Source organism: Triturus cristatus, chromosome 10, assembly GCF_964204655.1.
Source record: "Triturus cristatus chromosome 10, aTriCri1.1, whole genome shotgun sequence".
In the NCBI taxonomy this organism is placed as follows: domain Eukaryota; kingdom Metazoa; phylum Chordata; class Amphibia; order Caudata; family Salamandridae; genus Triturus; species Triturus cristatus.
The window spans coordinates 795,220,202-795,292,290 of record NC_140593.1 but is presented as its reverse complement, the minus strand read 5'-3'; the positions used below and the strand labels follow the sequence as shown (position 1 = coordinate 795,292,290).

Here is a 72,089-nt window from a genome sequence, read left to right as displayed (position 1 = left end):
GCATCTTTAACTAATTTACTAAAAGTCACTGATTTACTTTGTGGTAATGGTAAAAATATGAACCTTTCGGAATCAACATTACTACTACATGTGTTCATACAGTTTTCACAGCAATGTTCCCACTTGTAAGAGACACCAAATAAGTTTTCTACTTCTACTCCTTCATCTTCTAGTACACTCAAAATAAATATTAAGAATTCCTGAGCATCTTGCTGGATATTTTCTTTAAACTGTGTAGAACCAGAACATACATCTAAAAGATTTCTAACACTAGTAGCACTTTCTATTTCAGTTTTATCAGTACTCAGCTTCTCATAAAGGAGACTCAGCAGTGAACACAATCTTTTTCCATGATTTACTTTTATCTGTTCTAGCAACTTTTCAAGATAAAATACAACATTCAGCACTACATTTGCATAGCAGTTGACACCAGAGCTATTTTCAAAATGGCAACCAACAACCTCTTCAACACTGTCCTTTTTCTTTTTCCTTGCTATCACATCACTGTCCTTTTTTTTTTTGTTCTGTTCATCCACATTACAGATATTTTCAAATCTCCTTTTCCGAGAAACAACATGTTTTTCAATCACAGGATACTGACCTAAATGAGGAGCATAGGTTCTTCTTAATCTATTGTACTCCTTTACACAGTTTGTATCAGCACTAACTTTTGAGTCATCAAAGTCTATCATAAATAAACCAGATAAGGTTTTCACTCGTGACAAAGCAACATATGCCATACCTTCTTTGAACACAGTAGAACCAATGTTTACAAAAGCACTATCTACAGTCAATCCTTGAGACTTGTGAATAGTTACAGCATATGCTAGAGAAAACGGAAACTGCTTCCTACGTACATATAAGTCTTTCACAAGCATGAAACGAACTGAACAACGACAAATGTCTTTAACTTCTTCTATCTGATCAAATTTTATTTTTAAACATTCAATTCCTTCTTTTTTCTGATAATTAATAAAACCCACAACTCTTCCCATAGCTCCATTCACTAAACCTTTTTCTACATCCAAATTTCTCCTTAAAATCACTCGACAATTCATGCAAACATATAGATTTTTTTCTAATCCAGCTGTTTTGGAAATATTCTTCTCTAGTGAATCCAATTTATTTTTCAGTTTGCCTGTTAATGTGATAGTAATTCTTCCATCCTCAATTTTGTCCACTGCTTCCATTTTCTTAATCTCTTCGTTTTCCAATTTCAAAAGTTCCTCATTGAATATCGAGCACTCATGTAGTGTTGGCATTAAGCAGATTACAGTATTTTTTTCTGCAATGTTCTGGTATATTTTCTCTGCAACTATTTCTTCATTTGGAAATAAGTTATGTAGCAACCGACTCTGTAATGCTTTTTTGCCAACTTCTGTGAGTAGTCCAATTCTGATATCTTTCAGAATATTTGCATAATCTTCGTCGTTTGCTTGTCTCATATTGGTAGTGAGTTCTTTGTACTCAAAGAATGACCAAATATTCGCGTTACCAATGCTTCCTAATGACTTCTTCGTGTCTTCATGTGTCACAGTATTAAACACTGGTTGTCCTTTAACTGGAGTGAGCTGCAGAAGATCCCCAAAAACTATGACATGTTTACCTCCAAATAACACATCATAGTCTCTCTTTAGAATTGGCTGCATTCTTAAATGCACAAAGTCAAGCATTAAATTTGAAACCATGCTCACCTCATCAATAATGAGAACTTGCATCTTCTTCAACACTCTTGAAACTTCGAGGCATGCTTCTCCAGTTAGTTTGTGGTATTCTATTTTGTTCTCATGCTCCACTGGTAACATTAGCAAACGATGTAAGGTAATTCCTTTTATGTTATAGGCTGCTAACCCAGTTGGAGCAGTTACCACACAAGACAAATTTGAAGCTGTTTTTTGCTGTAGATAGCTTCTGATGACTTTTATTAAGAAACTTTTTCCAGTTCCAGCTTGTCCACTCACATACATCCTGATTGGTTCAAATGATGTGCATGAGCACTCTTTCTTTTCATGTAGAAATCCATGATCAATTTTTTTGATGATTTCTTCATAAATATCTTTTTGTTCTTCATTCAGTTGTTTTTCCAGATTTAGTAAGTCAATTGAATCTTCCTGTGCTTGATTCATAGCCGTTTCTACTTCAGTCATGGCTACTGCAGCTTCATTTTCTATGATCGGTTGTCCGAGGGGATCTTGACTAAGTGTTCCTGAACTTTGGCTGTCTTGAGAACTGTCTCTAGCTACTTCAGCTGCAATTTTTGCTTCCTGTTCATTTTCTTCATTTAACATTTGGACATGAGTTGTGAAAGTACTGCATTCTATGCTGTCTTTGCTAGCATTAAAAGAATCTTCATAGCTTTGAAATTCTCCCAGTAGTTCGTCCTCTGAACGCCATGGTTTAAAGAGCTGTAAAAGAGCCAAGTAGTAAAATTCCTTTTTGTCAGTAGTGTCGCAACTGAGCTTCCTGTGATTTATCAAACTTCCTTTTGTTTGCTTCACCAAACATCCTTTCTCATCAATGACTTTATATTTTCCATGGTTGATGTCTTCTGTGGCTTTCCGTGAATAAATGTAGTTCTGCAGCACTTCATAGAGACACATGTTCTCAAGATGATGACTTCTCTTTGGGTAATATGTGTCCAACATGTTTGATTTCAAAATATCTGTACTTTCTGGGTCATTCTCGGCCAAATATTCAATTTCTCCAACAGATTTCAGTACCCGATTTCTCATTCCTGCAAGGCCTAAGCTTACCCAAATTATTCTTCTGGATTTCGAGTAAAGACTTGCAGATGATAACCTATCTGAACATTCGTAGGATCCAATTTCTCGATGCGATAACATCTTTAAACTGAAACTGTACAGCTTCTTACTGACAGTCTTCTCGTGAGAAATCTCTTCCCACATTTCCTTCAATTCTGTTTTCTCAGATTTAGTGATGTAAGATGTCACATACCGAGCAACAGCAATAGAATTGTCTGCCACATACTGAATATCCATGTTAGCATTCCACATTGTTAAAATCACTGGGTTGAAGTCATTTATACATTTTGACTCTTCATTTCTTTTTAGGTTATAGGTATTTTTTGGAGACTTTCTGGTTATAGTATGTCGCACAGCTGACATAAAACTGTTGACTCTTCCTTTTGAAAGAACAGGTCTAGGAAATCCAAATCGACACTTTGTGTAGAATTTATCTTTGGTCTTGTACTTCCGTCGACAGTATTTTCCACACCGATGACTTTGGAAACGTAAAACTTGTTCTTTTAACTTTTTCTCTTCTGTGCTTTTAGGTATAGCACATGTTGCATATTCTTCAATGAAAGATAACACTGCTTCATCAGTATCTGTTCCAAACTTTGGGGCATCCTTGATCCACAACAGCATATGAATATGAGGAGCACCTCTTGCCTGGTACTCTTTTCTCCAAAAGAAATCCACTACTTCTCCAAGAGGTGGATTTTTTTTATTGCAGATGAAGGACATCATAGCCTCAAATCTATGATTGAAATATCTGCAAACATTAACCGGATCCAAAGAGCACAGTTCACCAGCTGTCTTGTATTCAATGTTTTTAAATGTTTGAATTTGCCTCTCGTAGAAAATCCAATAAATCATCCCAAGCGTACTCGGCACAGCTTAGGGTTACAAACCATGTAGGAGTTCCTAAATTCCGTAACATGCATTTTAACTCACCATGGCGTCGGTACCAATATTAATTTGTCCCACGCTGACAAGCCATCAGATTGATCAGTTGTGTTTCCAAATTATCATCTCAGTACTGCACTTTCTCCATAAAATCCTTAGCAGACACATTATGTAGATGTACTCCACTTTTCAAAATGTGATTTACTGCATAAGATAATGCAGACAAGTCGCTTTCAAATAAAAGATGGAACAAATATGGAATACTTTGATGAAATCTAGGATCTTCTGCATATAGTCTTGTAGTCCGATACTCAGAAGCTGGAATCTGTTCTGGGCGTTCATCGTATCGACCACCTTTTCCTGTAGGAAACAGCTGAGGAAAACATCGAGCTTCCAAGCTCTCCTCCCATACACTCACGGGAGTTCCTTTTGCTTTCTTCATCTGAAACAGATCAATAGTGTCTCCCATAACTTCTTTCGAATGAAGAGGATGTATGCTAAAATGTTCATAAATTTCTTCTTCCTTTGACTTGTCCACTTTTTCAATTTGACCAGTTGGTGTTTCTGTGTCTTCTTGTAAATCTTCTTCTTCTTCTTCTATATAAATTGATTCATACCATTTATTATTTTTTTTCAAATACAAATTTGCTCTTTGTACTTTTCGCACATCCACCAGCTCTTGCCAAATCTTCTTATTCTTTGTAGGTACACCATTAACCAGAATTACTAATGGTTCAGTTTCCAAAATATCTGCATCAATAGTTTCCATATTTTTTTTCAAATCCAAGTGCAAATACACCACTCTTCCTTTTAAACCTCTCAGTAAATCAGAAGGAGGTAATTTTCCAGTTTTGGGCTCCATACGTACTATGGTCTGGAACGGATGAACACATTGAATAAGTATAGACTCATATGTATTTAATTCAGAAAGTTCGGCAGGAACAGCATCCAATTCTAAATTATTATGTACAGCTCTGGTCGGCATTCTATTTTGTTCTAATTTATTATAACAGTATTTACAAATACGCTGATCTTCACCCAATTCAAAACAATTTTCAAGAAATATATATGTTGCAAAATCCTTCCACTTATAATTATCTTCATTTTCACTTTTTTTATACAGATCAACATTCCTTGTTTGATTTTTATAATGACTTCTGCGGCAACAAATACAAGTAATATTTGGTGTTTCATTAGAGGTGATAGTAAATTTTGTCATTTCATCCTCAAAATTTTTAGTAATAATGAGTTCTACATTCTGTTCCTCATTTTCCTCATTTACTGTGTCATTTTCTGCACTTTCTTCTTCTGGACCAAAGTAACAAAACTGAATCTCATCAGTAACCTTCACTACATCTGATACAGATCCACGGAACAGAGCATTATTCAACTCATTCAACTTTACTGCTGGACTTTTAGCAAAATACAATGTTCTCACAAACTTTCTCATTTCAGTATGATGAACAGCCAGCATCCTAAAATGATGAAAAACACTTTTACACACTTTTCTAGATAGACAAGCCAGAGAATGTCCCTGCAAACCAGTATTTTCTCTCACTCTGCATGGATCTAGTGTTTGAAGCACCTTCATCTTCTGTTTTACACTCTTTTTACTATATTCTCTTAGAAAGTCACGTAATTTATCAATAGATTCCTGACGCACAGTACAAATACTACTACATTTCCAAGTATACACTGGGGCTTTTGGACGTCTCCCCATAGCCTCAGCAGCCATTACTTCTTCCTCATTTCTAGGGACCATTTTCTCTTTTTGCATCACACAACCATCCTTCACTTCATATGCTCTACCATTAGTGTCAACTGCATGCAACAAACTATTACTTTGAAGATAACTCTCTTCATTAAAAAATGGTTCAGTACTTGAACTGTGTTTCCATTCTCCCAAAAACACTTTACAAAAGTTACTTTTTTTCACTTCTCTTTTCCTTTTGCTTTGTGACTTCATTGCATTCACTATTTTTTCTAATCTACGCATCCTAATCAAAATTAGAATAAAAAGTTTTCTTTTTATTTCCAAAGCCTTACTTACAATATTTTCTATAAAAAAAATTTTCTTAATAAATTTTGTTTTTTTCTTATATTTTTTCACATCCTTTAACAAATTTAACATCACTCTTCTCTGAAACATTTTTCGACGAATGTTTTTAAAATCTAATTTTCGTGTTAAATCTGTTTGACATACTTCTGATTGTACATTAGCTTTTTTTTTCTGTTGTTGACTGTGTTGTGGCTTTGTACATAAAACTCTTTGTTTTGCAGTTATTTTTGCCATTTTTTTGTTTTTTGAAAATCTGTTTTATGAAATCTCTGCTCTGCTTACCAGTAGATTTTTTCTTTTTGCCATCACCAGCTTCTCCTGCTATTTTTTTTTTCCCAGTTTTGTCCAGATATACTTGTTGTTGCTTTTCTTTCCTTTTTCTTGTCCTTAAAGGCATTTTTTTTTTCACTGTTGCTCAGCAATACCTGCAAGGAACTAAAAAAAAATCCTTTTTGTAATTATAATTCATTTAAATATTTTTTTTTACTTTTCATTTTTTTCAAATGTTTTTCCATTTGTCTCTCATTTGTCATTTACTAATTTGTGCACAGTACTAACCACCACAGTTGAAAAAAAAACAAGCTGCCCCTTTCCCGCAAGTGCATTTTTTAACAGAACAACTGCAACACAAATTATATCTGTGGCCACAATTTCTGTGCACACACAGCCTCATGGTGTGCTTCTAAGCAGAAAACAGAATTTGATTTGCAAATTCAAACCACATTTACTACTCTGTTAGATCAAGTGATAATTGCTGTTACAGCCTTACACATTTTACCTGGAAAATCACAGAGGCAGAAAAGAGCACATTTCCTAACAGCTACTTCATACCATAAGTATCTGCAACCTGGCTGAGTGTTTAGAGTAGAGCAAAGAAAAAGAGGCCTTGATGACGTTGAATGTGTTTGCATTACACACAGACCTGAGTACTACACATGAGAGTGTTGGAGAAGCTGCTGCGTGTGTGCCAAGAGTGTGTTTCTGGAGACTGTGTATTCTCTGGTGCAAGAGAGATGAGCAAGGAGATTTCCAGAACTGCATGAAGACTACAGGGATGTACGTAACAATGCATGTGTGCTAAGGGATAATTTTTGTAAACACAACAGGCTGCCCCTTTCATGGGACTGCATTTCTTACTGAACAACATCTTCACAAATTAAATCTCTGCCCACAATTCCTGTGTGCACACAGAGTCATGCTATGTTTTTTGGAACAAAACAGTGTCCCTGAATAGTACCAAATTACTGTTACAGCCTGATACATTTCCCTTATTATTTACATAAGCAGAAAACAGCACATTTCCTAACAGCTCCTTAAGACCATGTCCATATGTTACAGAGTGAGTGATTACACTAGATCAATTTAAATGAGGCCTTGGTGACGTTGAATGTGTTTGCATTACACAGTGCTATCTGAAACAGCACACAGAGCTGAGTACTACACATGAGGGTGTTGGAGAAGCTGCTGCGTGTGTGCCAAGAGTGTGTTTCTGAACACTGTGGATTGTCTGTTGCTTGACAGATGAGCAAAGAGACTTCCAGAACTGCATGAAGACTGCAGGGATGTATGTAACAGTGCATGTGTGCTAAGGGATAATTTGTGTAAACACAACAGGCTGCCCCTTTCCAGGAACTGCATTTCTTACTGAACAACATCTTCACAAATTAAATCTCTGCCCACAATTCCTCTGTGCACACAGAGTCATGCCATCATTTTAGGCACATAACACAGGCTGCCCCTTTCATGGGACTGCATTTCTTACTGAACAACATCTTCACAAATTAAATCTCTGCCCACAATTCCTGTGCGCACACAGACTCATGCTATGTTTTTTGGAACAAAACAGTGTCCCTGAATAGTACCAAATTACTGTTACAGCCTGATACATTTCCCTTATTATTTACAGAAGCAGAAAACAGCACATTTCCTAACAGCTCCTTAAGACCATGTCCATATGTTACAGAGTGAGTGATTAAACAAGATCAATTTAAATGAGGCCTTGGTGACGTTGAATGTGTTTGCATTACACAGTGCTATCTGAAACAGCACACAGAGCTGTGTACTACACATGAGAGTGTTGGAGAAGCTGCTGCGTGTGTGCCAAGAGTGTGTTTCTGAACACTGTGGATTGTCTGGTGCTTGACAGATGAGCAAAGAGACTTCCAGAACTGCATGAAGACTGCAGGGATGTATGTAACAGTGCATGTGTGCTAAGGGATAATTTGTGTAAACACAACAGGCTGCCCCTTTCCAGGAACTGCATTTCTTACTGAACAACATCTTCACAAATTAAATCTCTGCCCACAATTCCTGTGTGCACACAGAGTCATGCCATCATTTTAAGCACATAACACAGGCTGCCCCTCTCATGGGACTGCATTTCTTTCAGAACAACAACTTCACAAATTAAATCTCTGCCCACAATTCCTGTGCGCACACAGACTCATGCTATGTTTTTTGGAACAAAACAGTGTCCCTGAATAGTACCAAATTACTGTTACAGCCTGATACATTTCCCTTATTATTTACAGAAGCAGAAAACAGCACATTTCCTAACAGCTCCTTAACACCATGTCCATATGTTACAGAGTGAGTGAATAAACAAGATCAATTTAAATGAGGCCATGGTGACGTTGAATGTGTTTGCATTACACAGTGCTATCTGAAACAGCACACAGAGCTGAGTACTACACATGAGAGTGTTGGAGAAGCTTCTGCGTGTGTGCCAAGAGTGTGTTTCTGAACACTGTGGATTGTCTGGTGCTTGACAGATGAGCAAAGAGACTTCCAGAACTGCATGAAGACTGCAGGGATGTATGTAACAGTGCATGTGTGCTAAGGGATAATTTGTGTAAACACAACAGGCTGCCCCTTTCATGGGACTGCATTTCTTACTGAACAACATCTTCACAAATTAAATCTCTGCCCACAATTCCTGTGTGCACACAGACTCATGTCATCATTTTAAGCACATAACACAGGCTGCCCCTTTCCTAGCACTACATTTCTTACTGAACAACAACTTCACAAATTAAATCTCAGACAACAATTCCTATATACACACAGACTCATGCTGTGTTGGTAGGCACAAAACACAGGCTGCCCCTTTCCTGGGTTATCAATTCTAACAGAACTAATGCTTTTTTCAAATGTGCTGCCATTTTCCTCTCTTTTTTTTCAAAGTGATTTCTGCTAAATGCTAACCATCACAATTAAAAAAAAAGCTGTCCTTTTCTTTCAACTGCAAGTCTTACTTTTCAACAGCAACACAAATTAAATCTCTGCCCACAATTCTTCTCTGCACACAGACTCATGGTTTGATGGTAGGCACAAAACAGTATTCCTCATTGTTACCAGTACACATTATCTTATGTTGAAAACATACTCCATAATATTTTACATATTCAAAACAGTTAAATATCTCGCAAAACAGAAAATGTAAATCACAACTTTAAACAAATAATCATAATTTTTTTTTATATATCAAAATTAACCACAAACACCCCCTCTCAAACTCATAACTCACCTTTAAAATTAGTTAGTTGTGAAAGAAATGTGGCAGTCACACAGCAGTTTATCAGACCAGAATCACTGAGCTCCACACCTCTCTCCTCTCAGCAGAACCAGTTAATGGCACAGTTTCCCTCTCTTATTTCACACATATACATGTTAATTTTCAATCTCAGTACTTCCCACATTTTTTCAAATGAAATCACACATTTCTATTGGTTGAAAACTTCAAGCCCTTTCCAAATGTACCCTTCCCCCAACTTAACTTCTGCCTGCTACCATAGCAACAGGTCATGGAACACAGGTGTGAGCAGAGAGGTCAGAAGTTCAACAGACAATGTTTCATTTCCAAAGAGCAAGAGTGCTTGACTTTTCAAACCTAACAGCAAATCCAAACTAATGTTCTTTTTTCACACTTTTTTCTGAACCAATGCAATACATGCTTTTTAAAATTTAAACATACAGCCTAGTTTTTAGTGTAGAATGCTTTGAAATAGCCAATGAGTTCTTTTTTTAAAAAAAGTATGTGTGCCCCCTTTTTTCAACTGTCTTTCCTTTCTTTTTGCCTTTCTACTGAAAGACACCTCCTGAGTGCATCCAGATCTCCTTTGAAGATGTTCACAGTGTGGATTGTAGGTCACAGCTATGTCTTCTGGAGTAAAAAATTTGTAGTAAAAAGAGGTATGGTGAGAGACCTTGCTTTGCCAAATGTAGACATCAAATGGATTGGTCAGAGAGGGTTAAAGTGGCACCAATTAATGCCTTTGGTGAAAACCTTTCTACATCTCCCACAGCCTAACCTTATTATTGTGCACTGTGGTGGAAATGACCTAGGCACTTTAACTGGGGTAGGTCTGGAAATGCTTATTAAGGACACCTTTGTGCAATTGATGTCGCTTTTTCCACAAACTGCCTTCGTATATTCTAACATATGCCAAAGGCAAAAGTGGAACTGGTCCAACCAATTTTGTCCGCAGATTGACAAAGCAAGGAAGCACGTCAACAAATCTATTTCTGCTTTCCTCAGAGACTATGGTATGGGTTCTATATACCACAACAACTTGCGTTACAACATGCAAGACATTTATAGAGGAGATGGTGTACACTTCACTGATGAAGGCAACAGAGTCTTCCTCTTGAACTTTAGACTCTGCATCGGTACTTACTTGTAGGTACCGAAAAACAAACAATAAACACAAGGGCTCTTTTTAGAGCCACCTTATATCTAAACACTTAAATGCGATTTTTTTTTGATTTTTTTAATAAAGTTTTTTTTCGGGTGCGCGCTGGGTGCGCGCACTCGGCGATATTTTTTAACAAAATATAAATCTTTTTTTTTGCCCTACAAGGTCCTACTGTGACCCCCTTACAATGCCTACTGGGTCAATTTCTCCCCACTCTGCCCCCTTTTCAAGTTCTCCCCCTTTGTTTATCACCCCCTCTTTATGCGATAGACAAAATGGCGGCCGCCGCTTCCTGATTTCCACCGATTCGAATGTTTACTAAGATCTAACAACCAATCAGAATTGCGCTCGCGCACGGCAAGGTGCGCGCACCCAGCGCGCACGCTGCGCGCTTACAGATATATATATTGATTTAAATACTATTTTCTCAGGAAATACTGAACAGATTTACACCAGACCTGCAAAAGGCACTTCATGGACCTTATGGCTACCTCTCTGCCAAATTTCACATAATTCTGTTCAGCCGTTCGGGCTGTAGCTGCGACTAAAGTCCCTATGGAAAAATGCATGGGGAAAACGCGTTTTGGGACCCCCCTTTTTTCTCGGCCCCCGCTTGCCGAATCACCCCGAGACTTTCAGGGTAGGAGCTGAGCGGAGCGCCCCATTAGTTTTGAAAATTTCGCGAGGATTCGTCAACCGACGCAAAAGTTATTCAAAATAGAATTTTTAGATTTCCTATGGAAACTCGGTCCTAACTATAACTACCTACTGGCGACCGCCAGTAGGTAATATATAAAATTCACTGAAAAAACCATAGGTTTCACACACGTTATAGTTAGGAATTAGCATTTAAAAAACCTTGCAAATTCACTGAAAAAACCATAGGTTTCACACATGTTACAGTTAGCTGGACATTTCACTCATACAGAACCATTGAAATTCCCCCGTTATAGTTAGTTCAGCTAACTATAACTCGCGTGCCCGCAATCCACTGCTGATGACGTCACATATTACATCACTCATGACATGGTCAGTGACATCACTCATGACATCACTGATGACATCTCAAATGACATCACTGATGACATCACTGATGACATCATCCTTGTGTAAGAGTGGCAGACCTCCTCTTATCGTAATATAAACTTTGATACTCACATTGAAAAATACAAACTAAAGTTTTGAAAACTATAGAGATACCAATACCAGTTAGAACAACCTATTCAGTAATTCCAAAATCTACATACGCATCCACTCATTTATCAACACTTCTATATAGTCACTCATGCATGTACTCAGTCATCATATGTACTCATACACCTATACATCCTGTTACACACCTACACTCATACATAGAGTTACTCACACACATACTCACACATGCAAATAAACATCCATTTACTTGCATGTACAGCTATACACACACCAGTACACTTACTTCTACAGAAACGTACACATACTTACTCTCTAAAACAATCACTTATAGAAACACATACTTATTTATACAGGAACTCTTCCAATCTCTCACTCTCATATATCCTCACTTATATACATCAATACTCACATATACTAGTTCAAAACATATGGACTTACTCATAAAGACACTATTGAGACAGTCATTCACTCTCTTACTCACCCATACACACACTCATCCACCCATACTGTCCTGCTCACATACTGTCTTCAAAATACATACAAACAGTGAGTCACTCATTCATGCGTCCATATGCTTAGTAACATCCCCCACTGAAACATACAGACACTCATACTGATACTCTAAAAACGAACTAATAACCCATATACACACTCATGTAGCTACTCACCAACCCATGCAGCCACTTATCCACAAAGTGAGACACTGATACAGATATTTAAATATTTAAACATTACTCACTAATACTTGTATTCACTAAGATACTGTTAATAAGTCCGTTATACAATTAATTTTACCAAAAAAAACCATCCATTTAGACACTTATTTACCCATTTTTTTTTCCATTAACCTTTAGATATACATATATAAAAAATATTTATTTTTCAGAAAGACACATATTCACTGGATGATCTCATCAGTGATGTCATCAGTGATGTCATTTGAGATGTCATCAGTGATGTCATGAGTGATGTCACTGACCATGTCATGAGTGATGTAATATGTGACGTCATCAGCAGTGGATTGTGGGCGCGCGAGTTATAGTTAGCTGAACTAACTATAATGGGGGAATTTCAATGGTTTTGTACGAGTGAAATGTCCAGCTAACTATAACATGTGTGAAACCTATGGTTTTTTCAGTGAATTTGCAAGGTTTTTTAAATGCTAATTCCTAACTATAACGTGTGTGAAACCTATGGTTTTTTCAGTGAATATATATATATATATATAGATATATATTCACAGAAAAAACCATAGGTTTCAGGGGTGTTATAGTTAGCTGGACATTTCACTCGTACAAAACCATAGAAATTCCTCTGTTATAGTTAGTTCTGCTAACTATAACTCGCGCGTCCGCAATGCACTGCTGATGATGTCACATATTACATCATTCATGACATGGTCAGTGACATCACTGATGACATCACTGATGACATCTCAAATGACATCACTGATGACATCATCCACGTGACAATCTGATACACCTCATCATACACTAGTATAACCTTTCATCACTCACTGTAAAATACAGAGTACCATATTTGAAACCATTGACACACCAATACCAGTTACTACGTACCCACTCACTGATTCCTAAGTCTATGTACAAGCATCTCCGGACCACACATCCTCTCAATCTTGCTCAGGAGGAAATGAGGCGAGCTGCTTTGAACCCCTAACCTGCTGTGGCATGTACATCTGGTTTCCTCGGGAACACCTGCAATGGACATTAGGCCAGAATACGCCTTCTCGAGCAACACTGCGTGAAGTGTAAGAAACTTATATGCTTCGGTGAGCAGTCGGTGGATGCAGTTTGTGCTGCGCAATGCAACCATCGTTGTTAATTTTTGGGGTTTTTTGTTTTTGGAATGATAAGTAATTCCAAATGTTTCCTGTTTTATTTGTTCTTTTTTTTGTTCATTTTTTAAAAAAAACAAAAAAAATACTAAATTGTTAAAAAAAATAATGTTATAATACAAAAGAAAAAGAAGAACAGAAAAAAAGTTCTTATCAGAACTACCTTATCTGATTAAAGAAAGAACTATAATTGCAAGGTAATGTGTGAAAGTTTGGTTGAATATATGTATACAGCATGATTGACTGAAAGAATGCATTAGTAGTGTATGGTGAATTTATAGGTGAAGATTTATGAGTAAGTACTGCAGCGTGACACTGCAAGCTCTTTAGCTGCACTGCACTGTGGCACTTCCAAAGCACAGGGATGTGACATATGTACATGACATATGTACATGAATATGTGTGCAACTCTGTGCTTCCCTCTGCACTGCTGCATAAACTGCAGCCATGCGGTGACACAGGCACCCTTGCACCCTGGTGCAAGGATGTCTGTGTCGTTTGGAGATTGTTTTTGTGCAGAAAGGGACACCTTCCTGCACAAAAACAATCAGTAAAGGCATTTTCCTCTTTCAATGTATGCTCTGGAATGCAGCATGCATTGAAAGAGGAAAAAATCAGGAGAAATTAAAACAATTCTCCTCGTTGCGCCTTGCTACACCAACTCTAGAATGGCGCAGCATTCACACACATCTCCAGATTTACGATTTCTCATAAATCTGGAGATGTGTCTTGTTCTATGGGTGTTGCGTGGCAACACCCACAGCAACACCTATGGGACGCCCCTTCAACGCAAAGTCTGTGTATGAAGGGGTTGTATTTACAAGGAGAGGAAAAACCACGCAGGTTGGCTTTTCCTCTCCCTGTAAATATGAAGGAGTGCCTAGCGCCATCACTACGTTACAAAATGTGACGTACTGGTGGCGCAGGGTGCTTGTAAATCTGCCCCATAAGTGCTTAGGTATTGGCAGACTGATACAATAAGAACATAGTGCTGGATGGGTGATTGAAGAATTGCATGAGACTGACAGGAGGTATCCTACGCTGCATGGGTACTACTTCAGTATTTAATGGAGTGGACCGATAGTATGTATCTGCTTAGAGATTTGTAGGGATTATGCACAGAATATTTTATGTGTACGTGTGTTGGTGCCTAGGTCATTTTATAAGAATACCACTAGTAACTGGAATGATGACAGTGCTGCAAACAGAGTGAACACTTAATTTATAAGTGCTTACGTATTGGTGGAGTGATAGGATAAGTAGATAGTGGTAGATAAGTGATTAAAGAAGTGCATGGGAAAGACTGGACGATTCCTATACTGCATGAGTACTAACTGGGTATTTAGAAGAGTGTATCAATAGTATGTAGCTAGTTAGAGGTCTGCTTGGATAGTGCACACAATATTATAGCTGTACTTGTGTTAGTAGCTAGGCCATTCCATAAGTTCATGACTAGTAACTAGAATAATTACAGTATTACAAACAGAGTGTATAGTGAATTTATAAGTGCTTAGGTATTGGTGGAGTAATAGGATAAGTAGTTAGTGCTGTATGGGTGATTGGAGAAATGCATGGGACAGACAGGAGGATTCATACACTGCATAGGTACTAACTGGGTATTTAGAAGAGCATATCAATAGTTTGTAGCTGGTTAGAGGTGTGCATGCATAGTGTACAAAATATTGTACCTGCATTTGTGTTTTTGACTACGCCATTCCTTAAGTATACGACTAATAACTGGAGTAATTTCAGTGTTGCAAAGAAAGTGCGTGCTGAATTTATAAGTGCTTAGGTATTGGTGGAGTGATAGGATACGTAGATACTGCTGGATGGGTGAATGGAGAAGTGCATGGGACAGACAATTGGATTCCTAGACTGCATAGATACTAACTAGGTATTTAGAAGAGCGTATCAATAGTATGTAGCTGGTTAGAGGTCTGCATGCATAGTGTACAAAATATTGTACCTGCACTTGTGTTAGTGGCTAGGCCATTCCTTAAGTATATGACTAATAACTGGAGTAATTTCAGTGCTGCAAAGAGAGTTCATGCTAAATTTATTAGTGCTTAGGTATTTGCAGAGTGATAGGATACGTAGATAGTGCTGGATGGTTGAATGGAGAAGTGCATGAGGCAGACAGAAGGATTCCTAAACTGCATAGGTACTAACTGAGTATTTAAAAGACTATATCAAAGCTATGTAGCTGATTAGAGGTCTGCATGCATAGTGCACAGAATATTGTAGCTGTACTAGTATTGGTGTGTCTATGGTTTCGAGAATGGTAGTCTGTATTTTAGGGTGTGAGGAGGTGCATCAGATGATCAGGTAGATGATGTCATCAGTGATATCATTTGAGATGTCATCAGTGATGTCACTGACCATGTCATGAGTAATGTAATATGTGACATCATCAGCAGTGCATTACTTTAATCCAAAAAGCTGGCAGCCATATTGGCCTGGTCACAATGTGAAAATTCAGGAATTGATACAATAAAGAAAAGAAAACAAGTGTTAATATGCACACAATGTCATTTCAGCATATCTTGCCCCGTGACCGCCATACCTGTATGTTCGTCAACGTGACTTATTTATAATAAACATACTTAGAATTGCAAACATCAACATAAATAATGGACTACACATTACTTTAAAGTGAAAGGCTATCAGCCATATTAATCTGGGCATGTTGCGTATTATAATGGTTCTTACACGAAAGAAAAGGAAACAAGCATTGGCATAGCCAATAGGTCTCGCCTTTGGGACCTTATAAGTATTTAGCCATGCAACAGTTGCATAACTTGGGGGCATATGCATCAACATTAGCATTTGCGATTCCTTATTAGCGAAAAATAAGGATTCGCTAATAAGGAATAGCAAAAGGCTATGCATGTAGGAATCGCTATTCAAATAGCGATTCCTTAACTTTCCTTAATTGCTACTAGCAAATAGCGAGTAGCAATTAAGGAATGCCGTCCCAATCATTCCTATGGGCCTCCAGGCCCATAGGAATGAATCGGAGATTGCATGAGCAAATAGCGAGTACCAGTAGGTTCTCGCAAATTGCTCATGCAATTTCAAGGGTGCAAGGGTGTCAAAATGACACCCTATAGCACCCCTGAAAATGATATGTGCACATATGTTGCACACACACATGCTCTAAGGGCATGTGTGTGCGCAACATGAAACTTTGAAAAATGCACAAAAGTGCATTTTTCAAAGTTTTTGCAAATTACCATGCAGTTCATCTTCATGGTAATTTGCTCCCCCTATTAGCGAAATCGCTAATTTTTTAACTTTGATGCATTGCATTTAAGGAATCTCACTTTGGGATTCCTTAAATGCAATCGCTATTTAAGGAATCGGTATTTAAGGAATCCCTATTTAAAGAATCGCTATTTAAGGATTCCTTAAATAGCGATTTTTGCTTTTGGGTTGATGCATTGGGATTGGGTATTTTTAACTTAATACCGGGAGCTATTAGCGAATCGGTATTTTACTGACTGGATTTTGGGTTGATGCATGAGGCTGTAAATACTTATAAGGTCCCAAAAGCGAGACCTATTGGCTATGCCAAGCGGCCGCGAAAGTGATCGTGATCGCGATCAAACATCAAAGCGGCCGCCAAAGGGAAAGTAATCGCGGTAAAGCGCGGCGCGCGCGCGCCCGCACGTGCAGTGTTGGTCTAGGCTGGCCTGGTAGCACTTTTTGGAGCCCTCTCAATAAGTCTCGCCAGACCAGCGCATGCGCTGGGTCAGGCGAGACCTAAAAAAGGGTTGTTAATATACACACACTATCCCTAAATAAAGTTCTAGCGATTATAGTTCCATTCCATTCACAGCTCATTAGAGATGTCATGAGTGATGTAACTGACCATGTCATGAATGATGTAATGTCTGAGGTCATTAGCAGTACATTGCAGGGGGGGTAAGTTATAGTTAGCTCAGGTAACTATAACTGCTGAATTTCACTGGTTGTGTATGCGTGAAATCTGAGTCTAACTATACCGTCCCTGTAATCTTAGTTTTTTCAGCAAATTTCTAGTTTAAAAAAAATATATAAAGTAAGATGCATATCACAATGGATGATGGGGGGTTGGAAGCAGGGCCTGGCATTGTGCTGCCCCCATCCAAGCTTGCTGCTCCTGCCTTCCCTCCTCCTAGCCATCCATTGTCCAAGTCCATGTCCCTGCTCCCTTATTACAGCCCTGTGTGGCCGTTGTTCTGCCACTGGCCTTCCCGCCTTCTCTAAACAGTTAGCTTGTTGCCCCATCCACCTCCTCCCTATCCTCTGTTGTCTGAATCCATGGACTAGCCTTCTCCCTCCTGCCATGCAGGGTCTGATGTGCTGCCACTGCCCTCCACTTAGCATGATGTACCAGTCCACTCCTCCTGCCCTCCATTGCCCAATCCTATGCCCCATCATTGACCTCCTGCTTAGCCTCTGTGCTTAGCTTGCTGCCCCTATTCTCCTTCCCCTGCCCTCCGATGTCTTTGTGCATGCCCCTGCTCCATCCTTTTTGCCCACCATGTTCCATGGACCTGCCACTCCTATCTATTCTGAGTGTTCTGTTGAGCTGCTACTCCCCTCCCACCTGCCTAGCATTGTCAGATGACTGTAACCTGTCCCTGCTACCTCCACCCTGCCTGTCCACATTCCATGCCCCTATCCCCTTCCTCCTGTCCTCCATGGTCCATTTTACTGCCACACCCTTCTGCCCTCCTGGTCTGTTGTGCTGCAGCTGTTCCTCCTGCCTGCCCTGTGTGGTCTGTTGTGAGGCCCCTTCCCATGAACTCTCTTGTCTGTGCCCAGGTCCTGACCCACTCTTCTATCCTCCATGGTCCTTTGTGCATGCCCCTGCACCCTCCTTCTTGCCCATCATAGCTATTGTGCTGCCACTAACCCTCCCGCTTGCCATGCATGGTCTTCTGTGCTGCCACGGTAAAATATTACCTACTGGCGGTCGCCAGTAGGTAGTTATAGTTAGGACCTATTTTCCATAGGAAATCCGCAACATTCTATTCCCAATAACTTTGGCGCCGATTGACGAATCTTCGCGAAATTTTAAAAACTTTTGGCCAGCTCCGTTCCGCTCCTATCCTGAAAGTCTCTGGATGATTCGTGTAGCGGGGGCCGAGAAAAAAGGGGATCCCAAAACGTGTTTTCCCCATGCAATTTCCCATAGGACGTTTAGCCGCAGCTACAGCCCGAACTGCTTAACGGAATTACACCAAATTTGGCAGAAAGGTAGACCTTGGCTCAGAGTCGTGCCTTTTGCTTAAATGATGTAAATCCGTTCAGTAGTTCCTGAGAAAATCAAAAGTAAAATCACATATTTATCTGGGCGGAGCCTAACCACACATCTCATCGTGAGATCTGATTGGCTGTCAGCACTTCATCCAAGAAGTGTTGGCAGCCATCTTGTGACCAATATACATGATAGCACCTCATTAAAAAGCATCGCAGTTAATAGAAGGCTTTAAGACTGTAGTTACATTATACATCATTTGTTGATGGTACCATACTCATTTTAGGAATTGTGGTATGTTCTAAGGTGATTTTATCATGTAAAAAAGCCTTCTGCTGGGATATCATGAATCATGTTTGAGAGAAAACTATTTTCTCATGCTTTTCCCACAGAGGTTTGGAAGGTGATCTATAAGCTAAACTGAGAGCATATTTTCTGTAAATCCACATTATCTTTCTCAGTCATGTGAGAATGAAGTCTGACATTCTCAGTAAAACATGTACATCCAACAAGGACAGAGACTGTCAGTTCATTCCTTTGTGTTCTACTGGAGCTTCCCAGAGTGTTCTAAAGAACAACTAGAGCGCTAACCGTCCTACTTATGACAAACATATTGCACACCTGAAGCCATCTTGTTTGGAATAAAGTGGTAACTCTTAAAACATTTAATTTAAAAAGGAACAAAATGAGGGGGTTCATTTTGCCAAAAAAAGTATGATTAGTGCTGCAGAAAGAAAAATTAGGGCACATTTTGAGTGACTTCTCAAATCCTCTTCTATTTCATTAAAAAATTCTGACATGCAGACTGAAACATGCACTTTCAATACCAGCAGCAGACTTCCCTGGTGAGCAATAGTTTTACTACAGTGAACTAATTAGCAACTAGAGTGCTAACATTCTGAATTTATGGCAAATGTGTGACACATCTGAATGCCTTCTTGATGGAATCAAAGTAAAAAACTGAAAGTATTTCCTACAGAGGAGACTGTAGTAAATGAGGAAATTAGGAAACTTCATAACAAATAAGTCTCCCAAAATGGCCACCAGAGACAAAAGAGCCCAAATGTAGCACAAATATCACCCAGATGTAGCCCAATGACAGAATGTCCCAGAGTGTTCTAACGAACAACTAGAGCGCAAACCGTCCTACTTATGACAAACGTATTGCACACCTGAAGCCATCTTGTTTGGAATAAAGTGGTAACTATTAAAATATATAATTTAAAAAGGAACAAAATGAGGGGGTTCATTTTGCCATAAAAAGTATGATTACTGCTGCAGAAAGAAAAATTAGGGCACATTTTGAGTGACTTCTCAAATCCTCTTCTATTTCATTAAAAAATTCTGACATGCAGACTGAAACATGCACTTTCAATACAAGCAGCAGACTTCCCTGGTGAGCAATAGTTTTTTTTACCACAGTGAACTAATAAGCAACTAAAGTGCTAACATTCTGAATTTATGGCAAATGTGTGACACATCTGAATGCCTTCTTGATGGAATCAAAGTAAAAAACTGAAAGTATTTCCTACAGAGGAGACTGTAGTAAATGAGGAAATTAGGAAACTTTATAACAAATAAGTCTCCCAAAATGGCCACCAGAGACAAAAGAGCCCAAATGTAGCACAAATATCACCCAGATGTAGCCCAAGTATAGCCCAATGACAGAATGTCCCAGAGTGTTCTAACGAACAACTAGAGCGCTAACAGTCTTACTTATGACAAAAGTATGGCACACCTGAAGCCATCTTGATTGGAATGAAGTGGTAACACTTAAAACATTTAATTTACAAAGGAACAAAATGAGGGGGTTCATTTTGCCATAGAAATTATGATTAGTGCTGCAGAAAGAAACATTAGGGCACATTTTGACTTCTCAAATCCTCATCTATTTCATAAAAAAATTCTGACATGCAGACTGAAACATGCACTTTGAATACCAGCAGCAGACTTCCCTGGTGAGCAGTAGCCCACAGTGATCTAATGAGCAACTAGAGTGCTAACATTCAGAATTTATGGCAAATGTGTGACACATCTGAATGCCTTCTTGATGGAACCAAAGTAAAAAACTGAAAGTATTTCCTACTGAGCAGACTGCAGTAAATGAGGAAATTAGGAAACTTCATAACAAATGAATCTCCCAAGATGGCCACCAGAGACAAAAGAGCCCAAATGCAGCACAAATATCACCCAGATGTAGCCCAATGACAGAAGTGTACAAAATACTTATTTTTGTGCATTTGCAGTTTTATATAGTGCAGACTTGTCAGGTATTGGAGTGCTTTACATGAGCATTGGTTACATCACACAAGATCAAATTCATTTTGGTTGTAGACATGGGGAGATTAAGTGATTTGACCAGAATCACAGAATGTTGAGCTGAAGCAGAAACTCCAACCTGGTTCCCCAGTTGCAAAGTCTGCAGCTCTGGAAGTAACACCACATCCTCTCCCCTAAGTGCAACATTTAATCAAGTGGTCAACTGGATAAAAAAACATAAAGATTACAAATAATTTAAAAGTTCTTTGTCACTATTTGAAAACTCAGAAAATATGTCCTCATTTTAGTTTTTTAGAGCACTAACCATAATTTTGATGCAAATGGGACCCTCTCATATATGTAATTTCTAAAGGAAATGCTCTAGGTATTACAGTTTTGATTACATCAAGATGACGTCAGGCGTTCCACACTTTTGTAATAAATATAGAATGTTAGCAATCTAGTTGTTCATTGGGATACTGTTGAAAGGCAGAGGCCAGAGGCACGGACTCTGAAAATTGAAGGCAGGTAGGAGAGTGCAGAGGCAACACTTTGACCACACTGGGCAGGCAGGAAGGGCAGTGGCAGCACAATAGACTATGGAGGGCAATGGAAAGGGGGCAGGGGCAACAAACCAACAATACAGGACTGGCAAGAGAGGCTGTGGCAATATAATAGACCATTGTGGGCAAAAGGAAAAGGCAATGGTAGTACAACCATACATGGCAACAGACCCGTTTCAGCCAGGAAACGTCCAATGTTTTTAAGCTCAAATGGGCTTTATTTGATCTGTCTCCTGTCTACAATCTCCTCTTTTTCAATGTATCTCAAAGGAGAAAGTCAATGCCCCAGTTTTTTTTTCAAAATCTCCCTCTTACCAAGTTCAAAATGTTCGCAAGTATGGTACATTGGATCATGTTAGGCAGGAGGAATTGGGGTAGTGACATGGACTCGGATAACAGAGGACAGGAGGGACATGGAGAGGTGCACCAAACTGACCCTACAGGGCAGGCATCAGGGTTTGCAGCAGCACAATACACCACACCGGGCATGCGGGACGGGAGTGCAGCACAACAATCCATAGAAAGCAATAGGGAGGGGACAGGACCATGCACATGGACAACACAGAACAGAGGGGAAAGAGGCAATGGTAGCTAGCTGACCATAATAGACAGACAGGAGAGAAAGCTGCAGCATAACAGACCATAAAGGGCAGGAGGGACGGATCAGGGCATTACAATGGAACAGACAGGAGGGAGGGAATAGGGGTCTGCACATGGAAACAGAGGGCTGTGGGCAAGGGGGCAGGGCAGGAGCAGCAAGATGGCCATGAAGGTCAGGGAGGATGGGCACTAGAAGCAAGACACACCATGGAGAGCAACAGTGAGACTATGATGGCATACACACAGACCATGGAAGGAAGGTGGGAGGGGGTCAGCGGCAGCTAGCTGACCACACAGGGAAGCTGGGAGGGGCCATGGCAGCACAGAAGGCTATACATGGCAAGCGGGAGGGTTAGTGGCAGCACAATGGCTATGATGGGCAAGAAGGAGGGTGCAGGGGCATGCACAAAGGACCATGAACGATAGAAGGGAGGGTCAGGACCTGGACACAGACAAGAGAGTTCAGGGGAAGGGGCCTCACAACAGACCGCGCGGGGCAGGCTGGAGGAGGGAGGGCAGAAGGGTGTGGCAGTAAAATGGACCATGGAGGACAGGAGGAAGGGGATAGGGGCATGGTATGTGGACCGGCAGGGTGGAGGTGGCAGGGACAGGTTACAGTCATCTGACAATGCTAGGCAGGTGGGAGGGGAGTGGCAGCTCAACAGAACACTCAGCGTAGATAGGAGTGGCAGGTCCATGGAATATGGTGGGCAAAAAGGATGGCGCAGGGGCATGCACAAAGACATCGGAGAGCAGGGGGAAGGAGATTAGGGGCAGCAAGCTAAGCACAGAGGCTAAGCAGGAGGTCAATGATGGGCCATAGAATTGGGCAATGGAGGGCAGGAGGAGTGGACTGGTAAATGGAGGGCAGTGACATCAGACCATGCATGGCAGGAGGGAGGAGGCTAGTCCATGGATTCAGACAATAGAGGATAGGGAGGAGGTGGATGGGGCAGCAAGCTAACTGTTCAGAGAAGGTGGGTATTAGGAACTTTATTATTTTTATAATGTGTGTCTGTGCGAACTACTTAAAATATGAACAAGTATGCAGCATAATCTCACTTTTATTCTGGAAGAAGAGGACGTTTGTGACTATGACTCCGGGCTCACTTGGCAGAAACACCCCCTGACCCTCCACCCCCATCGCAAAATGTAATGCCCGTGAAAAGGGTAGGTGGACGCAGTGTTATATAGAACATAGTCCTGAGAGCACGATTGTAAATGAAAACTAGATATAGTATATGGTATAAACTATGCACCAAAAAGTGTAATATAAGATGAACCGGGGCGTGAAATATAATATGCAATACATTTTGCGCAATGACAGATTCATTGTAGAGCGCGAGATAGCACAGGCACTAGCGCGTGCTATGCGATATGCACCTTGGAGTGTAATATGCACAGGGCAGTGTTGTGTAACCTAACTAGTCTCTAAAGTTGTAACATGAAATATGTGCTGGGGAGTGTAACGTTGCATATGCACTGTGACAAAGATATGGATCCCAGATTATAATATGTATGGCATAGCGCTGTGCGTTATAACATAGGCATCGAGGAAGGCACGTTAGATGGGGCAATATAACCCGTGCGAAGGCAAGTGTGGCATGACATATTCACGGGGTGGTGTTACAGTGCACATGGGCTAGAGAGTGTCATAGCATACGCACTAGCTGGTAGAATACAACACAGAGGTGTGTGGCACTCGGCGGGCACTGGTGGGTGTAACACAGCATTGGGCTCAGCCAGGAGCAGGCTGTGACACTCAAGTGAGGTTTGTCTCCTTTCCAGAGAGTAAAATAAAAAGTATTAAACATCCGGCGGTGGATGTGTGTTTTATTAACCGTGAGGGGAGTTTCTTGCATAGTTTGGTCGAATTTTTGTCGAATCCCCTTTGAATGGCTTGGTGTGCGTGTGTATTAAATGTGCCGGTCAATAGCTACCCATGTTTGTATAAATAAACGACAAGCGTGTCTACTTGGAGAGTACCCACCGGCGGGGGCGCTGAGATTAGGCACGGTAGGGCGTCAGACACGTCAGAGCTTCACTAGCAGTGTAAATACATTCCACGTGGATTCATTGTATGCATAGTCGCCTTTTAATGAATATCATGCAAATCGTCATGGTGATAGGTACATACAGTTTGTCCAGCATGTCCTAGGTGTTTCTATAAATATATATTTTTTTAAAATAATAAAAAAACAACGGCCAGTCCCGGGGGATGGCGTCCCTGGGACCATAAGTGGCCTGAGGATGGGGGCAACGCAGCCCCCCCCAAAGATTTTTTTTTATAAGCCATGACCCGGGGGTTGGTGTCCCTGGGGCCGATTAAGGCCTTGGGAGGGGGGCCACGCGGCCCCCTTCCAAATTTATTTTTTTCAACAAAAAAATTAGGGTGTTGGCCCTGGGGGATGGGGTCCCCAGGGCCAATAAATTAGAAAAAGAAGGGGCTCCACACAGCCCTCCTTCTTAAAAAAATAAAATAAATATAAGACCGGCATCGCGCCGGAGGCCACACCCCCTCCTTGCAGCACTCTGCAAACGCGCCACCTGGCCAGTTGTAAGTTGGGGAATTAATTCCTCTTCAATACTGAGGGTCCCTGAGGGCCAACTAGCCCAACAGGTATCTCCAGTATGCGCCAGGGAGCTGCGTTGCAGACAGGTGTTCTAAGGCCACGCCCCTTTTAACACCTCTATGCAACGCTGCTCTGTGGCGCTTACTGGAGGTACCTAGTGGGCTAGTTTGACCCTATGGACCCTTAGGATTCAAGGGGACTTAATCTCTCAACTTAGAACAGCCACAGGGCACGTTTACACAGTGGTGAAGGGAGGGGAAGGGGCCTGAGGTGACGTGTGCAAACACGCCCTGTGGCGCGTTTTAAGTTGGTGAAATAATTCCCTTTCAATCGTGAGGGACCCTGGGGGCCAACTAGCCCACCAGGTGCTTCCAGTAAGCACCACTGCTCTGCGTTGCAGAGAGGTGGTTCTGGCCGTGCCCCTTTTTACACCTCTCTGTAATGGCGCTTACTGGACGTACCTAGTGGGCTATTTTGCCCCAGGGACCCTCAGGATTCAAGGGGACTTAATCTCCCAACTTAAAACGGCCACAGGGCGTATTTACACAGTGGGGAAGGAAGGGGACGGGGCCTGAGGTGACGTGTGCAAACACACCCTATGGCGTGTTTTAAGTTGGGGAAATAATTCCCCTTCAATCCTGAGGGCCCCTGGGGGCTAACTAGCCCACCAGGTGCTTCCAGTAAGCGCCACTGAGCTGCGTTGCAGAGAGGTGGTCCAGGCCGTGCCACTTTTTACACCTCTCTGCAACGCAGCTCTGTGGCGCTTACTGGAGGTACCTAGTGGAGAAGTTGGACCCTAGGGACCCTCAGGATTCAAATTAACTTAATCTCCCAACTAAAAATGGCCACAGGGCGTGTTTACACAGTGGTGAAGGGAGGGGACGGGCCTGAGTTAACGTGTGCAAACACGCCCTGTGGCGCTTTTTAAGTTGGGAAATAATTTCCCTTCAATCCTGAGGGACCCTGGGGGCCAACTAGCCCACCAGATGCTTCCAGTAAGTGCCATTGCGCTGCGTTGCAGAGAGGTGGTCTAGGCCGTGCCCCTTTTACATCTCTCTGCAACGCAGCTCTGTGGCACTTACTGGAGGTACCTAGTGGTCTAGTCTAACGGGGGAATTTCAAGGGTTTTTTATGAGTGAAAATTCCAGCTAACTGTAACGCCCCTTAAACCTATGGTTTTTTCAGTGAATATATATATATATATATATATATATATATATATATATATATATATATTCACAGAAAAAACCATAGGTTTCAGGCACGTTATAGTTAGGAATTAGCATTTAAAAAACCTCAGAAATTCACTGAAAAAACCATAGGTTTCAGGGGTGTTATAGTTAGCTGGACTTTTCACTTGTACAAAACCATTGAAATTCCCCCGTTATAGTTAGTTCAGCTAACTATAACTCGCACGCCCGCAATGCACTGCTGATGACGTCACATATTACATCACTCATGACATGGTCAGTGACATCACTCATGACATCACTGATGACATCTCAAATGACATCACTGATGACATCACTGATGACATCATCCAGTGAATGTGTGTTTTTCTGAAAATTAAATATGTTATATATATGTATATCTCAAGGTCGATGGAAGAATAAATGGGTATATAAGTGTCTAAATGGATGATTTGTTTTGGAAAAATGGATTGTGTAACTGACTGATTAAGTGTATCATAGTGAATACATGGCTTAGTGAGTAATGTTTAAATATGTAAATATCTGTATCAGTCTCTCACTTTGTGTATAAGTGGCTGCATGGGTTGGTGAGTAGCTACATGGGTGTCTATATAGGTTATTAGTTGGTTTTTTGAGTATCAGTCTGAGTGTCTGTATGGTTCGGTGGGGGGTATTACGTAGTGCATAGGTGAATGAATGAGTGACTCACTGTTTGTATGTGTTGAAGACAGCATGTGTGCAGGACTGTATGTGTGGATGAGTGTGTGTATGGGTGTGTTAGTGAGTGAATGACTGTCTCAATAGTGTCTTTATGAGTAACTACATATGTTTTAAACTAGTATATGTGACTATTGGTATATATAAGTGAGTATATGTGAGAGTGAGAGATTGAAAGAGTTCCTGTATGAATAAGTATGTGTTTCTATAAGTGATTGTTTAAAAGACTAAGTATGTGTAAGTTTCCGTAGAAGTAAGTGTGGTGGTGTGTGTATAACTGTAAATGCAAGTAAATGTATGTTTGATTCTTTATTAGCATGAGTGACTATGTGTGTGAGTAACTCTATGGATGAGTGGCATTGTGTAACAGGATGTATAGGTGTATGAGTACATATGATGAGTGAGTACATGTATGAGTGACTGTATAGGACTGTTGGTGAATGAGTGGATGTGTATGTGGATCTTAGAATTACTGAAGAGGTTGTTGTCACTGGTATTGGTATGTCCATTGTTTTGAAAATTGTAGTCTCTATTTTTGAATGTGTGTATCAAAGGTTATATTAGGGTGAGAGGAGGTCTGCCACTCTATCACAAGGATGATGTCATCAGTGATGTCATCAGTGATGTCATTTGAGATGTCATCAGTGATGTCACTGACCATGTCATGAGTGATGTAATATGTGACGTCATCAGCAGTGCATTGCGGGCGCGCGAGTTATAGTTAGCTGAAATAACTATAACGGGGGAATTTCAATGGTTTTGTACAAGTGAAAAATCCAGCTAACTATAACACCCCTGAAACCTATGGTTTTTTCAGTGAATTTCTGAGCTATTTTTAAATGCTAATTCCTAACTATAACGTGCCTGAAACCTATGGTTTTTTCTGTGAATTTCAAAGGTTTTTTAAATTCTAATCTCTAACTATGCCTACAGAGATAGGACATGTGAAGAAAGAAGAAAAAATGCACAGAAAGAAAAAAAAGAAGTGCAGAAAGAAGCAACAGAAGTCCTCAAAGACGAAGAAAAGTGCAGGAAGAAGGGTAACGTGCAGAAAGAACAAAAAGAAGAGCAGAAAGAAGCCTTGTTGCAAAATCATCCTGTACCCTCAACTTTTTCAGACGGATTCTGGTGGTAACTGAGTCTGACTAACCAGTCCTAGAGCCAGTGCTATGTTAAAAGACACTTAGAATACAGTGAAAACACCTACATACACTAGGGAACATTATGCGTTGGGGTCCCCCTGTGATTAGCATGACCTCCTCTGTAAGCCCCTAGTATATAATAGGGCAGGGGGATTAAAACGACCTCTTAAAACAGGCCACAGGGCGTTTTTGCACACGTTAACTCAGGCCCCATTGCCTCCCTTCACCACTGTATAAACACGCCCTGTGTCCGTTTTTAGTTGGGAGATTAAGTTCATTTGAATCCTGAGGGTCCCTAGGGTCCAACTAGCCCACTAGGTACCTCCAGTGAGTGCCACAGAGCTGCGTTGCAGAGAGGTGTAAAAAGTGGCACGGCCTGGACCACCTCTCTGCAATGCAGCTCAGTGGCGCTTACTGGAAGCAGGTGGTGGGCTAGTTAGCCCCCAGGGGCCCTCAGTATTGAAGGGAAATTATATCCCCAATTTAAAACGTGCCATAGTGCGTGTTTGCACACGTCACCTCAGGCCCCGTCCCCTCCCTTCACCAATGTGTAAACGCACCCTGTGGCTGTTCTAAGTTGAGAGATTAAGTCCCCTTGAATCCTAAGGGTCCCTAGGGTCAAACTAGACCACTAGGTACCTCCAGTTATCGCCACAGAGCTGCGTTGCAGAGAGGTGTAAAAAGGGGCTTGGCCTCAGAACACCTGTCTGCAGCGCAGCTCCCTGGCGCATACTGGAGATGCCTGTTGGGCTAGTTGGCCCTCAGAGACCCTCAGTATTGAAGAGGAATTAATTCCCCAACTTACAACTCGCCTGGGGGCTCGTTTGCAGAGTGCTGCAAGGAGGGGGCATAGCCTCCGGCACGATGCCAGTCTTTTATTTATTTTAATTTTTTAAGAAGGGGGGCTGTGTGGTTCCCCTTCTTATTCTAATGTATTGGCCCTGATGACCCCATCCCCCAGGGCCTGTCTCCTAATTATATTTGTTTGACCCCAATCCCCAGGGCCGGCCACTGTTTTTTATTATTTTTAAAAAATATATATTTATAGACACACCTAGGACATGCTGGACAAACCGTACGTACCTATCACCATGACGATTTGCGTGATATAAATTAAAAGGCGACTATGCATACAATGAATCCACGTGGAATGTATTTACACCACTAGTGAAGCTCTGACATGTCTGATGCCCTACCGGGCCTAATGCCGGTAGACACCCTTGTCGTTTATTTATACAAACATGGGTAGCTATTGACGGGCACATTTAATACACATGCACACCAAGCCATTCAAAGGGGATTCAACAAAAATTCGACCAAAACTATGCAAGAAACCCCCCTCACGATTAATTAAACACACATCCACTGCCGGATGTGTAATACTTTTTATTTTACTCTCTGGAAAGGGGACGAACATCACTTGAGAGTCACAGCGCGCTCCTGGCAGAGCCCAATGCTGTGTTACACCCACCATTTCCTGCTGAGTGCCACACACCTCTGTGTTGTATTCCACTAGCTAGTGCATATGCTATGACACTCTCTAGCCCATGTGCACTGTAACACCACCCCGTGAATATGTCATGCCACACTTGTCTTCGCACGGGTTATATTGCCCCATCTAACGTGCCTTCCCTCGATGCCTATGTTATAACGCACAGTGCTATGCCATACATATTACAATCTGGGATCCATATCTTTGTCACAGTGCATATGCAACGTTACACTCCCCAGCACATATTTTATATTACAACTTTAGAGACTAGTTAGGTTACACAACACTGCCCTGTGCATATTACACTCCAAGGCGCATATCGCATAACACGCGCTAGTGCCTGTGCTATCTCGCGCTCTCCAATGAATCTGTCATTGCGCACAATGTATTGCATATTATATTTCACGCCCGGTTCATCTTATATCACACTTTTTGGTGCATAGTTTATACCATACACTATATCTAGTTTTCATTTTCAATCGTGCTCTCAGAATTATGTTCTATATAACACTGTGTTCACCTACCCTTTTCACGGGCATTACATTTTGCGATAGGGGGTGGAGGGTCAGGGGGTGTTTCTGCCAAGTGAGCCCGGAGTCACAGTCACAAACGTCCTCTTCTGCCTGAATAAAAGTGAGATTATGCTGCATACTTGTTTATATTTAAAGTACTTCGCACAGACACACGTTTTAAAAACAATAAAGTTCCTAATACCCGCCTTCTCTGAACAGTTAGCTTGCTGCTCCATCCCCCTCCTCCCTATCCTTTGTTGTGTGAATCCATGGACTAGCCTCCTCCCTCCTGCCATGCATGGTCTGATGTGCTACCACTGCCCTCAATTTAGTATGATGTACCAGTCCACTCCTCCTGCCCTCCATTGCCCAATTCTATGTCCCATCATTGACCTCCTGCTTAAACTCTGTGCTTAGCTTGCTGCCCCTATTCTCCTTCCGCCTGCCCTCCGATGTCTTTGTGCATGCCCCTGCTCCATCCTTTTTGCCCACCATGTTCCATGGACCTGCCACTCCTATCTACTCTGAGTGTTCTGTTAAGCTGCCACTCCCCTCCCACCTGCCTAGCACTGTCAGATGACTGTAACCTGTCCCTGCCACCTCCACCCTGCCTGTCCACATGCCATGCCCCTATCCTCTTCCTCCTGTCCACATGGTCCATTGTACTGCCTCACCCTTCTACCCTCCCTGGTCTGTTGTGCTGCAACTGCTCCTCCTGCCTGCCCCGTGCGGTCTGTTGTGAGGCCCCTTCCCCTGAACTTTCTTGTCTGTGCACAGGTCCTGACCCTCCCTTCTATCCTCCATCGTCCTTTGTGCATGCCCCTGCACCCTCCTTCTTGCCCATCATAGCCATTGTGCTGCCACTAACCCTCCCACTTGCCATGCATGGTCTTCTGTGCTGCCATGGCCCCTCCCACCTTCCCTGTGTGGTCAGTTAGCTGCCCCTGACCCCCTCCCACCTTCCCTCCATGGTCTGTGTGTATGCCATCACAGTCTCACTGTTGCTCTTCATGGTGTGTCTTGCTTCTAGTGCCCATCCTGCCTGACCTCCATGGCTATCTTGCTGCTCCTGCCCTGCCCCCTTGCCCCCAGCCCTCTGTTTACATGTGCAGACCCCTACTCCCTCCCTCCTGGCTTGTCTGTTCCATTGTAATGCCCCTGATCTGTCCCTCCTGCCCTTTATGGTCTGTTACGCTGCAGCTTTCTCTCCTGTCTGTCCATTATGGTCAGCTAGCTACCATTGCCTCGTGCCCCTCTGTTCTCTGTCCATGTGCATGGTCCTGTCCCCTCCCTCTTGCTTTCTATGGATTGTTGTGCTGCACTCCCGTCCCGCATGCCCTGTGTGGTGTATTGTGCTGCTGCAAACCCTGATGCCTGCCCTGCAGGGTCAGTTTGGTGCACCTCTCCATGTCCCTCCTGTCCTCTGTTATCCAAGTCCATGTCCCTACCCCATTTCCTTCCATGATCCAATGTACCATACTTGCGAACATTTTGAACTTGGTAAGAGGGAGATTTTGAAAAAAAACTGGGGTATTGATTTTCCCCTTTGAGTTACATTGAAAAAGAGGAGATTGTAGACAGGAGACAGATCAAATAAAGCCCATTTGAGCTTAAAAACATTGGACGTTTCCTGGCTGAATCGGGTCTGTTGGCATGTATGGTTGTACTACCATTGCCTCTTCCTTCTGCCCACAATGGTCTATTACATTGCCACAGCCTCTCTTGCAAGTCCTGTATTGTTGGTTTGTTGCCCCTGCCCCCCTTTCCACTGCCCTCCATAGTTTGTTGTGCTGTCACGGCCCTTCCTGCCTGCTCAGAGTGGTTAAATTGTTGCCTTTGCACCCTCCAACCTGCCTTCAATTTTCAGAGTCCGTGCCCCTGGCCTCTGCCTCTCAACAGTATCCTAATGAACAACTAGATTGCTAACATTCTATATTTATTACAAAAGTGTGGAACGCCTGACGTCATGTTGATGTAATCAAAACTGTAATACCTAGAGCATTTCCTTTAGAAATTACATATGTGAGAGGGTCTTATTGGCATCAAAATTATGGTTAGTGCTCTAAAAGACTAAAATAAGGACATATTTTCTGAGTTTTCAAATAGCGACAAAGCACTTTTAAATTATTTGTTATCTTTATGTTTTTTTATCCAGTTGACCACTTGATTAAATGTTGCACTTAGGGGAGAGGATGTGGTGTTACTTCCAGAACTGCAGACTTTGCAACTGGGGACCAGGTTGGAGTTTCTGCTTCAGCTCGACATTCTGTGATTCTGGTCAAATCACTTAGTCTCCCCATGTCTACAACCAAAATGAATTTGTTCTTGTGTGATGTAACCAATGCTCATGTAAAGCACTCCAATACCTGACAAGTCTGCACTATATAACACTGCAAAACACACAAAATAATAAGTGTTTTGCACACTTCTGTCATTGGGCTATATTTGGGCTACATCTGGGTGATTTTGGGCTACATTTGGGCTCTTTTGTCTCCTGTGGCCATTTTGGGAGATTTATTTGTTATGAAGTTTCCTAATTTCCTCATGTACTGCAGTCTCCTCAGTAGGAAATGCTTTCAGTTTTTTACTTTGATTCCATCATGAAGGTATTCAGATATGTCACACATTTGCCATAAATTCCGAATGTTAGCACTCTAGCTGCTCATTAGATCACTGTAGTAAATCTACTGTTCACCATGGAAGTCTGCTCCTGGTATTAAAAGTGCATGTTTCAGTCTGCATGTCAGAATTTTTTAATGAAATAGAAGAGGATTTGAGAAGTCACTCAAAATGTGCCCTCATTTTCTTTCTTCAGTGTTAATCATAATTTCTATGGCAAAATGAACCCCCTCATTGTGTTCCTTTTTAAATTAAATGTTTTAAGTGTTACCAGTTTATTCCAATCAAGATGGCTTCAGGTGTGCCATACTTTTGTCATAATGAAGACAGTAAGCGCTCTAGTTGTTTTTAAGAACACTCTGGGACATTCTGTCATTGGGCTATACTTGGGCTACATCTGGGTGATATTTGGGCTACATTTGGGCACTTTTGTCTCTGGTGGCCATCTTGGGAGACTTATTTGTTATGAAGTTTCCTAATTTCCTCATTTACTGCAGTCTCCTCAGTAGGAAATACTTTCAGTTTTTTACTTTGATTCCATCAAGAAGGCATTCAGATGTGTCACACATTTGCCATAAATTCAGAATGTTAGCACTCTTTTTGCTCATTAGATCACTGTAGTAAAGCTACTGCTCACCAGGGAAAACTGCTGCTGGTATTGAAAGTGCATGTTTCAGTCTGCATGTCAGAATTGTTTAATGAAATAGAAGAGGATTTGAGAAGTCACTCAAAATGTGCCCTAATTTTTCTTTCTGCAGCACTAATCATACTTTTTATGGAAAAAATGAACCCCCTCATTTTGTTCCTTTTTAAATTAAATGTTTTAAGAGTTACCACTTTAATCCAAGCAAGATGGCTTCAGGTGTGCCATACGTTTATCATAAGTAGGACTGTTAGCGCTCTAGTTGTTCTTTGGAACACTCTGGGAAGCTGCAGTAGAACACAAAGGAATCAACTGACAGTCTCTGCCCTTGTTGGATGTACATGTTTTACTGAGAATGTCAGACTTCATTCTCACATGACTGAGAAAGATAATGTGAATTTACAGAAAATATGCTCTCAGTTTAGCTTATAGATCACCTTCCAAACCTCTGTGGGAAAAGCATGAGAAAATATTTTTCTCTCAATCATGATATCCCAGCAGAAGGCTTTTTCACATGGTGAAATCACCTTAGAACATACCACAATTCCTAAAATGAGTATGGTACCATCAACAAATGATTTATAATGTAACTAAAGTCTTAAAACCTTCTATTAACTGCAATGCTTTTTAATGAGGTGCTATCATGTATATTGGTCCCAAGATGGCTGCCAACACTTCTTGGATGAAGTGCTGACAGCCAATCAGATCTCAGGATGAGATGTGTGGTTAGGCTCCGCCCACATATATATATGATTTTACTTTTGATTTTCTCAGGAACTACTGAACAGATTGACACCAGACCTGCAAAAGGCACTTCCCTGACCTGAGGACTACCTCTCTGCCAAATTTCAAGTAATTCTGTTCAGCCGTTCGGGCTGTACCTTGGACTAAAGGTCCCTATGGAAAAATGCATGGGGAAAATGCGTTTTGGGACCCCCCTTTTTTCTCGGCCCCCGCTTGACGAATCACCCCGAGACTTTCAGGGTAGGAGCGGAGCGGAGCGCCCCACCTATTTTGAAAATTTCGCGAGGATTCGTCAACTGGCGCCAAAGTTATTCCAAATAGAATGTTGCGGATTTCCTATGGAAACACGGTCCTAACTATAACTATCTACTGGCAACCGCCAGTAGATAATATCTATTACCTACTGGCGGTCGCCAGTAGGTAGTTATAGTTAGGACCACGTTTCCATAGGAAAACCTCAACATTCTATTTTGAATAACTTTGGCGCCGGTCGACGAATCCTCGCGAATTTCTCAAAATAGGTGGGGCGCTACGCTCCGCTCCTACCCTGAAAGTCTCGGGGGGATCCGTCAAGCGGGGGCTGAGATAAAAGGGGGGTCCCAAAACGCGTTTTTCCCATGCATTTTTCCATAGGACCTTTAGAACGAGCTACAGCCCGAACGGCTGAACAGAATTACTCAAAATTTGGCAGAGAGGTAGTCCCTAGGTCAAGGAAGTGCCTTTTGTAGGTTTGGTGTAAATCTGTTCAGTAGATTCTGAGAAAATAGCCTTTAAATCAATATATATATCTAAGCCCGCTTACGGTACGCTTACCGTACGCTTACGGTAAGCGTACGGTGGCGTGCGCGAGCGCGATTCTGATTGGCTCTTAGATCTTAGTAAACATTCGAATCGGCCGAAACCAGGAAGCGGCGGCCGCCATTTTGTGTATTTCACTCTGAAAAAAAAGAGTGAAAACAAGGAAAGGGGGCAATGAGGAGAGTTACAGACCCCCTAACAATTGTAAGGGGGACAAAGATGGACAGAAAAGTACAAAAAAAACATTTATTGATTTTAAAAAAAATCACGGGGTACGCGTACGGTAAGCTCACGGTAAGCGTACGGTAAAAAAAATAAAAATAAATAAATGAAAATCAGATTTAAGAGTTTAGAAATTAGGGAGCTCTAAAAAGAGCTGTTGTGTTTATGGAGTCATTTTTTTAGTGGTACCTACAAGTAAGTACCGATGCAGAGTCTAAGGTTCAAGAGGAAGACTCTGTTCCCTTCATCATTGAAGTGCACACCATCTCCTCTATAAATGTCTTGCATGTCGTAACGCAAGTTGTTGTGGTAAATGGCACCCATACCATAGTCACGGAGGAAAGCAGAAACAGATTTGTTGACGTGCTTTCTTGCTTTGTCAATCTGTGGACAGAAATGATTGGACCAGTTCCATTTTTGCCTTTGGCATATGTTGGAAAACACAAAGGCAGTTTTAGGGAAAAGTGTAAACAGTTGTGCAAAGGTGTCCTTCATAAGCATTTCCAGACCTACCCCAGTCAAAGTGCCTAGGTCATTGCCACCACAGTGCACTATTATGAGGTCAGGGTGTTGGATTTGCATGAAGGATTTCACCAATGGCATCAATTGGTGCCACTTTAACCCTCTCTGACCAATCCATTTAATGTCTACATTTGGCAAAGCAAGGTCTCTCACCATATCTGTTTTCTCTGCAAACTTTTCACTCCAGAAGACATAGCTGTGCCCTACAATCCACACTGTGAACATCTTCAAAGGAGAACTGGATGCACTCAGGAGGTGTCTTTCAGTAGAATGGCAATATGAAAAGAAAGACAGTTTGGAAATGGAGGCATACATATTTTTTACAAAACAAAAAGAACTGATTGGCTGTTTCATACCATTCTAGAAAAAAAACTAGGCTGTATGTGAAAATTAATAGAAGCATGTTTTGTATTGGTACAAAAAAATGTGTAACCAAAGAACAGTACTATGGATTTGCAGTTAGGTTTGAAAAGTCAAGCACTCTTGCTCTGTGGAATTGAAACATTGTGTGTCGAACTTCTGACCTAACTGTACACAGCAGTGTTCCATGAGCTGTTGCTATGGTAGCAGGCAGAAGTCAAGTTGGGGGAAGGGTACTAGGCAGAAGTCAAGTTGGGGGCAGGGTACTTTTGGAAAAGGGTTGGTTTTCAACCAATAGAAATGTGTCATTACATTTGAAAAAAAGGGGGAAGCACTGAGATTTGAAACTTACATGTATATGTGTGGAAAAATAGAGGGAAAGTTTGCCATTATCTGGTTCTGCTGAGAGGAGAGAGGTGTACAGAACAGAGATCCTGGCTCTGATAATCTGCTGTTTGAGTGACACATTTCTTTCACAACTAACTAATTTTAAAGGTGAGTTTACAGTTTGAGAGGGGATGTATGTGGTAACTTAAGAAATGAATAATAGAAATGGGAATTGTTTTTGTTGTAGTTACACATGGTGGATTCATAATGTGTCAGTCTGTAAAAGAGATTTTCACTTGGCCCGAAAAAAAAAGAGCAGTAAGTGTGCTTTCAAATTGGCAAAGAAATTTCGTTTTGGCACTAATGTGAAAACATGACTGTGTGTGCATAGAAGAATTATAGGCAGAAATGTATTGCGTCTTGCTCTGGTGATTTCACAGTTGCAGTAGATGGAAAAGAGGAGCGAATTTTTGGGGGAAGAAGCAGAGGTTTAGCACACACCCATGTGCTTGCCATGTATAGTCATGCACAGTAATTAGAAGCGAGTGGGGTTTTCAGGTTTAAGTCTGTAATGCAAATACATTCAGCATCACTAAGGCTGGTTGCCCCTGCTGGAGTGTAGGCAGTCACAGAGAATACACACGGTGGTGGTCTGAAAAAAAAACAGCTTGGACATGTGCATTTAAATAAATTTAAAAAAAAAGGTTTCAGAATGTGTCAGTCTGTAAAAGTGATTTCAAAGTGTAAAAAGAGATTTTCACTTGGCCCGAAAAAAAAAAGAGCAGTAAGTGTGCTTTCAAATTGGCAAAGAAATTTCGTTTTGGCACTAATGTGAAAACATGACTCTGTGTGCATAGAAGAATTATAGGCAGAAATGTATTGCGTCTTGCTCTGGTGATTTCACAGTTGCAGTAGATGGAAAAGAGGAGCGAATTTTTGGGGGAAGAAGCAGAGGTTTAGCACACACCCATGTGCTTGCCATGTATAGTCATGCACAGTAATTAGAAGCGAGTGGGGTTTTCAGGTTTAAGTCTGTAATGCAAATACATTCAGCATCACTAAGGCTGTTTGCCCCTGCTGGAGTGTAGGCAGTCACAGAGAATACACACGGTGGTGGTCTGAAAAAAAAACTGCTTGGACATGTGCATTTAAATAAATTTAAAAAAAAGGTTTCAGAATGTGTCAGTCTGTAAAAGTGATTTCAAAGTGTAAAAAGAGATTTTCACTTGGCCCGAAAAAAAAAAGAGCAGTAAGTGTGCTTTCAAATTGGCAAAGAAATTTCGTTTTGGCACTAATGTGAAAACATGACTCTGTGTGCATAGAAGAATTATAGGCAGAAATGTATTGCGTCTTGCTCTGGTGATTTCACAGTTGCAGTAGATGGAAAAGAGGAGCGAATTTTTGGGGGAAGAAGCAGAGGTTTAGCACACACCCATGTGCTTGCCATGTATAGTCATGCACAGTAATTAGAAGCGAGTGGGGTTTTCAGGTTTAAGTCTGTAATGCAAATACATTCAGCATCACTAAGGCTGTTTGCCCCTGCTGGAGTGTAGGCAGTCACAGAGAATACACACGGTGGTGGTCTGAAAAAAAAACTGCTTGGACATGTGCATTTAAATAAATTTAAAAAAAAGGTTTCAGAATGTGTCAGTCTGTAAAAGTGATTTCAAATTGAAAAAAGAGATATACACTTGCCCCCGAAAAAAAAAGAGCAGTAAGTGTGCTTTCAAATTGGCAAAGAAATTTCGTTTTGGCACTAATGTGAAAACATGACTCTGTGTGCATAGAAGAATTATAGGCAGAAATGTATTGCGTCTTGCTCTGGTGATTTCACAGTTGCAGTAGATGGAAAAGAGGAGCGAATTTTTGGGGGAAGAAGCAGAGGTTTAGCACACACCCATGTGCTTGCCATGTATAGTCATGCACAGTAATTAGAAGCGAGTGGGGTTTTCAGGTTTAAGTCTGTAATGCAAATACATTCAGCATCACTAAGGCTGGTTGCCCCTGCTGGAGTGTAGGCAGTCACAGAGAATACACACGGTGGTGGTCTGAAAAAAAAACAGCTTAGACATGTGCATTTAAATAAATTTAAAAAAAAGGTTTCAGAATGTGTCAGTCTGTAAAAGTGATTTCAAAGTGTAAAAAGAGATTTTCACTTGGCCCGAAAAAAAAAGAGCAGTAAGTGTGCTTTCAAATTGGCAAAGAAATTTCGTTTTGGCACTAATGTGAAAACATGACTCTGTGTGCATAGAAGAATTATAGGCAGAAATGTATTGCGTCTTGCTCTGGTGATTTCACAGTTGCAGTAGATGGAAAAGAGGAGCGAATTTTTGGGGGAAGAAGCAGAGGTTTAGCACACACCCATGTGCTTGCCATGTATAGTCATGCACAGTAATTAGAAGCGAGTGGGGTTTTCAGGTTTAAGTCTGTAATGCAAATACATTCAGCATCACTAAGGCTGGTTGCCCCTGCTGGAGTGTAGGCAGTCACAGAGAATACACACGGTGGTGGTCTGAAAAAAAAACAGCTTGGACATGTGCATTTAAATAAATTTAAAAAAAAAGGTTTCAGAATGTGTCAGTCTGTAAAAGTGATTTCAAAGTGTAAAAAGAGATTTTCACTTGGCCCGAAAAAAAAAAGAGCAGTAAGTGTGCTTTCAAATTGGCAAAGAAATTTCGTTTTGGCACTAATGTGAAAACATGACTCTGTGTGCATAGAAGAATTATAGGCAGAAATGTATTGCGTCTTGCTCTGGTGATTTCACAGTTGCAGTAGATGGAAAAGAGGAGCGAATTTTTGGGGGAAGAAGCAGAGGTTTAGCACACACCCATGTGCTTGCCATGTATAGTCATGCACAGTAATTAGAAGCGAGTGGGGTTTTCAGGTTTAAGTCTGTAATGCAAATACATTCAGCATCACTAAGGCTGGTTGCCCCTGCTGGAGTGTAGGCAGTCACAGAGAATACACACGGTGGTGGTCTGAAAAAAAAACAGCTTGGACATGTGCATTTAAATAAATTTAAAAAAAAAGGTTTCAGAATGTGTCAGTCTGTAAAAGTGATTTCAAAGTGTAAAAAGAGATTTTCACTTGGCCCGAAAAAAAAAAGAGCAGTAAGTGTGCTTTCAAATTGGCAAAGAAATTTCGTTTTGGCACTAATGTGAAAACATGACTCTGTGTGCATAGAAGAATTATAGGCAGAAATGTATTGCGTCTTGCTCTGGTGATTTCACAGTTGCAGTAGATGGAAAAGAGGAGCGAATTTTTGGGGGAAGAAGCAGAGGTTTAGCACACACCCATGTGCTTGCCATGTATAGTCATGCACAGTAATTAGAAGCGAGTGGGGTTTTCAGGTTTAAGTCTGTAATGCAAATACATTCAGCATCACTAAGGCTGTTTGCCCCTGCTGGAGTGTAGGCAGTCACAGAGAATGCACACGGTGGTGGTCTGAAAAAAAAACTGCTTGGACATGTGCATTTAAATAAATTTAAAAAAAAGGTTTCAGAATGTGTCAGTCTGTAAAAGTGATTTCAAATTGAAAAAAGAGATATACACTTGCCCCCGAAAAAAAAAGAGCAGTAAGTGTGCTTTCAAATTGGCAAAGAAATTTCGTTTTGGCACTAATGTGAAAACATGACTCTGTGTGCATAGAAGAATTATAGGCAGAAATGTATTGCGTCTTGCTCTGGTGATTTCACAGTTGCAGTAGATGGAAAAGAGGAGCGAATTTTTGGGGGAAGAAGCAGAGGTTTAGCACACACCCATGTGCTTGCCATGTATAGTCATGCACAGTAATTAGAAGCGAGTGGGGTTTTCAGGTTTAAGTCTGTAATGCAAATACATTCAGCATCACTAAGGCTGTTTGCCCCTGCTGGAGTGTAGGCAGTCACAGAGAATGCACACGGTGGTGGTCTGAAAAAAAAACTGCTTGGACATGTGCATTTAAATAAATTAAAAAAAAAGGTTTCAGAATGTGTCAGTCTGTAAAAGTGATTTCAAAGTGTAAAAAGAGATTTTCACTTGGCCCCGAAAAAAAAAGAGCAGTAAGTGTGCTTTCAAATTGGCAAAGAAATTTCGTTTTGGCACTAATGTGAAAACATGACTCTGTGTGCATAGAAGAATTATAGGCAGAAATGTATTGCGTCTTGCTCTGGTGATTTCACAGTTGCAGTAGATGGAAAAGAGGAGCGAATTTTTGGGGGAAGAAGCAGAGGTTTAGCACACACCCATGTGCTTGCCATGTATAGTCATGCACAGTAATTAGAAGCGAGTGGGGTTTTCAGGTTTAAGTCTGTAATGCAAATACATTCAGCATCACTAAGGCTGGTTGCCCCTGCTGGAGTGTAGGCAGTCACAGAGAATGCACACGGTGGTGGTCTGAAAAAAAAACTGCTTGGACATGTGCATTTAAATAAATTAAAAAAAAAGGTTTCAGAATGTGTCAGTCTGTAAAAGTGATTTCAAATTGAAAAAAGAGATATACACTTGCCCCCGAAAAAAAAAGAGCAGTAAGTGTGCTTTCAAATTGGCAAAGAAATTTCGTTTTGGCACTAATGTGAAAACATGACTCTGTGTGCATAGAAGAATTATAGGCAGAAATGTATTGCGTCTTGCTCTGGTGATTTCACAGTTGCAGTAGATGGAAAAGAGGAGCGAATTTTTGGGGGAAGAAGCAGAGGTTTAGCACACACCCATGTGCTTGCCATGTATAGTCATGCACAGTAATTAGAAGCGAGTGGGGTTTTCAGGTTTAAGTCTGTAATGCAAATACATTCAGCATCACTAAGGCTGGTTGCCCCTGCTGGAGTGTAGGCAGTCACAGAGAATACACACGGTGGTGGTCTGAAAAAAAACCAGCTTGGACATGTGCATTTAAATAAATTTTAAAAAAAAGGTTTCAGAATGTGTCAGTCTGTAAAAGTGATTTCAAAGTGTAAAAAGAGATTTTCACTTGGCCCGAAAAAAAAAAGAGCAGTAAGTGTGCTTTCAAATTGGCAAAGAAATTTCGTTTTGGCACTAATGTGAAAACATGACTCTGTGTGCATAGAAGAATTATAGGCAGAAATGTATTGCGTCTTGCTCTGGTGATTTCACAGTTGCAGTAGATGGAAAAGAGGAGCGAATTTTTGGGGGAAGAAGCAGAGGTTTAGCACACACCCATGTGCTTGCCATGTATAGTCATGCACAGTAATTAGAAGCGAGTGGGGTTTTCAGGTTTAAGTCTGTAATGCAAATACATTCAGCATCACTAAGGCTGGTTGCCCCTGCTGGAGTGTAGGCAGTCACAGAGAATACACACGGTGGTGGTCTGAAAAAAAAACAGCTTGGTTTCATAATGTGACAGTTTGTTATACAGATTTTCACTTGCCCAAAAAAAAAGAGGAGTTTGTGTGCATTCAAATTGGCAAAGAAATTTCGTTTTGTGACTATTGTGAAAAGAAATGTAGTAATATATTTAAATACAATAAAGAATTTTTTTTTTAGTTTTTTTGCAGGTATTGCTGAAGAACAGTGAACAAAATTTAAGATGCCTACAAAATCTCGAGTTCAAAAAACGCTAAAAAAAAAACTATATTTGAGGACAACTGGAGGACCAAAGTTAGTAGAAGATGCTGATGTTGGGAAAAAGAAAAAATCTTCTGGTAAGCAAAAAAGACAATTCCTAAACAAAATATTGAAAACAAACAAAAATGTACAAAATGTCTGTTCTCGGAAAAATGTAACAAAACCTACAGAACAGCAAAAAATTGAGGATTTAGTTAATGCAAATATACCTTCTGCAATTGAAAAGTTTAACATAAACAGAAAAACAGCATTTAAAGAGATACGTAGAAAAATGTTTCAGAGAAGAGTTATGTCCAATTTGATAAAGGATATAAAGAAATATAAGCAAAAGGCTAAATATTATAAGAGAAAAAAAGAAATTGAAGCCATTGCAGCAAAGGCATTAGAATTAAAAAGGAAACTATTCATATTAATTTTGAATAGGATGCGTACATTAGATAAAATGGTTAATGTACTGAAATCACAAAGCAAAAGCAAAAGAGTAGTGAACAGAACAAATTTTTGTAAAGTGTTTTTAGGAAAGTGGATGCATAGCTCAAGTAGTGAACCTTTTTTTAATGAAGAGAGCTATTTTCAAAGTAATAGTTTGCTGCATGCAGTTGACACCAGAGGTCGTTCATACGAAGTAAAAAATGGTTGCATAATGGAGAAGGAGATAATGGTTCCAAGAGATGAGGTACAAGTGATGGCAGATGAGGCAATGGGGAGACGTCCTAAAGCCCCAGTGTACACTTGGAATTGTAGTAGTATTTGCACTGTGCGTCAGGAATCTATTGACAGATTTCGAGAGTTTCTAAGAGAATATAGTAAAAAAAGTGTAAAACAAAAGATTAAGGTGCTTCAAAGTCTGGATCCATGCAGAGTGAGAGAGAATACTGGTTTGCAGGGTCATTCTCTTGCTTGTCTATCTAGAAAAGTGTGCAATAGTGTTTTCCATCATTTTAGGATGCTGGCTGTTCATCATACTGAAATGAGAAAGTTTGTGAGACGGTTGTATTTTGCCAAAAGTCCAGCAATAAAGTTAAATGAATTGAATAGGGCTCTGTTCCGAGGAACGGTATCAGATGTAGAGAAGGTTGTTGATGAAATTCAGTTTTGTTACTTTGGTCCTGAACAAAACAGTGCAGAGAAGGACACAGTAAATGAGGCAGAAGTGGAAGAGAATGTAGAACCTTGTGTAAGTAAGACATTTAATGATCACATAACAAAATTTGCAATAGTCTCTAATGAAAGACCAAATGTTACTTGTATTTGTTGCCGCAGAACTCATTATAGAAAACAAACTAGGAATGTTGATCTCTACAGAAAGAGTGAAAATGAAGATAATTATAAGTGGATGGATTTTGCAACATATATATTTCTTGAAAATTGTTTTGAATTGGGTGAAGATCAGCGTATTTGTAAATACTGCTACAACAAGTTAGAGGAAAATAGAATGCCGACCAGAGCTGTACATAATAATTTAGAATTGGATGCTATTCCTGCTGAACTTTCTGAATTAAATACATATGAGTCTATACTCATTCAATGTGTTCATCCGTTCCAGACCATAGTACGTATGGAGCCCAAAACTGGTAAATTACCTCCTTCAGATTTACTGAGAGGTTTAAAAGGTAGAGTGGTGTATTTGCCCTTGGATTTGAAAAAAAATATGGAAACTATTGATGCGGATACTTTGGAAACTGAACCATTAATTATTCTGGTTAATGGTGTACCTACAAAGAATAAGAAGATTTGGCAGGAGCTGGTAGATGTGCGGAAAGTACAAAGAGCAAATTTGTATTTGAAAAAAAATAACAAATGGTATGAATCAATTTATATAGTAGAAGAAGAAGAAGAAGAAGATTTACAAGGAGATACAGAAACACCAAGTGGACAAATTGAAAAAGTGGACAAGTCAAAGGAAGAAGAAATTTATGAACATTTTAGCATACATCCTCTCCATTCGAAAGAAGTTATGGGAGACAATATTGATCTCTTTCAGATGAAGAAAGCAAAAGGAAATCCCGTGAGTGTATGGGAGGAGAGCTTGGAAGCTCGATGTTTTCCCCAGCTGTTTCCTAAAGGAAAAGGAGGACGATACGATGAACGTCCGGAACAGATTCCAGCTTCTGAGTATCGGACTACAAGACTATATGCTGAAGATCCCAGATTTCGACAAAGTATCCCTTATTTGTTCCATCTTTTATTTGAAAGCGACTTGTCTGCACTGTCTTATGCAGTAAATCACATTTTAAAAAGTGGAGTACATTTACAAAATGTGTCTGCTAAGGATTTTATGGAGAAAGTGCAGCACCGAGATGATCATTTGGAAACACAACTGATCAATCTGATGGCTTGTCAGCGTGGGACAAATGAATATTGGTACCGACGCCATGGTGAACTAAAATGCATGTTACGCAATTTAGGAACACCAACATGGTTCCTTACCCTAAGCTGCGCCGAGTACGCTTGGGATGATTTACTGGATTTTCTACGAGAGGCCAATTCAAACATTGAAAACATCGAATACAAGACAGCAGGAGAACTGTGCTCATTGGATCCGGTTAATGTTTGCAGATATTTCAATCATAGATTTGAGGCTATGATGTCCTTCATCTGCAATAAAAAAAATCCACCCCTTGGAGAAGTAGTGGATTTCTTTTGGAGAAAAGAGTACCAGGCAAGAGGTGCTCCTCATATTCATATGCTGCTGTGGATCAAGGATGCCCCAAAGTTTGGAACAGATACTGATGAAGCAGTGTTATCTTACATTGAAGAATATGCAACATGTGCTATACCTAAAAGCACAGAAGAGTACAAGTTAAAGGAGCAAGTTCTACGTTTCCAAAGTCATCGGTGTGGAAAATACTGTCGACGGAAATACAAGAGCAAAGAAAAATACTACACTAAATGTCGATTTGGATTTCCTAGACCTGTTCTTACAAATGGAAGAGTCAACAGTTTTATGTCAGCTGTGAGACATACTATCACAAGAAAATCACCTAAGAATACCTACAACCTTAAAAGAAAAGAAGAATCAAAAAATATAAATGACTACAACCCAGTCATTTTATCCATGTGGAACGCTAACATGGATATACAGTATGTTGCTGACAATTCCATTGCTGTTGCTCGATATGTAACGTCTTACATTACGAAATCAGAAAAAACAGAATTGAAGGAAATGTGGGAAGAGATTTCTCACGAGAAGACTGTCAGTAAGAAGCTGTACAGTTTCAGTTTGAAGATGTTATCGCATCGAGAAATTGGATCCTACGAATGTTCAGATAGATTATCTTCTGCAAGTCTCTACTCGAAGTCAAGAAGAATAATTTGGGCAAGTTTAGGCCTTGCAGCAATGAGAAATCGGGTACTGAAATCTGTTGGAGAAATTGAATATTTGGCACAGTTCGAACCTGAAAGTACAGATATATTGAAAACAAACATGTTGGACACATATTATCCCAAGAGAAGTCATCATCTGGAGAACATGTGTCTCTATGAAGTGCTGCAGAACTACATTTATTCACGGAAAGCTGCAGAAGACATCAATAATGGAAAATATAAAGTCGTTGGTGAAGAAGGATGTTTGGTGAAGCAAACCAAAGGAAGTTTGATAAATCACCGGAAGCTGAGTTGCGACACTACCGACAAGAAAGAATTTTACTACTTGGCTCTTTTACAGTTGTTTAAACCATGGCGTTCAGAGGATGAACTACTGGGAGAATTCCAGAGCTATGAAGATTCTTTTAATGCTTGCAAAGACAGCATACAATGCAGTACATTCTCAACTTATCTGCAAATGTTAAATGAAGAAATTGAACAGGAAACTACAATTGCAGCAGAAATTGCTAGAGACAGTTCTCAGGACAGCCAAAGTTCAGGAACATACAGTCAAGATCCCCTAGGACAACCAATCGTTGAAAATGAAGCATCAATAGCCATGAATGAAGTGGAAACGGCTATGAATCAAGCTCAAGAAGAATTTATAGACTTAGAAAATTTGGAAAGACAACTGAATCAAGAGCAGCAACAAATTTATGAAGAGATCAAAAACAAAATTGATCACGGATTTCTACATGAAAAAAAAGAGTGCTCATGCACATCATTTCATCCAATCAGGATGTATGTAAGCGGACAAGCTGGCACTGGAAAAAGTTTCCTAATTAAAGTCATCAGAAGCTACCTACAGCAAAAAACAGATTCTACTTTGTCTTGTGTGGTTACTGCTCCAACTGGGTTAGCAGCATATAACATAAAAGGAATCACCTTACATCGTTTGCTAATGTTACCAGTGGAGCATGAGAACAAAATACAATTCAACAAGCTAACTGGAGAAGCATGCTTGGAAGTTTCAAGAGTATTGAAGAAGATGCAAGTTCTCATTATTGATGAGGTGAGCATGGTATCAAACTTAATGCTTGCCTTTGTGCATTTAAGAATGCAGCAAATTTTGAAGACAGACTATGACGTGTTATTTGGTGGAAAACACGTCATAGTTTTTGGGGATCTTTTGCAACTTACTCCGGTTAAAGGACAACCAGTGTTTAATACTGTGACACATGAAGACACGAAGAAGTCATTGGGAAGCATCGGTAATACAAATATTTGGTCCTTCTTTGAGTACAAGGAACTTACAACTAATATGAGGCAAGCAAACGATGAAGAATATGGAAGTATTCTGAAAGATATCAGGATTGGACTACTCACAGAAGCTGGCAAAAAAGCATTACAGACTCGGCTGCTACATAATTTATTTCCAAAGGAAGAAATAGTTGCAGAGAAGATATACAAGAACATTGCAGAAAACAAAAGTGTCATCTGCTTAATGCCAACTCTACGTGAATGCTCAATATTCAATGAGGAGCTTTTGAAATTGGAAAAGGAAGAGATCATGAAATTGGAAGCAGTGGACAAAATTGAGGATGGAAGAATTACTGTCACAGTAACAGGCAAACTGAAAAATAAATTGGACTCACTAGAGAAGAACATCTCCAAAACAGCAGGATTAGAAAAAAATCTATATGTTTGCATGAACTGTAGAGTGTTTTTAAGGAGAAATTTGGATGTTGAAAAAGGCTTAGTAAATGGAGCGATGGGAAGAGTTGTGGGTTTTATTAATTATCAGAAAAAAGATGGAATTGAATGGTTAAAAATAAAATTTGATCAGATAGAGGAAGTTAAAGACATTTGTCGTTGTTCAGTTCGTTTCATGCTTGTGAAAGACTTATATGTACGTAGGAAGCAGTTTCCGTTTTCTCTAGCATATGCTGTAACTATTCACAAGTCTCAAGGATTGACTGTAGATTGTGCATTTGTGAACATTGGATCTAGTGTGTTCAAAGAAGGTATGGCATATGTTGCTTTGTCACGAGTCAAAACATTATCAGGTTTATTCATGATAGACTTCGATGACTCAAAAGTTAGTGCTGATACAAACTGTGTAAAGGAGTATAATAGATTAAGAAGAAGCTATGCTCCTCATTTAGGTCAGTATCCTGTGTTGGAGAAACGTGTAGTTTCTCGTAAAAGGAGAAATGAGAATATCTGTAATGAAGATGTAGAGAAGAGGAAAAAAAAGAGGAGTGATGTAATTGCAAGCAAAAAGAATAAGGAAAATGAAGAACAGGTTGTAGGATGTCATTTTGAAAATAGCTCTGGTGTCAACTGCTACGCAAATGTAGTGCTGAATGTTGCTTTTTATCTGGAAAGTTTGCAAGAGCAGATAATAATAAATCAGGGAAAAAGATTCTGTTCAGAGCTCAGTCTCCTTTTTCAAAAGCTGAGTAAAGATAAAACTCAAATAGAAAGTGCTACTGATATTAGAAAACTTTTAGATGTATGTTCAGGACGAACACAGTTTTCTCAAAATGAACAGCAAGATGCTCACGAATTTTTGATGTATTTTCTTCAGGTAGTGGAAGAAGAAGGAGTTCCCATTGACATTTTTTTTGGTCTCTCTTATAAATGGGAACATAGTTGTGATAATTGTTATAATATAAGTGGTTCTATTGTTGATAATGAAAGGTTTATTTATTTGACATTGCCAGAGAGTAAAACAGTCACTTTTGCAAACTTAGTTAAAGATGCTAATCATAGCATGAAATGTGGTGAGTGTAATTCTGACATGTTATCAACATTAATTTTAAGGGAATACGGACAGTATGTAATTTTAATGATGCAACGATGTAGAGCTGATGGATCAAAATTGGATACTTTAATAAAGAAGTTTACAGGACAGCAATTATCAATTTCAGGAAAAACTTTTGTAACTGTTGCAATAATTTTCCATGATGGACCTACTGTTACTTCTGGACATTACACAGTTTATCTAAAATGTGAAAAAGGATGGACACTGTGTAATGATTCCCAATTGATTTTCAAACAACGTTTGCCTTTTGATTTAGCAAATTCCTATCTAATCTTCCTGAAACCTAAATTTTAGAGAGACTTGGCAAGATCTGGACAAAATAATTTTACCATTTTACAGGATTACCATTGCAATTTTGTAGAAAAAAGATTTTTAAAATTATCATTTGGCCTAAAGGAAAGATAACCAATTGTAATGTGGACTTTTTAAATTTTTAATGCAATTTTGAAAAACCAATAATTTAGAGATTATCGGTAACTTCTGCACATTTTAAATTTTGGAATGTTATTGGACTGCCACTGGAAATTTTTTCAAAAATAATTTCAAAAATTACTATTTGGCCATGTGGAAAAGTAAGCAATTCTATTGTGGACTAAATAAATTATTCGAAAAATTTTCGTGAACCAAAATGTTACAGAGAATCGGTGAGATCTGGACAGATTAAACTTTAGAATTTTAATGGTTTTCCCTTGGAAATTTATTCCAGGGAAAGAATAAAAAATACTATTTGGCCTAAAGGAAATAAAATCAGATGTATTTTGGAGTTATTTGAGATATATTATTGTGAATGTACTTCTGAAACAAAAATATCAGACGGTATTTTAAAGAAAAAAGTATTGTTTTTAGATGACATTTTTTAAGAATAATATGCATTTCTGTAATGATAAGTTTAAGTGAGAAGAGATTCTGGGCTTTTTTAATACAATCTTTGAGATTGTTATTTTTTTTTGCCCGCTGTAAAATGATGAATGCAATTGCTTTCACAATTTATAGTGAAATGCAATATATTCTGAAAACAGCAAAAATAAGGCAAAAATATTTTTTGGGAAAAAATGTAAATATGTGTACTGTATTATAAAATGTTTTAAAAATATTAATACTTTTTTCTTTTTTTTCAGATCGATATAGAAAATTTTCGTAAACTACAACCATTTTAAAAACTATTTTTTTTAAAAACAAATGAATAAATATTTTTTTTAGTGAGTATGGTAAGTTAAAAATAAAAATTGTAGTCTCTCAAGGACTTTGTAATGAGATAAATGATTTTTAGTGTTTTTTTTTAAAAAATAAAAAAAAGGTACGCTTACCGTACGCGTACGGTAAAAAAAAAAAAAAAAAGTTTTTTAAAAAAAATGTAAAAAAAAGATGAAAGATAAGGTTGGCTCTTAAAAGAACCGTTGTGTTCATGCAGGGACAGAGGAAAGGAACCATGGGAAAATCATTCAAAGCTACAAATGTGCTGATCTATTTTGTTATTCACTAGGGAAACACTGGTCTCCCTATAACAAATTAGAGCTTTACAAAATGTGCAATGAATATCAACCTTCCGAAATCGAGGGTTCATTTCCAGAGGGCCAGCAAAAGGAGATTCTCCCCCCACAGATGAAGGGCTCACCTGAGCTGCAGAAGAAGGAGTAAGCTCTGCAGGTGATGGTCCAGGCTGAGCTGCTGTGGATGTACTGGCTCGTCTTTCTGAAGAGTTACCTCCAAAAAGTTGAGCATGTGTCCTTTTGTGTACATCCTTGAGGTGCCTCATCATGGTGTGATTCCCAAAGGAATACTTCCTGTCAGGATTACCTCTAGAAAGTACACGCTTACACAGCTTGCAAGTAACTAAGGGTGCATTCACCTTTTGCTGGCCTTCTGGAAAAGTAAAATAATCCCAAACATAAGAAGGTTTTACTTTCCTCGTTCTCTGCCTCAAGACAGTGCTGCTGGTGCTAGCCTCACTCTCAGAAGAGCTCTGCTGTTCTGCCATCGTATCCCAAAGACAAACCAGCTCCTTCTCCCAAGGGATCACAAGCAGAAATGAGGGGAATGGGTGTGGTGTAGGAGAGTTCTAGAACTGAAAGTAGTTTCAACCAATCAAAAGTTGTGTTTCAAGATCACATGACCTACCGTACGCTTACGGTACGCTTACGGTGCGCTTACGGCAAAAAGTACGCGTGCGCGTAAAAAAGACACGCGCTTGCGCACATGCGCATAACAGTCATTTCCCGGCACTTCCGCGTAACGTGCGCGTGTTGCGTAAGCGCGCACGCGTCCCACGCGCAGTACGCGCGGCTACGCAAAGTGCGTAACTATACGCAAGCAGCGTAGATAGATTACGGACGTTGCGTAAACCGTACGCTTACCGTGAGCTTACGGTACGCGTACTATAAAAAAAAAAAAAAAAAAAAAAAAATCTGGAAATAAATTTAACATGTTTATTTTAAAAAATATATATAAAAAAAATATTTAAGGATTTTAAAAATTAAAGCATAGTCTTTATAAAAGATAAGAAAATTAAAATAAAAATATGTTTGAAAAAAATGAAGAATATAAAAAAAAAATAGCATTTAAAAAACCTTGCAAATTCACTGAAAAAACCATGGGTTTCACACACGTTATAGTTAGGAATTAGCATTTAAAAAACCTTGCAAATTCACTGAAAAAACCATGGGTTTCACACACGTTATAGTTAGGAATTAGCATTTAAAAAACCTTAGAAATTCACTGAAAAAACCATAGGTTTCACACACGTTATAGTTAGGAATTAGCATTTAAAAAACCTTAGAAATTTAGTGAAAAAACCATAGGTTTCACACATGTTATAGTTAGCTGGACATTTTACTCGTAAAAAACCAATGAAATTGCCCCGTTATAGTTAGTTCAGCTAACTATAACTCGCGCGCCCGCAATGCACTGCTGATGACGTCACATATTACATCACTCATGACATGGTCAGTGACATCACTCATGACATCACTGATGACATCTCAAATGACATCACTGATGACATCACTGATGACATCATCCTTGTGATAGAGTGGCAGACCTCCTCTCACCTTAATATAAGCTTTGATACACACATTCAAAAATAGAGACTAAAAATTTCAAAACAATGGACATACCAATACCAGTTACAACAACCTCTTCAGTAATTCTAAGATCCACATACACATCCACTCATTCACCAACAGTCCTATACAGTCACTCATACATGTACTCACTCATCATATGTACTCATACATCTATACATCCTGTTACACAATGCCACTCATCCATAGAGTTACTCACACACATAGTCACTCATGCTAATAAAGAATCAAACATACATTTACTTGCATATACAGTTATACACACACCACCACACTTACTTCTACGGAAACTTACACATACTTAGTCTTTTAAACAATCACTTATAGAAACACATACTTATTCATACAGGAACTCTTTCAATCTCTCACTCTCACATATACTCACATATATACACCAATAGTCACATATACTAGTTTAAAACGTATGTAGTTACTCCTGAAGACACTATTGAGACAGTCATTCACTCACTAACACACCCATACACACACTCATCCACCCATACAGTCCTGCACACATGCTGTGTTCAACACATACAAACAGTGAGTCACTCATTCATGCACCGATGCACTACGTAATACCCCCCACCGAACCATGCAGACACTCAGACTGATACTCAAAAAAACAACTAATAACCTAAATAGGCACCCATGTAGCTACTCACCAACCCAAGCAGCCACTTAAACACAAAGTGAGAGACTGATACAGATATTTACATATTTAAACATTACTCACTAAGCCATGTATTCACTATGATACACTTAATCAGTCAGTTACACAATCAATTTTTCAAAAACAAATCATCCATTTAGACACTTATATACCCATTTATTCTTCCATCGTCCATGAGATATACATATATAAAACATATTTAATTTTCAGAATAACACACATTCACTGGATGATGTCATCAGTGATGTCATCAGTGATGTCATTTGAGATGTCATCAGTGATGTCATGAGTGATGTCACTGACCATGTCATGAGTGATGTAATATGTGACGTCATCAGCAGTGCATTGCGGGCGCGCGAGTTATAGTTAGCTGAACTAACTATAACGGGGCAATTTCATTGGTTTTTTACGAGTAAAATGTCCAGCTAACTATAACATGTGTGAAACCTATGGTTTTTTCACTAAATTTCTAAGGTTTTTTAAATGCTAATTCCTAACTATAACGTGTGTGAAACCTATGGTTTTTTCAGTGAATATATATATATATATCTATCTAGCTATATATATATATATATATATATATATATATATATATATATATATATATATTGTCTACTGGCGTTCGCCAGTGGATAGTTACAGGTAGGACCTATTTTCCATAGGAAATCCGCAACATTCTATTCCAAATAAGTCTGGCGCCGATTAACGAATCTTCGCGAACTTTTCCAAACTTTTGGCCAGCTCCGCTCTGCTCCTACCTTGAAAGTTTCGTGGTGATTCATCAAGCGGGGGCCGAGAAGAAAGGGGGGTCCCAAAATGCGTTTTCCCCAAGCAATTTCCCCTTAGGATCTGTTGTCGCAGCTACAGCCCGAACCGCTGAACAGAATGACACCAAATTTGGCAAAGAGGTAGTCCTCAGTTCAGACTCATGTCTTTTGCATACATGGTGTGAATCTGTTCAGTAGTTCCTGAGCAATTTAGGGTAAAAAAGCTAGTGATATCTATGGCCGGGGAGGATCCGCGCACCCTACCCGCACCGTAAGCGCACCCTCCCCAAACCGAGCGCGCACCCTCCCGATTGTGCGTTGAATGCTAATTGGCTGTCGAGTGTCTGTCTACATTCGAAACCAGCAACTGTTGGCGGCCATTTTCTGCCTCGGTAGAAGCGAGGCTGAGGAAGCAAGGGGAATAAGTGTGTAAAACATATAATGGGGGCAGAGTGGAAATACTCTGACCCTCTAGAGGTGCTTAGGGGGTCCCAGAAGGACCCCCTGGGGCCTCCCTTTTTTATCCTATCACGTTTGGTGCACGGATCCACTCACGTTGGGTGCGCGGATCCAAGGAAAAAAAAAATGAAAAAAGACAAGAAATCATTGGTTGTATGACAACTTTCTACACTGACACTGAAAGGTAGGGGGTATATTTCTGTTTTTTAAAGGCATGATTCTTATTGGTTAACAAAAACTGATTGTAAGGAACATTATATATGATAAGCTGATATGTTGAAAAGTCAAGCACACTTGCTGTCTTGTTTAGCAACATTGTGTGCTGAACTTGTGACCTGTGTGCTCAGTGCAGTGTTCCATGACCTGTTTCTATGGTAACAGGCAGAAGGCAGATTGGGGGAAGGGTTGAAATGTATTTCATTTGGAAAGGGTTGAAATGTTTAACCAATAGAAATATGTGTTTGCTTTTGAATTTATGTGTGAAGGATTGTGATTTGATGTTTACATGTATATGTGTGGAAAATGAAAGGGAAACTTTGCCATTCTTTGTTTTTGCTGAGAGGTGCACAGTGCAGAGATTCTGTAAAAGAAAATCTGGTGTGTGACTAATATCTGGTGTGTGACTGATATACTTCTTAATCTACAAAACAACTTGAAAGGTGAGTTATTTAATTGTGAGGGGATGTATGTAGACTATTTTGATTTTAATCAGACTAATGTATTTCTCCTGCTAAAGTGTAGGGAGTACTTTTTTTCTCTACAATCCTATTGACAGTGTGTGTGCATGTAGAAACCATTCTGTGATAAGTATTTGTGTTTTTCATGTGTTTGCAGACAGATAACTGTGCTGTTTTTATATTTTGGTAGAATTAGAAACCAGTCATTGTTTATGAATTTGTGAAATTAGTTATGTTTCTATACTAAAATGTAGTACTCCTTCTAGATGAAGAAATGTGTTTTGGTATAGTGCAAGGGATAGTGTTGTTTGTCTAGAATCACACAGTGAGTATGTGTGCATTTGGGAACCACTGCGAGAGAAGCATTTGGTAACATCATGTATTTGCTGACAGATAACTGTTTTAAAACCTGTCATGTTGTTAAGTTTTAGTAGCATTAGAAGCCAGTCTTTGCTTATGCATTGATAAAATAAGTCACGCTTTGACACTAATGTGCTGTACTTTAATATGTAGATTGTGTGTAGTCTCCTTACGACTTGCACAGTAGTGAATGAGTTTTTGTAAACTGCTAGGGATAGTGTTGCTTGTCTAGAATCACACTGTGAGTCTGTGCGCATTTGGGAACCACTGTGAGAGAAGTATTTGGTAACATTGTGTGTTTGCTGACAGATAACTGTTTTAAAACCTGTCTTGTTGTCAAGTTTTAGTAGCATTGGAAGGCAGTTTTTGCTTAAATGAGTCAGGCTTTGACACAAAAGTGCAGTCCTGAAATATGTAGATTGTGTGCAGTTCCCTTACCACTTCCACTGTAGTGAATGAGTTTTGGTAAACTCCTAGGGATAGTGGTGCTTGTCTAGAATCACACTGTGAGTCTGTGTGCATTTGGGAACCACTGTGAGAGAAGCATTTGGTAACATCGTGTACTTTCTGACAGATAACTTTTTTAAAACCTGTCATGTTGTCAAGTTTTAGTAGCATTAGAAGCCAGTCTTTGCTTATGCGTTGATTAAATGAGTTAGGCTTTGACCCAAAAGTGCAGTCCTGAAATATGTAGATTGTGTGCAGTTCCCTTACCACTTCCACAGTAGTGAATGATTTTTGGTAAACTCCTAGGTATAGTGGTTGTTGTCTAGAATCACACTGTGAGTCTGTGTGCATTTGGGAACCACTGTGAGAGAAGCATTTGGTAACATCTTGTATTTTCTGGCAGATAACTCTTTTAAAACCTGTCATGTTGTCAAGTTTTAGTAGCATTAGAAGCCAGTCTTTGCTTATGCGTTGATTAAATGAGTCATGCTTTGACACTAATGTGCTGTACTTAAATATGTAGATTGTGTGCAGTACCCTTACCTCTTCTAGGCTAGTGAATGAGTTTTGGTACACTCCTAGGATAGTGGTGCTTGTCTAAAATCACACTGTGAGTCTGTGTGCATTTGGGTAAGGATTGTGATAGAAGCATTTGGTAACATTGTGTATTTGCTGACAGATAACTGTTTTAAAACCGGTCATGTTGTCAAGTTTTAGTAGCTTTAGAAGCCAGTCTTTGCTTATGCATTAATAAAATGAGTCATGCTTTGACACTAATGTGCTGTACTTAAATATGTAGATTGTGTGCAGTATCCTTACCTCTTCTAGACTAGTGAATGAGTTTTGGTAAACTCCTAGGATAGTGTTGCTTGTCTAAAATCACACTGTGAGTCTGTGTACATTTGGGTAAGGATTGTGATAGAAGCATTTGGTAACATCGTGTATTTGCTGACAGACAGCTGTTTTAAAACCGGTCATGTTGTCAAGTTTTAGTAGCTTTAGAAGCTAGTCTTTCCTTATGCATTGATAAAATGAGTCAGGGTTTGACACTAAAGTGCAGTACCATGTACTATTCTCTTCACTGTGCCAGAACTGAAAATGTAAAAGTTTTACCCAGGCACTGTCCTAGCAGTAGTCTGATGATTTAGTCAGTTTCCAAGTACTCATGTTGTGAACCATACATTACCACATAGACTGCTTCAAATGTCTATGCAGTATGCATGCAGTCTTCTAACATACTATACACTTGTCTTTCACATCTTCAATTCCCTAGTCAGAATCCATACAGTCCAGCAAACATCCTGTCACTCCCTTTGCACTCCTCTAGTGACCCATTCAGTACCAAGTTAATCCATTCACTGTGTCAAAAGCCAACCACTTATAAATTCACCCAGGCACTCTCTTTGCTGTACTCTAATCTTTCCGTCACTTCCCAAGTACTCATGCAGTGAGCCAGGCCTTAGCACATAGACTGCTTCAAATGCCTATTCACTATGCATGCAGCCCTCTAACCACCTACACAGTTGTCTTTCACACCTTCAATTCCCCAGCCAGTATTCATACACTTCTAGCAAACACCCTGTTACTCACCCAGTGTGTCTCCTTATAGTACTGTAATCATTCAGTCAGTTATCATGTAGTCTTTTAGTGAGGTAGGCTTTAGGGCATGAACTGCTTCAAAGTAGTATGCACTATGCATGTAGTGTTTTAACCATCGTCACACTTGTGGTTCAGGGCTATAGTTTCTTAGTCAGTTTTTATATAAAATGTGTTTGTACAGTAATGGAATAGTATAAATTTGAAAGTCATTAATATACATTTAGTTGTGATTCTTTTTTACAGATACTGTTTTTCAACGTAAAAATAGAGAAATCATGCCAGAAAAAAAAGTAAAAGAAAAGAAACTCAGAAAGGCGCAGGAGCAGGAGTGTTTCTCATCCATGCAAGATTGTTTGGATGAAGGGGCCTTAGGTGTTTCATCATACTTGCCGTGCCGTACGAGTATTTCTTGTTAGGATCCCCTCGCGACAGCACTCTTTTGTAAATCTTGCATGTGACCAAGGTGGCATTGGTCTTATTCTGCCCCTCAGGAAAAGTAAAAAATGTCCACACCACTGAAGAAAAACGTTCTTTGCGTGGTGCCTCCGGCAAAAATTCATCCTCAGATGTATGAGGAGATGCAGGTGATGCCTGCTGCCCTGAAGCCATTTTTAGTAGAAAAAAGTTAGAGCTAAGTGTAAACTTAGTCTAAAAAAATCTTCTTCTCTGCAAAGAGATGCTCCTCCAAAGAAGGTCAAAGAAGAATGATTGAATTCGGTGGGGTCTTTTAATAGTTAGAAGAGGAAGTGTAATGAACCAATCAAATCTCTTTTTTTGCAGGTCACATGGGATCTGCGCACCCTGCGCATAGGCAGCACGCACCCAGCGCGCATCCGCGAAATTGAATTAAAAAATATTATAGGATTAGACGTAAAAATATATTAGTTTTAAGACTAGTTTAGAGTTTGTCTTCAATTAATATTCACATGAAATACATATATATATGTTTTTTTAAATGTTAAATATTTTGCGGGATCCGCACACCTACCGCGTCATAGACGCAGATGACGCATCGCGGAAGCGCGTAAATGTCACGTTACGTACATCGAACATGTCGCGTATAGGCTGGGAGTCGCGTACCTGTCGCATTGCGATCGCGCACTAAACACGTACCCAATGCATACCATGCGCGGATGCTAGCGCGTAGGGATCGAGAACGGTGCGCGGATACAAAAAACATGGAAAAAATATATAAATTAAAGTTTTGAACATATAGTTAAAGAAATATTTGTAAAAATATTTTAAAAAGTTTAAAAACCCAATAAAAACAAATAATATTTTTTAATTTTTAAAAGAATTAATTACAAAAATACATTTAAAATATGGTGATAAAAAAGAATTTAAAAAAAACATAATTAATGAAATTGACACACTGAATTTGAAAAATATAGAAATCCAATGAAAATCATTAAACATGATATCTTTAGAGATAAGTTATAGATAGGAATTAGCATTTAAAAAACCTTTGAAATTCACTGAAAAAAACATAGGTTTCATGCACGTTATAGTTAGGAATTGGCATTTAAAAGACCTTAATAATTCACTAAAAAACCATAGGTTTCAGGGGCGTTATAGTTAGCTGGACATTTCCCTCGTACAAAACCTTAGAAATTCCCCTGTTATAGTTAGTTCAGCTAACTATAACTCGCGCCCCCGCAATGCACTGCTGATGACGTCACATATTACATCACTCATGACATGGTCACTGACATCACTCATGACATCTCAAATGACATCACTGATGACATCACTGATGACGTCATCCATGTGATAAATTAGTGCATCTTCTCACATCCTAATATAACCTCTGATACACCAACTCAAAATTTCAGACGGCCATTTTGAAAACCATAGATACTCCAATACCAATAACTACATACCCACTCATTGACTCTTAGGTCTACATACACCTCCACTCACTCACCTGTACAGTCACTCATACTTACAGTCACTCAGTATAGGACAATCATATGCATTTATACACCTATATAGACACTCACACACCGCCAATCATCCATTGAGGTACAGACACACCTAGTCAGTCATGCAAATAATTAATTACAGTCCAATTTACTCACCTATACAGTTAAACACACTCAAGTTCACTTACTCACACTCAAGCACACACTCATCCATACAGCCACTCCCAAAATCACACACTCTCACATATAAATAGTTATATACTCTTACACACATATACACTGTGTTTCACATATGTAGTTACTGACACATGTACAACTGAGATATACATTCAATCACTAACACACCCTTACATACAGTCACCCAACCATACAGTCCATCACAGATGCACTCTTAAAACCATGCACCCACTGAATCACCCACTCACACATCTATGCACAGAGTCACACACACCCTACCCACACAAACACTCAGGCACCCATACAGATACTCAGACAACCAATCAATAACCCATATAGACACTCATATAGCTATTCACAAAACCATGCAGTCACTTATACACCAACACACTGACACATACAGACATTCACACAGTTTAGTCACTAGTCTGCAGTAAGATACATTTAATGACTCACTTATAGAGTCAGTTACGCACCTAGAAAATCACCCATTCACACACTTATACACCCACTCATTCTTCCATAGGCCTTTCACTATAAATATATAAAACATATTTAAACTTTTCAGAAAAACACACATTCACTGGATGAAGTCATCATTGATGTCATCAGTGATGTCATTTGAGATGTCATCAGTGATGTCATCAGTGATGTCACTGACCATGTCATGAGTGATGTAATATGTGATGTCATCAGCAGTACATTGCGGGGGCGCGAGTTATAGTTAGCTGAATTAACTATAACAGGGTAATTTCTAGGGTTTTGTATGAGGGAAATGTCCAGCTAACTATAACGCCCCTGAAACCTATGTTTTTTTTAGTGAATATATATATATTCACTGAAAAAACCATAGGTTTCAGGGGCGTTATAGTTAGCTGGACTTTTCACTCGTACAAAACCATTGAAATTCCCCTGTTATAATTAATTCAGCTAACTATAACTCGCGCGCCCGCAATGCACTGCTGATGACGTCACATATTACATCACTCATGACATGGCCAGTGACATCACTCATGACATCACTGATGACATCTCAAATGACATCACTGATTACATCATCCAGTGAATGTGTGTTTTTCTGAAAATTACATATGTTTTATATATGTATATCTCAAGGTCGTTGGAAGAATAAATGGGTATATAAGTGTCTAAATGGATGATTTGTTTTTGAAAAATTGATTGTATAACTGACTGATTAAGTGTATCTTAGTGAATACATGGCTTAGTGAGTAATGTTTAAATGTGTAAATATCTGTATCAGTCTCTCACTTTGTGTATAAGTGGCTGCATGGGTTGGTGAGTAGCTACATGAGTGTCTATATAGGTTATTACTTGGTTTTTTGAGTATCAGTATGAGTGTCTGAGTGTCTGTATGGTTCGGTGGGGGGTATTACGTAGTGCATAGGTGCATGAATGAGTGACTCACTGTTTGTATGTGTTGAAGACAGCATGTGTGCAGGACTGTATGGGTGGATGAGTGTGTGCATGGGTGTGTTAGTGAGTGATAGACTGACTCAATAGTATCTTTATGAGTAACTACATATGTTTTAAACTAGTATATGTGACTATTGGTGTATATAAGTGAGTATATGTGAGAGTGAGAGATTGAAAGAGTTCCTGTATGAATATGTATGTGTTTCTATAAGTGATTGTTTAAAAGACTAAGTATGTGTAAGTTTCTGTAGAAGTGTGGTGGTGTGTGTATAACTGTATATGCAAGTAAATGGATGTTTGATTCTTTATTAGCATGAGTGACTATGTGTGTGAGTAACTCTATGGATGACTGGCATTGTGTAACAGGATGTACAGGTGTATGAGTACATATGATGAGTGAGTACATGTATGAGTGACTGTACAGGACTGTTGGTGAATGAGTGGATGAGTATGTGGATCTTAGAATTACTGAATAGGTTGTTGTAACTGGTATTGGTATGTCCATTGTTTTGAACATTGTAGTTTCTATTTTTGAATGTGTATCAAAGGTTATATTAGGGGAAGAGGAGGTCTGCCACTCTATCACAAGGATGATGTCATCAGTGATGTCATTAGTGATGTCATTTGAGATGTCATCAGTGATGTCATGAGTGATGTCACTGACCATGTCATGAGTGATGTAATATGTGACGTCATCAGCAGTGCATTGCGGGCGCGCGAGTTATAGTTAGCTGAACTAACTATAACGGGGGAATTTCTATGGTTTTGTATGAGTGAAAAGTCCAGCTAACTATGACGCCCCTGAAACCTATGGTTTTTTCAGTGAATTTCTAAGGTTTTTTAAATGCTAATTCCTAGCTATAACGTGCCTGAAACCTATGTTTTTTTCAGTGAATTTCAAAGGTTTTTTAAATGCTAATTTCTAGCTATGCCTACAGAGATAGGACATGTGAAGAAAGAAGAAAAAACGCACAGAAAGAAAAAAAAAGAGATGCAGAAAGAAGCAACAGAAGTCCTCAAAGACGAAGAAAAGTGCAGGAAGAAGGATAACGTGCAGAAAGAACAAACAGAAAGTCAGAAAGAAGCCTTGTTGCAAAATCATCCTGTACCCTCAACTTTTTCAGACGGATACTGGTGGTAACTGAGTCTGACTAACCAGTCCTAGAGCCAGTGCTATGTTAAAAGACACTCAGAATACAGTGAAAACACCTACATACACTAGGGAACACTATGCATTGGGGTCCCCCTGTGATCAGCATGACCTCCTCTGTAAGCCCCTAGTATATAATAGGGCAGGGGATTAAAACTACCTCTTAAAACGCACCACAGGGTGTGTTTGCACATGTCACCTCAGGCCCCGTCCCCTCACTTCCCCACTGTGTAAACACGCCCTGTGGCCATTTTAAGTTGGGAGATTAAGTCCCCTTGAATCCTGAGGGTCCCTAGGGTCCAACTAGACCACTAGGTACCTCCAGTAAGTGCCACAGAGCTGCGTTGCAGAGAGATGTAAAAAGGGGCACGGCCTAGGCCACCTCTCTGCAACGCAGCGGAGTGGTGCTTACTGGAAGCACCTGGTGGGCTAGTTGGCCCCCAGGGTCCCTCAGGATTGAAGGGGAATTATTTCCCCAACTTAAAACGCGCCACAGGGCTTGTTTGCACGCGTTAACTCAGGCCCTGTCCCCTCCCTTCACCACTGTGTAAACACGCCCTGTGGCCGTTTTTAGTTGGGAGATTAAGTTCATTTGAATCCTGAGTGTCCCTAGGGTCCAACTAGCCCACTAGGTACCTCCAGTATGCTCCACAGAGCTGCGTTGCAGAGAGGTGTAAAAATTGCACGGCCTAGACCACCTCTCTGCAACGCAGCGGAGTGGTGCTTACTGGAAGCACCTGGTGGGCTAGTTGGCCCCCAGGGTCCCTCAGGATTGAAGGGGAATTATTTCCCCAACTTAAAACGCGCCACGGGGCTTGTTTCCACACGTTAACTCAGGCCCCGTCCCCTCCCATCACCACTGTATAAACATGCCCTGTGGCCGTTTTTAGTTGGGAGATTAAGTTAATTTGAATCCTGAGGGTCCCTAGGGTCCAACTAGCCCACTAGGTACCTCCAGTATGCGCCACAGAGCTGCGTTGCAGAGAGGTGTAAAAAGTGGCAAGGCCTGGACCACCTCTCTGCAACGCAGCTCAGTGGCGCTTACTGGAAGCACCTGGTGGGCTAGTTAGCCCCCAGGGGCCCTCAGGATTGAAGGGGAATTATTTCCCCAACTTAAAACGCGCCATAGGGCGTTTTTGCACACTTCACCTCAGGCCCCGTCCCCTTCCTTTCCCACTGTGTAAACATGCCCTGTGGCCGTTTTTTAAGTTGGGAGATTAAGTCCCCTTGAATCCTGAGGATCCCTAGGGGCAAAATAGCCCACTAGGTACGTCCAGTAAGCGCCATTGCAGAGAGGTGTAAAAAGGGGCACGGCCTGCACCACCTCTCTGCAACGCAGAGCAGTGGCAATTACTGGAAGCACCTGGTGGGCTAATTGGCCCCCAGGGTCCCTCAGGATTGAAAGGGAATTATTTCCCCAACTTAAAACGCGCCACAGGGCGTGTTTGCACACGTCACCTCAGGCCCCGTCCCCTCCCTTCACCACTGTGTAAACGCGCCCTGTGGCCGTTCTAAGTTGAGAGATTAAGTCCCCTTGAATCCTAAGGGTCCCTAGGGTCAAACTAGCCCACTAGGTACCTCCAGTAAGTGCCACAGAGCTGCGTTGCATAGAGGTATAAAAAAGGGTGTGGCCTCAGAACACCTGTCTGCATCGCAGCTCCCTGGCGCACACTGGAGATACCTGTTGGGCTAGTTGGCCGTCAGGGACCCTCAGTATTGAAGGGGAATTAATTCCCCAACTTACAACTGGCCAGGGGGCGCGTTTGCAGAGTGCTGCAAGGAGGGGGCGTGGCCTCCAGCGCGATGCCAGTCTTTTATTTATTTTATTTTTTTAAGAAAGAGGGCTGTGTGGCCCCCCTTCTTTTTCTAATTTACTGGCCCTAGGGACCCCATCCCCCAGGGCCTGCACCCTAATTATTTTTGTTGAAAAAAATTAATTTGGCCCTCCCAAGGCCTTAATCGGCCCGGGGACCCCAACCCCCGTGTCATGGCCTTTTTTTAATTTAAATTCTTTAGGAGGGGGCTGCGTTGTCCCCCTCCCCAGGCCACTTATGGCTCCGGGTACCCCATCCACCGGGGCCGGCCTTTGTTTTTTAATATTTTAAAAATATATATATTTATAGAAACACCTAGGACATGCTGGACAAACCGTATGTACCTATCACCATGACGATTTGTGTGATATTCATTAAAAGGCGACTATGCATAGAATGAATCCACATGGAATGTATTTACACCGCTAGTGAAGCTCTGATGTGTCTGACGCTCTACCGTGCCTAATCCCGGCGCCCCCGCCGGTGGGTACTCTCCAAGTAGACATCCTTGTCGTTTATTTATACAAACATGGGTAGCTATTGACGGGCACATTTAATATACACGCACACCAAGCCATTCAAAGGGGATTTGACAAAAATTCGACCAAACTATGCAAGAAACCCCCCTCACGGTTAATAAAAAACACATCCACCGCCGGATGTGTAATACTTTTTATTTTACTCTCTGGAAAGGAGACGAACCTCACTTGAGAGTCACAGCGTGCTCCTGGCTGAGCCCAATGCTGTGTTACACCCACCAGTGCCCGCCGATTGCCTCACACCTCTGTGTTGTATTCCACCAGCTAGTGCGTATGCTATGACACTCTCTAGCCCATGTGCACTGTAACACCACCCCGTGAATATGTCATGCCACACTTGCCTTCGCATGGGTTATATTGTCCCATCTAACGTGCCTTCCTCGATGTGTATGTTATAACGCACAGCGCTATGCCATACATATTACAATCTGGGATCCATATCTTTGTCACAGTGCATATGCAACGTTACACTCCCCAGCACATATTTTATATTACAACTTTAGAGACTAGTTATGTTACACAACACTGCTCTTTGCATATTACACTCCAAGGCGCATATCGCATAGCACGCGCTAGTGCCTGTGCTATCTCGCGCTCTCCAATGAATCTGTCATTGCGCACAATGTATTGCATATTATATTTCACGCCCCGGTTCATCTTATATCACACTTTTTGGTGCATAGTTTATACCATATACTACATCTAGTTTTCATGTTCAATCGTGCTCTCAGGACTATGTTCTATATAACACTGCGTCCACCTATCCTTTTCACGGGCATTACATTTTGCGATGGGTGTGGAGGGTCAGGGGGTGTTTCTGCCAAGTGAGCCCGGAGTCACAGTCACAAACGTCCTCTTCTTCCTGAATAAAAGTGAGATTATGCTGCATATTTGTTCATATTTTAAGTAGTTCGCACGGACACACATTTTAAAAACAATAAAGTTCCTAATACCCACCTTCTCTGAACAGTTAGCTTGCTGCCCCATCCACCTCCTCCCTATCCTCTGTTGTCTGAATCCATGGACTAGCCTCCTCCCTCCTGCCATGCATGGTCTGATGTGCTGCCACTGCCCTCCATTTAGCATGATGTACCAGTCCACTCCTCCTGCCCTCCATTGCCCAATTCTATGGCCCATCATTGACCTCCTGCTTAGCCTCTGTGCTTAGCTTGCTGCCCCTATTCTCCTTCCCCCTGCCCTCCGATGTCTTTGTGCATGCCCCTGCTCCATCCTTTTTGCCCACTATGTTTCATGGACCTGCCACTCCTATCTACTCTGAGTGTTCTGTTGAGCTGCCACTCCCCTCCCACCTGCCTAGCATTGTCAGATGACTGTAACCTGTCCCTGCCACCTCCACCCTGCCTGTCCACATGCCATTCCCCTATCCCCTTCCTCCTGTCCTCCATGGTCCATTTTACTGCCACACCCTTCTGCCCTCCCTGATCTGTTGTGCTGCAACTGCTCTTCCTGCCTGCCCCACGCGGTCTGTTGTGAGGCCCCTTCCCCTGAACTCTCTTGTCTGTGCCCAGGTCCTGACCCTCCCTTCTATCCTCCATGGTCCTTTGTGCATGCCCCTGCACCCTCCTTCTTGCCCATCATAGCCATTGTGCTGCCACTAACCCTCCCGCTTGCCATGCATGGTCTTCTGTGCTGCCATGGCCCCTCCCACATTCCCTGTGTGGTCAGCTAGCTGCCCCGACCCCCTCCCACCTTCCCTCCATGGTCTGTGTGTATGCCACCATAGTCTCATTGTTGCTCTCCATGGTGTGTCTTGTTTCTAGTGCCCATCCTGCCTGACCTCCATGGTCATCTTGCTGCTCCTGCCCTGCCACCTTGCCCCCAGCCCTCTGTTTCCATGTGCAGACCCCCTATTCCCTCCCTCCTGGCTTGTCTGTTCCATTGTAATGCCCCTGATCCGTCCCTCCTGCCCTTTATGGTCTGTTATGCTGCAGCTTTCTCTCCTGTCTGTCCATTATGGTCAGCTAGCTACCATTGCCTCTTTCCCATCTGTTCTCTGTTGTCCATGTGCATGGTCCTGTCCCCTCCCTATTGCTTTCTATGGATTGTTGTGCTGCACTCCTGTCCCGCATGCGATGTGTGGTGTATTGTGCTGCTGCAAACCCTGATGCCTGCCCTGTAGGGTCAGTTTGGTGCACCTCTCCATGTCCCTCCTGTCCTCTGTTATCCGAGTCCATGTCCCTACCCCAATTCCTCCTGCCTACCATGATTCAATGTACCATACTTGCGAACATTTTGAACTTGGTAAGAGGGAGATTTTGAAAAAAAACTGGGGTTTTGATTTTCCCCTTTGAGTTACATTGAAAAAGAGGAGATTGTAGACAGGAGACAGATCAAATAAAGCCCATTTGAGCTTAAAAACATTGGACGTTTCCTGGCTGAAAGGGGTCTGTTGGCATGTATGGTTGTACTACCACTGCCTCTTCCTTCTGCCCACAATGGTCTATTATATTGCCACAGCCTCTCTTGCCAGTCCTGTATTGTTGGTTTGTTGCCCCTGCCCCCTTTCCACTGCCCTCCATAGTCTGTTGTGCTGCCACTGCCTTTTCTGCCTGCCCAGTGTGGGCAAATTGTTGCATATGCACTCTCCTACCTGCCTTCAATTTTCAGAGTCCGTGCCCCTGGCCTCTGCCTCTCAACAGTATCCCAATGAGCAACTAGATTGCTAACATTCTATATTTATTACAAAAGTGTGGAACGCCTGACGTCATCTTGTGTAATCAAAACTGTAATACCTAGAGTATTTCCTTTAGAAATTACATATATGAGAGGATCTTATTTGCATCAAAATTATGGTTAGTGCTCTAAAAAACTAAAATGAGGACATATTGTCTGAGTTTTCAAATAGCGACAAAGAACTTTTACATTATTTGTAATTGTTAGACCTGGCATCATTGGCATGAGTCTCTCCTCCATTTTTTTCTGTTTGCCTCCTCTGTTTACGATGTTTTTGCTGGATTATTGCTTTGGGCACTGTGCCACTGCTGATCAGTGCCACAGTGCAAGTGCTCCCTATGCTAAATTGTTACGTTGATTGGTGTTACCATGATTGGCTTGGTTGACTTACTGTTCAGACCCTAGTCTAGTGCACTGCGCGTGCCAAGGGCGTGTAAGTTAACTGCTGCTGGTGGGCTTGCAGCACTGGTTGTGCCACCCACAGAAGCAGCGTGCAAAATGTGTCTCAGGCCTGCCACCGCGGCGCCTGCGTGCAGTCCCTGACTGCCATGTCGACTTGGTAAGGAAACCTACTTACCAGTCTCTAAACCTTCCCTTTGCCACATTTCAGACACCTCTATGGTAGGCCCTAGGGCAGGGTGCATTGTTGGTAAAAGGTAGGTCATGCCCTGATGTGTGTGGCATGACCTAATAGTGAATTACAGCCATTTTCGTTTTTCACTATTGAAGGGCTACCTGCCTCCAATAGGCCAGACTGGGCAGACTGATTATTAACTCCATTATAATCTATCTGACTCAGGGAGCATGGTAGCAAGTCGAGTTTAGTATCCCTGAACTCAGAATTTAATAACACACCCTTTAGGCTGGATGGTTTTTAAATTCTATGTTTGAAAATAGCACTTTTAGAAAGTGGCTATTTTCCTGTCCAACTATCTACCGGTCTCTGCTGGTTTGGTGTGTGTGTCAGGGGCTGAGTGGCTCCAGAGGTCTGAGTGAGTCAGTGTGGGGTGAATGGGGCGGTTACACGTAGAGTGAGGGAAGAGTAGCCTGCCCTGCCTGACACAATACTGGCCCCGCCTCCTGCTGGGCGACTGATAGCCCTGCTCCTACCAGTGACAATACTGGCTCCGCCTCCTGCTGGGCGGCTGAGGACTCTGCCCTGCCCAGTGAATAGGCCAGGTGCCTCTGCCTGGCAACACCCACAACAAACCTGAGATGGTGGGAATCGCCCTGCTTGGACAAAGGGAACAAAGGGAAAAAGGGGTATAAGAGAAGGACCCCTGAACCAGGAACTCAGATCACTTCTGACAAGGAAACCTGTACCAAGGACAAGAAGCCTGCTGATCTAAGGACTTGCCTCCCCTTTCTGCCAGAGTGCTGTTTTGCTGTGGAGGAACCTGAAAGCTGCTTCTTTATTTTTGCCAAGGAACAAGGAGAGAGGAACTTGGTGTGTACTCTCTGAACACTTGCTAGAAAATCTCCAAGGACTGGAAGAGTGCCAGTCTCCTGTTGAAGTCACAGGGCCAAAGGACTTCACCATCTACTGAATTGCTGAATTGCTGGAAAGTGTTGTTTCCAGTACACAAGGGAAAATCTGCAGTCTCGACGCCAGCAGCAACGCCAGTGAGCAGTGGGTATCGGCCCCGGCTCCAAGTGACCCCGTCTCGACGCCGGTATCGACGCCAGTGAGGAGTGAGTATCGGCTCTGCCTCCAAGCGACCCCGTCCCGACGCCGCTGCTGATCGCATCGACTCGACGCCCGTCTCGACGCCGTGAGCGCTGCTCCGGCCCGACATCCCTCGACGCCGCTGCGGATTGACCCGACTCCGAGGCACGACCTCGACGCCGATCTCGACGCCGTGGATCATCGTTTTCTTCGTTTCTCAAGGTACTGTACTTGTGGGGTCTGTTGCAACTCCAGGCTCGACGTAGCGCTCCTCGCGGTCGACGCCGAACCTTGGGAATCTTGTAGACTCGACGTCGTGTGACTCCTGTGGGGGTTACATTGTTGCCAAAGAACTGTGCTCAGAAGAATACTTTGCTAAAGAACTATTTGCCAAGAAGAAACCTTACTTGAACTATTATTTTTCCTTCCAAAGAGTATTTATTAAGACTGTGGTATATTTTTGTCGTTATTTGGTCTTGTGCTAAGCCTTATATAAAAATACTATTTTTATAATAACTTCTGTGTCGTGTCCATCTGTAGTGTATTCACTTTATTACTGTATGTGGTCATAAATGCTTAACACACTGCCTCTGAGATAAGCCTGTCTGCTCTGCCAAGCTACCAAGGGGGTAGCAGGGGTTATCTGAGTGTGTAATCCCCTTTCCCTGACTAGAGTTGGTTGGTCCCTATTTGTCAGAAGTGTATACCTCTGCCAACTAGAGACCGCCGGTTCTAACATTGGTGGTCAGCGGTGAGGATTTTGAACTTTGCATTTATGACTCATGTGCAGTGATTAGTGTACGCTACATAGTGAAAGCAGACCATAACGCAGCCACATTCTGTTTTGGTAGGATTGCCTATTTTTGTTCTCCGCTTTCCTGGAGCTTATTTTCTTAAACACTGCCAGTTTTGACCATGGAGAATGCCGGAGCTGCTACACCTGTGGAGAATGTTGTGGGGGAATTTGATAAGGAGAAGATAGATTCCTACACGCTAAAAGATCTAAAAGGATTTTGCAAGCAGTTTAAAGTTCCTACCACAGGTGTCTCAAAGAAAGAGGGCTTCCTCAAAGCGCTGAAGGCCTGGTTAGAGGCCAGAAATCCCTCTGATCCGGTGGTGGTACCGGAAGAGGAAGAAGAAGAGGAAGAGGAAGAGCCCACAGGTGGGCCAGTGTCATCTCCAGGCAGTAGTGCGTCCTCTAGGAGCCTTTCCCCCGAAGAATTAGAAGACAGGGAGAAGGAGAGGGGGTACAAGTTAGAAATGGCAAAACTTAAATTAGGAGGGCAGTTGGAATTAGAGAATGCGAGAAGCAAGAGAGAAGCTGAAATGGAGAGCAAAAGATTAGATTTTGAGAGAGAGAAATTAGCGTTTGAACGTGAGAAGATGGTGAGGGAGATGGAGCTTAAAACTAAGAGTTTAGAGTTGAATCCCTCTGGTGGCAGCACTCCATCCGTGCCTGCAGAAAGTAGGTTTTATTTTCCTAAAGATGTGATCAAAGATTACAGTAAGAATGAAGATATTAGCCAATGGTTTAAAGCATATGAGTTAGCGTTATTGGCCCACCGGGTCCCTGAGAAGGATTGGGGAACGGGGTTGTGGAGCCGCTTTACAAACGAGGGGAGAGATACCTTGTTGAGCCTTCCTGCTGAGGATAGGATGTCTTATACTCATATGAAAGATGCTTTAATGCTGAGATATGGCTTAACTCCAGAAAAGTACAGACAAACCTTTAGAGAATGTAAGAAGTTGCCTGGTACTACGTGGGTTGAATATGTGTCTTTTTTCTGCAGAACCATGGATGGTTGGATAAAGGGTAGCAAGGTTGATAGTTATGATGCTCTTTATGATTTGTTTGCTTGGGAGCACTTGTCTAATAACTGTTTTCCAGAGCTACGCCAGCACCTTGTTGACAGCAAGCTATCTAACCCTAGAAAACTTGCTGAGGAGGCGGACCGCTGGGTCAGTACCAGGGTCCACAAGGGTCCAGTGGGAGACTCAGCCAAAGGTGGGCAGGGTCCCCAGCAGAAGAGTGGGGGGGACAGGGGTAAACAGAGGGAGTTTCAGAAAGGGCCCCAAAGTAGTCCCCAAGGGAACCAAGGGAAGGGTTCCCAGCCTCCCCCTGTAAAGAAGCCAGAGGCCCCGACAGGTAAACCTGTTCACAGGGGCCCCATGACCTGCTATGCCTGTAAGCAGGTGGGACACCGTTATTATGATCCCCAGTGTCCCATGAAGGATTCGAATGCACCGCCGCGTGCACCCCCTCGTCAGGTAGCGAGTGTAGCCCTGGGAGGGGATGAGATGGGTGCCCCCGGTGGGTGGGGTCCCGCAGAAATGTCCCTGGTCTCTTTAGGAGACGTGGAAATGGTCCCTCCAACCCCTCTGCCTAGTAACACTAAGAAATATAGGCAGTGGGTGACCATTAATGGCCATAGGGTGGAAGCTCTCAGAGACACCGGAGCGAGTGTGACAGCTGTCAAGTGTCACTTGGTGTCCCGAGAGCAGGTGGTCCCTCATGCATTCTACCCCGTTGTAGCTGCTGACAACTCACAGAGTCAGTGTGAGGTAGCTCAAGTTCCCTTTGAGTGGGGGGGGGTCTCAGGTACTCTTCAGGTTGCTGTGAGGCCCGCCATGCCTGTTGATTGTCTCTTGGGCAATGATTTGGAGGACTCCCCTTGGGCTAAGGTGGAGAGAAAAGCGCATCTGGAAATGTTGGGTCTGCCTGAGTGGGTGTGTGCGACCACCCGGTCCATGTCAGTTAGTAAGGGTGTTGATGGGGGCCCGGAGCCTGAAAGTATGGCCCAGGTCCCAACCGTGAAGAGAAGAGGCAGGGGGCGCGGGAAACCGTCCCCCATCGTTCCCACGGTCCAGGAGGGAGCAGACCCTGAGGGGGATGCCCTGGAACCGACAGGAGAACAAGTGGCCGAACTGGGAGACCTGCCCGAGCTGACCCATTGGCAGCAGGATGGTGGTCCCTCCAGGGAGGAATTTTGTGCTGAACAGAAAGTGTGCCCTTCTCTTGTGGGTATGAGGCAGCAGGCCTCAGCCCAAACGACAGGTGATCAGTCAGGATCACATTGGGTCTACTGGGAGAACGACCTCCTGTATAGCGAGCCTAAGGCTGCTGAACCTGGGTCAGCCCGTGTGCTGGTGGTACCCCAGCGCTTCAGAGCCTTCCTACTGGGGTTGGCTCATGACGTTCCGTTAGCTGGACATCTGGGGCAGGACAAGACCTATGACAGGCTTGTCACCCATTTTTATTGGCCTCAGATGAGAAGGGATTCAGATATCCATTGTAGGACATGTCAAACTTGCCAGGCAAGTGGGAAAAGTGGGCGGAAGCAGAAGGCTCCCCTCCAACCTTTTCCCGTCGTCAGTACCCCCTTTGAGCGAGTGGGAATTGACATTGTGGGGCCACTGGACCCCAAGACAGCCATGGGCAACAGGTTTATCCTGGTCTTGGTGGACCATGCCACCCGGTACCCGGAAGCCATCCCTCTCCGAACAGTGACGGCCCCCGTGGTGGGACGGGCACTGATGGGTGTTTTCTCCCGCATGGGGTTCCCCAGAGAGGTGGTGTCAGACCGGGGCACCAACTTCATTTCGAATTATATGAAGTCTCTGTGGAAGGAGTGTGGGGTAACCTACAAGTTTACCACTCCTTACCACCCTCAAGGTAATGGGCTGGTTGAGAGATTCAACCGGACCCTAAAAGGCATGATCATGGGTCTTGAAGAACCAATGAGGCGTAAATGGGACGTCCTCTTGCCATGCCTGCTGTTTGCTTACCGTGAGGTGCCACAGAAGTCTCTAGGGTTCAGCCCCTTTGAGCTTTTGTATGGTCACCCGGTAAGAGGACCTTTGAGTCTGGTCAAAGAAGGCTGGGAGCAATCTCCCAGGAAACCTCCCCAGGATGTATATAGTTACATGCTGGCCTTTAGGAACCAGACTCGGCGCTTCAGAGATCTTGCTCAGGCAAATCTGGAGGCCAGCCAGGAAGAGATGAAGCGGTGGTACGATCAGAATGCCACTCTGGTTGAGCTTCAACCTGGTCAGAAAGTTTGGGTCATGGCCCCTGTGGAACCTTGTGCGCTCAAGGACAGGTGGACTGGACCGTTTGAGGTTGTGGAGAAGAAGAGCGATGTCACCTACTTGGTGGACTTGAAATCTCCCAGGAACCCCTTAAGGGTCCTGCATGTCAACCGGTTAAAGCCCCACTTAGAAAGGTCCGAAGTGGGCATGCTCCTTGCCACAGATGCTGGGATGGAGGAGGAGAGTGAGCCTCTTCCTGACCTCCTGTGTGCAAAAGAAAAAGATGGGTCAGTGGATGGTGTTGTCCTCTCTGACACACTGACCCCTGAGCAGCAGCAAGATTGTCGCCATCTGTTGGTACAATTCCCTGATCTGTTCTCCTTGATCCCTGGTGTCACTCAGTGGTGTGTCCATGATGTGGACACTGGGGACAGCACTCCTGTGAGGCACAAGGCCTACAGGGTGACTGACAAGGTCAGAGCATACATCAAGGAGGAGGTCTCCAAGATGTTCGCCTTAGGGGTGGTTGAGTCCTCTAGCAGTCCTTGGGCCAGCCCAGTGGTCTTGGTCCCAAAGGCTGCAGCGCCTGGTGCTTCACCAGAACTCCGGTTCTGTGTGGATTACCGAGGACTCAATTCGGTCACCAAGACTGACGCGCACCCCATCCCCAGAGCTGATGAGCTCATCGATCGGTTGGGGGCTGCCCGGTACCTTAGTACGTTTGATCTAACGTCTGGGTACTGGCAGATCGCCTTGACTGATGGGGCAAAAGAGAGGTCTGCATTCTCCACACCAGATGGGCACTACCAGTTCCGTGTGATGCCCTTTGGGATGAAGAATGCCCCTGCCACATTCCAGAGGTTGGTTAACCAGGTACTGGCCGGGCTGGAAGATTTCAGCGCCGCCTACCTGGACGATATAGCAGTGTTCAGCGCCAGCTGGGAGGAACACTTGCGCCACCTCCAGGAAGTG

General features: G+C 41.6%; 1 protein-coding gene across 3 annotated transcripts; it reads left to right on the top strand.

Annotated features, from left to right (window-relative positions):
• Nucleotides 1–36,026: 36,026 nt before the first annotated feature.
• On the top strand, nt 36,027–48,586 carry LOC146790005 (uncharacterized). Of its 3 annotated transcripts, none has more exons than XM_085630155.1 (2): nt 36,027–36,106; nt 41,420–48,586. In XM_085630155.1, exon 2 carries the CDS (start codon nt 41,463–41,465, stop codon nt 47,925–47,927), a length of 6,465 nt encoding a protein of 2,154 aa, XP_085486281.1. In that variant the 5' UTR covers nt 36,027–36,106; nt 41,420–41,462; the 3' UTR covers nt 47,928–48,586. The 3 variants fall into 3 exon arrangements, with proteins under 3 accessions (XP_085486281.1, XP_085486279.1, XP_085486278.1); XM_085630153.1 differs by lacking the exon at nt 36,027–36,106 and adding an exon at nt 38,675–39,288 and having other exon boundaries at nt 41,150–48,586; XM_085630152.1 differs by lacking the exon at nt 36,027–36,106 and adding an exon at nt 40,017–40,683 and having other exon boundaries at nt 41,150–48,586.
• Nucleotides 48,587–72,089: the final 23,503 nt, after the last annotated feature.

Coding starts and splice junctions, on each gene's coding strand:
- LOC146790005 (XM_085630155.1), top strand. CDS start 41,463: ATGCCTACAAAATCTCGAGTTCAAAAAACGCTAAAAAAAAAACTATAT.